This window comes from Vulpes vulpes, chromosome 2 (genome assembly GCF_048418805.1).
Source record: "Vulpes vulpes isolate BD-2025 chromosome 2, VulVul3, whole genome shotgun sequence".
In the NCBI taxonomy this organism is placed as follows: domain Eukaryota; kingdom Metazoa; phylum Chordata; class Mammalia; order Carnivora; family Canidae; genus Vulpes; species Vulpes vulpes.
In genome coordinates this window covers 114,929,743-115,000,035 of record NC_132781.1, presented here as the reverse complement: position 1 = coordinate 115,000,035, position 70,293 = coordinate 114,929,743, and the positions used below count along the sequence as shown (strand labels likewise).

The 70,293-nt window shown below is 51.2% G+C and overlaps 1 protein-coding gene and 1 pseudogene across 4 annotated transcripts; one reads left to right on the top strand and one right to left on the bottom strand.

Annotated features, from left to right (window-relative positions):
- Nucleotides 1-2,344: 2,344 nt before the first annotated feature.
- Nucleotides 2,345-2,445, top strand: LOC112908412 (U6 spliceosomal RNA; annotated as a pseudogene).
- A 35,738-nt stretch (nt 2,446-38,183) lies between these two features.
- Nucleotides 38,184-58,566, bottom strand: ASB13 (ankyrin repeat and SOCS box containing 13). 4 transcript variants are annotated; one of them, XM_072749636.1, is made up of 6 exons: nt 58,419-58,566; nt 50,647-50,834; nt 49,786-49,936; nt 47,358-47,528; nt 41,694-41,885; nt 38,184-40,894 (listed from the first exon to the last, which is right to left on the bottom strand). In XM_072749636.1, the coding sequence occupies exons 1-6, from the start codon at nt 58,459-58,461 to the stop codon at nt 40,767-40,769; spliced, it is 873 nt and encodes a 290-aa protein (XP_072605737.1). In that variant the 5' UTR covers nt 58,462-58,566; the 3' UTR covers nt 38,184-40,766. The 4 variants fall into 4 exon arrangements, with proteins under 4 accessions (XP_072605737.1, XP_072605735.1, XP_025872702.2 ...); XM_072749634.1 differs by having other exon boundaries at nt 47,394-47,528; nt 58,419-58,541; XM_026016917.2 differs by lacking the exon at nt 58,419-58,566 and adding an exon at nt 57,186-58,151 and having other exon boundaries at nt 47,394-47,528.
- Nucleotides 58,567-70,293: the final 11,727 nt, after the last annotated feature.

The window sequence follows — 70,293 nt, the reverse complement described above, 5'->3', positions numbered from 1 at the left end:
CCCCGAGCCCCTGAGTGACAGCCCCACTGTGGGCACAGCTGGGACCCCGTGGCAGGGAATCGGGGCAGCAGGGGCCAGGGAGACTGGAGTCCCCAGTGAGCTTAGCAGAGCTATTCTGAAGTCAGTGTATTGGGCTGCCAGGGCGGCTCCCCCACGCTTGCTTGTGACCCAGCAAGGCCTGGGTGCAGGGAGATGAAGGAGGCCGGGTGGGGGTGGCTTCGTCAGCAGAAGGAAGCCAGAGAAAAGGCAGAGTCAGCGGACTCCTGGTGGGGAGGGGGGCAGGGGAGGGGAGGGGGGAGCAGGACGGGGACTCCAGTTTCCAGACTGGAAAAATTAATGCGGGGACACTAGCTAATTGCCCTCACACATGACTTAAGCAGCCTAATTAAATGGCATCTTCTTAAGCAGCTCCATGAGGCGTGAGGCTGAGGCCAGGGATTTCAGACCCTGTTGGCGCGGAGATTGGGGGTAAATCGTGCCCTCTCGCTCCTCTCCTTCTGCGCCTGTGACTGGGCCCGGATAGTGCCATCTGGACCGACGGGGCCAAGGAGAAAAGGAGAAAACCCTCGGGGATGGAAGAAGAAAGCCTCCTGGGTCAGCCACTGGTCGGCCCAGCCCCCTGCATCCACCCCACCCCCACCCCCAGGCCCCCCCATTCTCGACATCAGGGAGCAGGGGCTGCACCCTCCTGCCTGGAAGGGCCCTGCTCGCTCTCCTTGCAGCCCACGCCAGGCCTTTCTGCTCCATTTGGTGTGATGCCCGCTTGTCCCTATGACTTCTCACATGCTTCTCCAGATCCGGTGACCCAGCCCCCTGCTGAACTGCCCCCCCCCCCAACTCCACAGTTTATTCCCAGTCTCCCAGGCCCCCGTGATTCTGTGTCTCTTCATGCTCACTGCCTGCCTGCCTGCCCACCCCCCACCAAAACACCACCAAAAAAGGAGGTGGGAGGAAGCAACAGGCCCCACAGACCAGGGGTGAAGGTCTGAGCCAGGAGAGCAGAGGGAGGAGGGAGATGGCCCTCTGCCCGCCCCCCACCCCAGGAGGAGTGAGACCACACTGCCCGCCCAGGCAGCAGGCCTTCTCGCCCCCACCCCTCCCCACCTCCCTCCCGCCTGCTGCATGGGCCTTTTCCTGCCATATTTGGGAAGCTTCATTCAGGACGCCTTGAAGATCTCATCTCACAGTTTCTGAGGTTTGGGAGGATGCTATCAGTGGGGCTCGAACACAATTGCCTTTTGCATCTCTTCCCCGGTGCTTTACACAGATATATAAAGTACCCAACTAAGCCGTTAGAAATAACTCAAGAGGACGGTGACAGTTACCATCCTCAAGTGGCCCGCCTGAAGTCTGGGGGGCGAGCTGCCCTGCGGGGTGATGAGGGGCTGGGCCTGGAATGTACTCTCTGACCCGCAGCCATCAGGGGCTGCTGGCACCTGCGCCTGCATTTCACACACCTCCCAAGGGGCCCCAAGGCCCAGACGTGGGGAACTTGCAAGGGCTGGGTCTGGGCCGAGGCCTTTCCGGGTCACCGTGGCTGGGAGAATGGGCCTCCCGGCATGAAACACGCTAAGCTGGAGGTCTGTGCGGCTGCGGAGGGGGTGGCGGCGGGGTGGCAGGCGTAGCTAAAGGCTTCCTGGGAACAATGAGCTGGCCTGCTTTCACCTGTTGTCCTCTGGCCTGACAGCTGCGGGAGATGAATGAGCGGGGCCAGCGGCGAAGGGGAGGCCGGCTCCAGCCCCTGTGTGGCCTGAGCAGGCCCACGCCATTGCAGACAGATCCTCGGACATGGCCAAGCCTCGGACTGCAGCGTCCTGGTGCAGGACTCACAGCCTCCAAACCCCCGATGCCCCCAAGGCCTGGCAGCATCTGCTGACTCGCCCCCGAGCTCCCTCTGGTCATACCTTGAGGAAGATGCCTCCCATTCTCGTCCTCATGTAAGTGGATCTCTAGGGGCCAGGTCTGCCCCAGGAGCCCCTCCCGGGCACACGGGTGACAACTGCCACTGGGCCACCCAGGAGTTTCCCAGCTGACCCGTGGCAAACAAGCCTCTTTGGCCTTTGCCTGCATATCTTAAGCTGCTCACACTCAAGGGGTCTCACCCCTGATGTTGGGAGCTCTTCTTCTTTGTCGTAATTGCCCAACTTCAGCTGGGACATCTTGTCTCATAGTGTCTCAGAACTCAGGTAGGATGATCTTGATGCAGCTCCAAAGTGACAGCACTCTGCCTTTATTTCTTGATGCTTGAAGATATATATATATATTCTTGTATTATTATTATTATTATTAATTGTATTATTATATTATATTGCCATATATATATATATATCACCAAGCTAGGCCATTAAAAATTATTTAAGTGCTAAAATCCTAACAGTCCAGACAAGATTAGCTTGGCCCCTACATGAGGATGACACAAAAATTCATGAAGGGTTCCATAGTTTTGGATGTGCTAACTAATCTTATTGTGGTAATCATTTTGCAATAGGCACACATATTTTGCAATATATATATATACATTGCAATATAATATAATAATACAATTATATTGCTATATATACATATATATACACATCTATAAATCTCTACTTTGTGAACCTTAAATTTACACAATATTATTCAACATTTATGTCTCCAGAAAGCTGGGGGTGGAGGGGAAACCAGAGAAAGAGAAAGGACTCAAGAGGTAAATGACAAAATTGCCCCTTTCAGGTGGCTTGCTTGAGGCTTTGGAGAGGCGAGCTGGTGAACGGAGCTGACCTGTGGCAGGGCAGCACCAGGACAAGGTAGCGTGCAGCGGCCACAGAGCTGCAGAAGTGAGGGGCAAGGAGGGAGAAGTCACCCAGCCTGGGCTCAGGGCAGTCAGAGTGTCACACGGATGCAATCACATCATTCCGGGGGAGGTGCTGATATCAGGGCCAGAAACCAAGAGGTAGGAGTCTTGCTTTGGAAGAGGAGCGAGTTGGCCTGCCCAAATCCCCACAGGAGGTAGGAAGAACCAGCACAGGTCTGTCTCTGGGGGCGATGGGAAGCCCCTCTCGAGAAACTCCCGTCTGGCTCTATCTCACATGAATTATCCATTAAATGGGATTACGATTTTTTTCTCATTCCCAAAATAATTTGTGTGTATCTGTGGTTGAAAATTTAGCATCTACAGGGCAGCCCTGGTGGCTCAGTGGTTTAGCGCCGCCTACAGCCCAGGGCATGATCCTGGAGACCCCGGATTGAGTCCCACGTCGGGCTCCCTGCATGGAGCCTGCTTCTCCCCCTGCCTGTGTCTCTGCCGCTCTCTCTCTCTCCTCTCTGTGTATTCTAATGAATAAATAAATAAAATCTTTAAAAAAAAAAAAAGAAAATTTAACATCTACAAACAAGCAGGCAAAAGAAAATGTAAATCACGTATATTCTCACCCACCGCGACACTTAGCCCTGCCAGTGTTTTTTCTCTGCAAAAGCATAGTCTTGCCAGATTACCATTTGTTAAATAGAGCACTGATTTAGGGTATGCTTATCTTAGATTACACTATCGTTGCATGCGTTCCAAGGCGGCTCAGTGACAGGGGAGACCCCTGGAAATAGCCACCCTTTGGGAGGGATGATGATCGGTCACTTGTCACACCATCCCTTGGATTTACCATCAACCTGGACGTCTTTGCACAAAGTAAAAGCAAGTCCTGGGGATCCCTGGGTGGCTCAGCGGTTTAGTGCCTGCCTTTGGCCTAGGGCACGATCCTGAAGTCCCGGGATCGAGTCCCATATCAGGCTCCCGGCATGGAGCCTGCTCCTCCCTCTGCCTGTGTCTCTCTCTGCCTCTCTCTCTCTCTGTCTATGATAAATAAATAAATAAATCTTTAAAAAAAAAAAAGCAAGTCCCTCCGCCTCCCATTTCCCCGCCCCCATACAGGTCACCCACGTTCCCGTCCCATCTCCCCTTCGCTTTCCCTGGTGCACATCTGTGCGGAGGGTGAGGCATATTCAAACTACACCAAGTTCACCTCCCTGGCTCTCCTCTAACCTCTTTGGCCCAAGAGTAGTGACCCCAGAGGGGCAGGAAGATGTAGAGAAATAGCCATGTGTACCCAGATGTGGCCCTGACCTCAAGGAAACGCCTGCCGTGGGAGGGCCAGGGCGCAGATTAAACACAGACCCAGGACATGTGATTGAGCGCGCTCCTGGCCTTGGGTAATGGAAGCTGGAGAGGGATTGAGAAAGACTCTGGTCGTCGTCCCCCGGCCACTTCCAAGCCACAGATGAGGAACCTGGTTCCAGAAAGGGACTTAGTCAAAGGCCTCTTGCAAAGCCCCGAGATGTCTGTTTCCGAGCCTCGTAGGACTTCTTGGTGGCCTTTGTGCCTCTGGTTTGAGTACAGACGCATCAGGCACGTTCTTGGCAAGTTCGAGGTAAATCACAGTGACTCACAGCACCTTCCTCCAAAAGGCGACATCGCCCGGAGCCTGTTAGAGGAGCCAGGACCTTCTCTCACCCCAAAGGGTTAAGTGGGGGCCAGTGATGTAAGTGCCAATCCCACTGGCTTTGGACAGGAAAAGAACGCTGGGGCTGTTTTTCTTCTCTGAAAGCCAATCCCAGTGGAGTCGCTGGGGTTTTTAAAACCAAATGTCTTTACAGCTTGAAATGAATAACCATGACCTCAGCCGTCACACACGCAGTCCCCTGCTGCTATACATTTAGCATCGCCTCGCTCCGGGCGTCCTGCAAATAACCCACGTCTGTGGAGCACATGTGGGCAGGACGAGCCGCCGTCAGGAACGGTTTGGGTTGGGAGGCCCGAGACGTAGCCCTGGGAACGTTACCGTCATCTGCTAGCCATTTCCCACTCCCATTAAAGCCAGACGCTGGATCCGCCGGCGCTGTTGCAGACTGTCACGAGGGATTCCTTTTTATTGCTTCGACGCGGGGCTCTGAACCACATCAATTACAACCCTTGTGTTACCCGTGGGGGGGTGTGAAATGAAATGATGACAGTCTCGTTGTGGTGCAACGGTCCCCAGATCGGATGGAGACCGAGTCCCGCGTTCCCTGAGAACAGAGGAGGGAGAGATCTGGATTCTGGGCTCCGGAGACACATCGAGCCCCCCCAGGCACGCAGGACTGAACTGCACCAGCAGCTCCCCGCGTCAGGAGGCTGCGGTCACACATGACTCAATGGGGACGGTCTTGGCACTCCGCGTCCCGAACCTAACGCAGCATTCCCACAGTCACAGAAGCAACATGCTGTTGTTTATTATTATTCTTCATGGCATATGAAAAGCGTAGCTGTATTAACTTAGCCTCGTGGAGACTGGGAGACACCCAGTGGGCCAACCACAGAGGTTCCTCCCTGAATGTGCTCCGTGACCTTGGTGGTGGCTCCATGACCTTGGTGTTGCAGGCATTGAATCTCAGTTTCCTCGACTGTCGGATTAAGGGTTTAGATGATCTGAATGTCCTCCCCCCACCCCACACCCATCTCTAACTCTGTAGGACTCTAAGCACCTTTATGAGAGGTGGGAATAAAATTATCAGGCTGTAAAGTCGCTGGTGACTTGAGAGATTGTCGTAGGGTCAGCAGCAGGGAGCAGGATGGACCACACGCCACCCAGAGCGTCTGGGACAGTCCACCCGGACCGTTGCAGCTGCAGGGACAAGAATCCAGATGCAGGGTGGAAATTAGATCCCAAACCACAGATTCTTCCAAACGAAGGCCTCCAAAGAGCTGCCTTAGGGTGCAATATGGTCTCTAGCCTTTGTGGGAACGCCTCCTCCCACCCCCGCCCCCCCAGGACAAGAGGCAAGGTTGGGCCTTGGAAGAGGAACCTTGAACAGTGCACAGACATAGGCTTTGTCCACAGGGAACTTCTCCAGCTCACAGTAGGAGCCTGACTCAGGGAGGTGGGTGGGGGGTTGACACTCTCCACCCCACCCCCGGGAGGCTCACCAGCCCTGACAGTCCCATCAAATCCCGGGGGGGGGGAAAAGGAAGTTTGTAGCCAGGAGCTTGCAAACTGTCTTCTGTCTTGCTCTCTTTTGTTTTCTGAGCACGAGTGATGGATGCCCTGCGAGGAAGGTCAGTCCGATAAGTCATTTCCTCCTCTGGAGGCACTTGACTCACCTCTGATTCACCTCGCACGAGTCTGCTCAGAACCAGACACGCGGGCTTTTTCCTGAGCTGTAATCTGGCGAGTGCTTGACTGGAGCCCCCACACATCGCATACCATGTGCAGGAGGCCTGGGGCTGGGGGCTGGGGGCTGGGGGCTCCGTCCTCATCCTGCTTCTTTGCTCCCACTTTCGGGCAGTGGATGGGGGGCAGGGGCTGAGAGGGTACACCTGGAATGAATCCCCCTCATCTCCAGTTTCCACTCCAAGGGACAGGAGGGTGAGGCAGCCCAGCTGCCCAGGAGTGTGGTGTCAGCTACAGGGTCCAGTGGAAACCAGACCCCACAGCCTGGCACTATAAGTTCAACAGCGGCTCTCACCAGGGCTTGCCACTCACCCAGCCATGAACAGCACAGCCTGAGAAAAATGCAAAGGGGGGCACCTGGGTGGCTCAGCAGTTGAGCATCTGCGATGGCTCAGGTCTTGACCCCGGGGTCCTGGGATCGAGTCCTGCATCAGGCTCCCTGCATGGAGCCTGCTTCTCCCTCTGCCTCTGTGTGTGTGTGTGTGTGTGTGTGTGTGTGTGTGTGTGTGTGTCTAATGAATAAATAAATAAAAATAAAAGAAAAAAAGAAAGAAAGAAAGAAAGAAGAAAAAAGAAAAGAAAGAAAGAAAGAAAGATGGATGCAAAGAGCATCCCACTTAAAAATATCTGAATTGTCCACCAACCACATTTCTTCCAGACTTAACCTCCGAAGCTTGGTGGAGGGAATTGCAGCTGTGGCCTAGAAGAGACAAAGAAGACTCTCCATCCCGTGCCTTTTTCCTCTGCTGTCCAGTTGTGGACACGTGTGTCTCTCTCCCACACGTGCAACGAGCAGTGACCGTGCTGAGCAACCCATCAGGCTGGGCCACCAGCCTGAGGACTCAGCTAGGGGAGCAGGTGGTGACTCAACCAGCATCCCACAGGGGACGCTGTCCCTCCGCACGGATGCTGACGACAGCTCTATCCGTTCCCACCTGTGGGGGGGCGGGCGGAGTGAATAATGACTAAGGGTCTACAGAATGGACCTGTGGCGGGGGGGGGGGGGGGGGGGGGGCCTGCCCACAGCATGGCCTGAACGGGCCCACAGCTCCATCCCACTGCCAGGGGGCTGCTTTCCTGGACACGCTGAGCTCACTGCTAATGCCACGAGGAAGTCCTGGCAGATGGGGGTACCTGGAGGACTGAAGTGCCAGAGAGGAACCAGCAGGGAGGGGGGGGTCTCTGCAGATTTGCCCATCTCTGATGGGCCCTGGCAGGGCTGTGTTGGGGGGACCCAGGGACCGCGCAGAAGCACCTGGGCACTGAGGACAACCCAGGAGCAGACTTCTCTGTACGTATATCTGTGGCGTGATCCAAGGGGAAGGAGTGGCTGGGGGCGTGGCGGGAAGGGGACCTGGGGGCGCCTCTAAGCCTTCCACTTTGCATCGAGAGACCCCTGAGGCAGCTGGGGAAGAGGGGCCGTGTGCATGTGTAAACTCTGGAGGGCTTCCCTTCCTGAATTTTCCCCTTCCCCCATTCGAACTTTGTGCCTCAGTATCCCTGGGGGAGAGTAGCGCGACTATGACTAGCTCCCTAAGTCTATCACATCAGGACGTCGCACACCGTAAGCGTACACAATGTTACGTAGCAATTAGACCTCAATAAAGCCAGAAAAAAATTTTCAAAGAATATTAATAGCAACGTTAATTGGGCACTTAGGGTGTGCAGGCACATTTATCGTTAACCTACTTAATCCCAAGGGAGAGGCACAAATCAGAAATACCCTGCACGATGCTCTGGCTTTTGTTGGGAGATTCGGAGAACGTCTTGAGAAACGTGCAGGAAGGATTTGCCCTTGACAGAGGGCTCATCTGGCCTGGAAGGAAGGAAGCAAGGGCGAGAGAGTGGGAATGAGGAAGAGGAGCTGTGCTTTTGGGGCGGGAGAGGGGGGTACTACGCCCAAGGTCTTGGCTCTTCTGAGGGAGAGAGGTAGATGGAAACAGGCAAGAATCCTCCTGCCCCTGGGGGCGCCTGGGGGGCTTCGTGGTTGAGCATCTGCCTTCGGCTCAGGGTGTGATCCTGGGGTCCTGGGATCGAGTCCCGCATCGGGCTCCCTGCAGGGAGCCTGCTTCTCCCTCTGCCTGTGTCTCTGCCTCTCTCTGTGTGTCTCTCATAAATAAGTAAATAAAATCATTAAAAAAAAAGAAAAAAGAAAAAGAAAAAGAATCCCCCTGCCCCGAGCCTGCCATGGAAGCCCGGAGCTAGAGCAGTTATTGGGTTGGACAGTGCATGTCTAAGCTGCATCCATGTAGACTGAGCCTCAAGGGCCCCCACACGGCCCCCCAAAGCTTTGTGCGCTGCACGAGACCCCAAGAACATGCCACAGTCTTTGGACGGGGGAGGCCCAGGAAGGGCTGAGGTTGTTTCCCAGCATTCTGGCAGAGGGTGGGACTGAAATCAGATAATAGGCTGGTAAGAAAAATAAAAATTGATTCTGTTTCGTTAGTAACCGAGTGTTTGGACGGAGATCACAGGTGATGCATTTGTCTTTAAATTCCCAGCTGCATACCTGCTAGCTCTTCAGGGGATGTTCTTGGAATGAGTGAACGAGCCACGGTAAAACCAAGTGTTATAGATGCGGCAAATACACTATGGCATAGATTGCTGGTTCTCGGGCGTGTACACGGACCCCTGTGGGTGTCCCAGATATTTTCATAATAATCCAAAGACATGAATGAAGTTGCCCTTTTCAGTCTCGTCCTCTCATAGTGGGGGATTCTGGACGCAGCGCAATAGGTGATACGGCAACTGATCAAATGTAGAAGCAGATCCAACAATCTCACTGTCCTGCTAAGCCAGACATTAAAAACCATTTGCAAAAAAAGGGCATAATGCCAGCCTTTTTTTTAAAGATTTTTATTTATTTATTCATGAGAAATACAGAGAGAGAGGCAGAGACACAGGCAGAGGGAGAAGCAGGCTCCATGCAGGGAGCCCGACGTGGGACTCGATCCTGGGACTCCAAGATCAGACCCTGAGCCAAAGGCAGGCGCTAAACTGCTGAGCCACCCAGGAATCCCGTAATGCCAGCCTTTTTGCTTAATTTTCTAGTTTTGGAAAATATAGCCAGTCATCATTTTATGTTAACACACAACGGGTTCATTAACGTATTTTTAATGAATAAATCCTATTTTTACGATTACTCAGCTTTCATTTTTACCACGGGATATGTATCAGACACGACACATCTAAACAAAAGCTCCCGGGGATCCCCAATAATTTCTGAGAGCGCAACGGGTCTGGAGAACAAATTGTTTGGGAACCGCCATAACAGACGAAGAGCAGGAGGCGGGTCGGCGGGGAAGGAGGGCACAGGTTCAGCCTCTGCAGGCCCTTCTATCGAATGAAGACGCGGGACTAACGGGCGCCAGGGCTCCGTCCCTAACCATCTGTAACATGGCAAGCAGGGGTAGAGATGGAAACTCGATAAATTCAAGAGGGCCCTCGCTGAAATTCCGGCTCCTTTGAGTGCACCATGAGAATGCCACAGGAAGGGTTTTCTGGCTAAAAATAGTTGCCCTAAGCCCTGGGGGGGTCAGAGGGTTCCTCCCAGAGCCAGGCCGGGGATGATGTCAGGGCTTGGGGTCCGTGGATGACTGTTCAGGAATCCACCATCCTTTTGTTCCTACAGAAATGTCACCTCTAATCTCTGCCCGAGCCCAGAGCTCGGGGGCGTGCATGTGTGCCCAAACTCCATCAAATGTTACAAGTAATCCGATTTAGACTCTAATGTCCTTTCAGGGGAGCCTCCGAGGAGATACAAAGTCCAGGCAGCACCCCCCCATCCCCGCCCACGTCCCCCACTCCAGGCTGTGGCCTCAGCAAGCAGGAGGCGGGTGGTGGTTCTGCATCCCTCCCTCTCCCCCACCCCCCACCCCCCACCCCCGCACCCCACACCCCGCCAGGGCTGGAGTCCACGCTTCTTTGTGGGGTTATTGGAAACCTGTTCTGAAGCTCTGTTATAAATACCCAATAATAAATAAACATGAGTTATTTCTGAAACGTACCCAGGAATAGCCAACCACCCAAATAGCCAAGGGTGTCCTTCGGATCCTGGGAAAAACAGAAACGTGGGTATGGTTTATTTTTCCATTGCCCAAAGCAGAACCGTTGGTCGCATATGCCTAATTTTAGTTTTCTCCTTCCATTTTTTCAAAGTCTTATCTTGTAGCCCGAGGGAAGAGGGAAGGTAGGGAGGGGGTGGGACAGTGCGAGTGCAGGGCCCCTGCGGAGTGGGGGGGGGGGACCTGTTCTTCCTCTCCAGCAATCTGCATGGCACGCAGACAGGCCACCCGGTCTAGGCTTTCCTGGCCCCTTGGCGCTGGTAGAGCCAAATGAGAAATAGCCAAGATACTGGGTGAGCCACAGAGTAACGTTGTGAACTCCCAAATCCCAAAAGAACCAGGGAAACAAAACAAAAACCAAGAGAAAGCTGGAAAGAAAGAAAGAAACCACTGAAGTCTGGAGAAACACAAGACACCAGGGAAGAAGTTTTGGGTGAGCAAGGGGCCTGGGGTTACAAGAGCCCAGGACCCCTGGAAATGGTTCTCGGCTGCACGGGTGAGCTGAACCCCACAAATATTGCTTGCATGCCCCTGTGTTCTCCCCACAAGGAACAGCCAGCCAGCACCTTCTCTCCCTTGGCTGCAAGACTCAGTAACTCAGCTGGCTCACAAGTCATCTCTGGGATGCCAGGCCGCATCTGCGCGGGGTGAGCGAGCTCTCCATCACCTCCAGAAAAGTCTAGCAGAACAGGACGACGCCCCACGCAGCTGCAGCTCCTCCTGGGCCGCGGCCTGGGCTGCCGGTACAAGGACCCCGAGTCCGGCCCAGCCACCTGCTCAGGAAGAGGAGCCTCAGAGCTGCCACGGGGCCATCCGAAGGCCGCCTCTCTCCTCATCTGTGCTCGCTCCAGACCCCGTCCGACCTCGCCCAACGTGGAGCACCTGGGCCTGTCTTCCTAACTTCAGCTGGGCTTTGGCTTCCCGGTGTCAGTGTTCCCCCAAGGACCTCACTGGGCTGGATCTTCATTTCTCTGCACACTGCGGATCCCACCTGAAGTGAAGCAGCTCTCAAACCACCCCCGCCTCTGAAGGAAAGGAGTTCCTACGTCAGTTCTGTGCTCTAAGCTCCCACCGTGCTACCACTGCCTCACCCACTGCACAGGTCAAGCATCTAGGGGTTGACACATGAGTCACTCACAGGAAGTCCCCTCCCCGCCCAGCTGCTCCTAGCACTGGGGCTTAGACATAGAGGCTTTGAGTCTTCCGGAAAAGAAATGAGACTCAAAGAGAGAAAGCATTCTATGTCTCGCCGAACACCTTTCTCCAGAGCTGCTGTCACGAATGACTCAATCCTGCACGGCAGCTAACCCGAAAGCCGCAGCTAACCTGAAGGCGGCAGCAACAGCGTCCTCCCCACCGTCTTAGAGTGTGGGGTCAGGCAGGCTAAGCCTTGCAATAGATTATAATGATGATGAGCTTGGATTCCCAAAAAAGGCACTGAAGCTGGGTGGAAAAGACAGAGGCTCCAGCTCAGGGTGTGACCCCAGGGTCCTGGGATCGAGTCCCACATCGGTCTCCCTGCATGGAGCCTGCTTCTCCCTCTGCCTGTGTCTCTGCCTCTCTGTGTGTCTCTCATGAATAAATCAATAAAAATCTTTAAAAAAAAAAAAAAAGATTCTTTGGGGATCCCTGGGTGGCTCAGCAGTTTAGGGCCTGCCTTTGGCCCAGGGCGTGATCCTGGAGTTCCAGGATCGAATTCCGCATCGGGCCCCCAGGATAGAGCCTGCTTCTCTCTCCTCCTGTGTCTCTGCCTCTCTCTCTCTCTCTCTCTCTCTCTCTATGTCTATCATAAATAAATAAATAAATAAATAAATAAATAAATAAATAAATAAATCTTTAAAAAATAAATAAATAAAAATAAAAGATTCTTTGATGTGTCCAAGCTACAGGAATGGCCCTGGCTGACATTAGCATGGACATCAAGATGCTTTTCTAATCACAGCGACAGGTCTGTTTTAAGGGTATCACACTCCCGTCTCATTATTCTTAGACCAAGGACACATTTGCTTGGACTGCATGCTCGTGCCCCCCCAGAATTCACATGTTGGAACCCTGCTCCCGATGTAAGGGTATTTGAAGGTGAGCCCTCCTCTGGGAGGTGATTGATTAGTAATAGGTGAGGTCATGAGGGCAAAGCCTCGCGAGTGGGACCAGTGCCCCTATGAGCCTCACAAGAGGGCGGGCCTCCTCTCTCTGCTCTCAGGCATGAGAAGGTGGCAGCCTGCAGCCCCGGGGGCACCCTGCCGCGCCAGCACCCTGATGCAGGACTTCCAGCACCCGGAACTGTGAGAGGTTCAGGTCTGCCATTAGTAAGTCTACGGTACTTTGTGAAAGCAGGCCGAACGGATGGATGGAAATCAAATGTGCAAAAAGTCTGAGAGTTTTGGGCACAGTCAGTGGTTAATGAGCACAATTAAACCAGCAGACCAGAAAGAGTATCCAAGCCAAAGAGTAGATCTTTGCTTACGAGCCCTCGGGCACCATATTCCTGCCCCCCTGGTCCCTCAGCGAGCCACACAGAGGAGCTGGGTGTGTGCTATGTGCACCTTCTCCTGCTTCTAAGCTCCAATGAGTTTGATGAGGAGAAACATCCCACCACTTGTTAACACGGCTTCTGCCTGTTTGATTTAAAAACATTATCTACAAGTTATAGCTCAGGCTTCTCTGCCAGTCATTGTAGGGCAGCTATCCGAGGGAGGTGAGACAGAACAATTTTAACACAGATACAACCTCAAGACCTTAGAGGGAGACATTTTGGAGGAGCTCAGAGAAAAGGCTCCAACACTGACATTTGAAAACCCTTCCCACAATGACATGAGGCGGTTTTCTCCCTTCATTGGGCTGGGTTTTTTTTTTTTTTTTTTTTTTACATTTTTTAAAATTTAAATTCAATTTGCCAACATATAGTATAACCCCCAGTGCTCATCCCCTCAAGTGCCCTCCTCAGGGCCCATCACCCAGTCACCCCATCCTCCCACCCACCTCCCCTTACACAGCCCTTTGTGTTTCCCAGAGTTAGGAGTGTCTCATAGTTTGTCTCTCTCTCTCTCTAATTTTTCCCACTCAGTTCCCCTCCTTTCACTATTACTATTCCTTCATTGGGTTTTATTTTGTACAGATCACCTTTCAAGGACCCAAGCTTGCTGGAGAGCTACTTCTATTGCTGATACCTAGAATTTAAAAGCAAGGGCACCGGTGGATGGATGGGGAAAATGCACCCATGGCTGCCCCCTGGCCACCCCCCAGACGCCCACAACTGCCTTACACTTCTCATGGCCCGAGTGAGTTCTCATCTTCTACCCAACACAAGCCTGGTCCCCAGCACCTGGACTCTGAAAATGGTGGCAATTCTCATGCATTTCCCTGAGTCCCCTCCCCACACCCAGGAGTCATGGTCGACATCTGCTGTTCCCTTGTCCTTGGTTGACTTTAGCTCCTAATTTACTCCAGATCTGGTCTTCCTCCCCATCCACATGGCCACTGCCATGTTTCCACCCTATATCATTGGTGAGGCCAGGCTAGGTTGGTTGCAGTAACAGACAACCCCAAAGTCCCATTGACTTAAACGACAAAGATCTGTTTTTCGCTTGTGATACAAGTGCAGTATGGACTTGAGGGAGGACTGTGCTCACGGAAGGCCCCAGACGCACTGAGATTCCTCCATATTATGTTGCCGACACCTCAATCAGGATTTAGAGGTTTGTCATGGCCGAGGGTAGGGGTGTTGAGTACTAACAATTCAGTGCTTTAGTCTGGAGGTAACACATTGTGACGGTTAGTTGTATGTGCCCAGATACTTGAGCAGGAGGGAATTCTTTTTTTTTTTTTTAAGATTTTATTTATTTATTCATGAGAGACAGAGAGAGAGAGAGAGGCAGAGACACAGGCAGAGGGAGAAGCAGGCTCCATGCAGGGAGCCCGATGTGGGACTCGATCCAGGGACTCCAGGATCATGCCCTGGGCCGAAGGCAGGTGGTAAACCGCTGAGCCACCCAGGGATCCCCCAGGAGGGAATTCTACAGCAGAAGCACTTTGCACTAGAACAGCAGCATCGTCTTTTCCCTGGGTCTCCAATCTGCTAGCACAGCCTGCAGTCTGGACTTGCTGGACTCCATAATCACGGGAGCCAATTCCTTAAAACACATTTCGCTCCATGTATATACACATCCCACTGGTTCTGGTTCTCTGGAGAACATGACTAAGACCCACATGGAGCTTCCACTCTTGTGTCATGGCCAGAACCAAGTTGCCCAGCCCAGCCTGCCTTCAAGCAGTCAGATCCACCTCAGTGTGCCAGGAAGTGGAAGTTTCTCCATCTGCTCCCCAGTCTGCTTCTTCCAAGCCAAACCTACTGCCCTCAGAACGATTTCTTTTTAAAATGTGAATTTAAGGGCATTTGGGTGGCTCCGTTGGTTGAGTGTCTGTCTGCCTTTGGCTCAGGTCCTGATCCCAGGGCCCTGGGATCGAGCCCCATGTCGGGCTCCCTGCTCAGCAGGGAATCTGCTTCTCCCCCTGTTCGTGCTTTCTTTCTCACTATCTCTTTCTCTCTCAAATAAATAAATAAAACCTTTTTAAAAATGAAAATGCGAATCTACGTCATTTGTCTATGTACACCTATTTCCAATCACCACTGGGGTAAAATTCTAAATCTTTAGACTCCACTGGTTTGGCCCATGGGGACCTTTCCTACTGCCTTTCCTGTACTTGTAGATCTAGCCGTCAGTGGGAGGCTAGCCCCAGAGACGCCAGGCCCCGACTCCCTTGATGCGCCCCTTGCAGGGAAGGCCCCTGGTCTGTTTGTTGTTTGACCAGCTCCTGATCAACAGGGTCTCTCATGAGGACGAGAGGGCACGAGGGGGTGTCCTTCCTCATGCGCCCATTGGGCATTGCACGTTTCCCCATCCTAACACATCACTTTTTAGGTATCAGTCCCAGTCATAATCAGAATTCAAAACAATACAAATAACAGTATCAGATCTCACATTATAATATGTTAGGTAATATATCTATATTTTTACATATTTAATTTAATATAAAATAACCAGTGCTTGTGATCAAACTGGACTCTTACATGCACTGTCTCATTCAATCACCAAAAAACTTTTTCTCATTTTGCAGATGAAAAAACCAAGGCTCGGAGCAGTGAAACCCTGAGCTGATGGTCCCTCTGCATTCACGTAGCCTGGGAGACGTCTCTCTCCACGGCTTGGCCGCGTAGCCCACGCCTCAGTCGCCTGCCCTTCCAGTCTGTCACCCCCTCGACAGCAGAGCCTGGAGGGCAGGGGCCAGGTGTCCATCCTCATCCAGGCCCCAGCCTTTCACCCACTGCCGACTCACCAGCCACCAGCACCCGGCACACTCCAGCCAATTAGGCCCCGGGGTGAGCACAAATCACTGTTGCCTAGGAGGAGGTGTAGACGAGAGGAACAGAGGCTTGAACCGGGTTGTGAGTTATCATTGCAAGCTGGGCGGACTACAGCTTCGTGGCCGGGAGTGTTCAGGCAGTGGTGAATCCGTTCCTGCTCTCACTGGGGGACAGGTGGGGGACTGGGGAGTCGGAGGACGCTGCCGTCAGACAACACACACACTTGTACACACTCCCACCGGACAAGGCTTCTGATACGTGGTTCCAGCTGTCTGGGGAAGCCTGGAGGAGATCCTTGGGGCCTCTGGTGGGTCGAGGTGTTTCCAGCAGGAGGAGGGACCGGCTTGGCCCCAGGAGGAAATAGGCCCCGACACGCTTGGCACCAAGTGACAGCAGGATGGACTGTCACCTGTCCCCTGTCCGTGGGGCCTGCACTCACGCCTCCAAAGGGAAGCCCAGTGTTCTGCCCAACCCGACCTTGTTCTCTCTTCCACGTGTCAAGTAGGGTGAAAGGTACAAATCTCCCTTTTCGGGGCTCCTGGGCGGCTCAGTCAGTGTGGCATCCTGCTCTTGATCTCAGGGTCGTGAGTTCAAGCCCTGCATTGGGGGCACAGACCCGAGTAAGCCCCCCTGGCCAAGACCCTCCCTGCCCGTCTCAGAATGAGGCTCAGATCCTTGTCCTCAAGGATCTCCGTGTGCTTCATCATGAGATTCTTCCGAGGAAGACCTGGATTGTGAGGTGCAAACTGAGGCACGAGGGGGCCTGCCGGAACCCGTGTGGCGTCCCAGCAGCATTCCTCCGGTAGCTTGATGCCCAGAACGCGGGCGACCAGACCACATTAATTCCCAGCACAAGCATCAGCCAAGCTGAGTCCCATTCCTCATAAAACCTATTATGTAATATCCATCTCCGCCTGAAACTGCATAGACTCTGGCTTCAAAGCAAGTGCACGGGGTTACATAGGCAGAGGGAGCAGGGACTGTGGAAGGACGAAGCCCTCGCTCCCAAAAACATGAGTCATGCGATGATCCAGAGCGCATCTTGTCTGGGGTTCCCTGTAAAGATCCCCTTGCTCTCCGCCGGGCCCTCGGTGTCCACTGCGTCCCCAGGGTCGGTGCTCAGGACTCTAGGATGCCTCCAGCAATGGCTCATCGAGTCTCACTAAAGCCTTCATCCTGCTTTCTCAAAGCATCTTAGGGCAAGATTCCCCCCGAGACATAGGCTGGGCAGTGGCTCCCAAGCCTGTGAGCTGCCTCCCTGAAGGCTGGCGTGACCCCTGCCTGCCCATGTGAGCTGAGCATCCGTCTTGCGTTGTGAGGGGTGGCCCAGGGACAGCCAAGTGACCACATTCTCCGGGCTGCCTTTGCCTCTGACTTTAGGTCCTCCAAAGAGTCGAGAGCTCCTGATATCCGAGCCATAAATTCTTTAAAACAGGGGATCTCTGGGTGGCTCGGTGGTTTCACGCCTGCCTTTGGCCCAGGGCGTGATCCTGGAGTCCTGGATCAAGTCCCACGTCGGGCTCCCGGCATGAAGCCTGCTTCTCCCTCTGCCTGTGTCTCTGCCCCCTATCTCTCTCTCTCTATGTCTATCATAAATAAATAAAAATAAATCTTTTTAAAAAATTCTTTAAAACATTACATGTATCCAGGTACACGATGCCTTTGTGATCACAAGCCCAGGGATGGAGATCAGGAGGCAATGGATCCACTTTCAAGTTCTAAATCCATCCCTTTCTAGCCTTTAATTTGGGGGTAAATCTTGTCTGCTCCCTAGGCCTCAATATCCTTCTATATTAGTTCAAAGGAGGGAATCCGATGACCTCGAGGGTCCCTCCTAGGTCACCAGGGTCTCATTCAGGTCCTCCTGGATTATCCTGTTTCGGCTTCCAGCCTCCCTTTAGCAAGGTGTCCTCAGGGGTCCGATAGCCAGCCCCAAGCCCGGGATCAGCCGGGTCCCACCAGCAGGTGTAACGGATGGGAGACTTGAGGTCCACTGAACCAGTGCCTTGCAGGGGCCGCTCTGTGAACCCCAGGTCACCTCGTGAAAGCAGCCACCAGCGCGCAGCCCCGGGGCTTGGCGAGAACCGGGGGCACCTTCCCCTCACTGCACGGATTAATGTGTTTTCCAGCAGAGGAAACGGTGTGCGCCTGCACGCGGAGCAAAGCAAAGTGCCGCCTGTGGTTTCCTGCCTCCAGGAAGCAGAGAATGGAGAGGTCACATGTCATCACCAACTGGGTGGGCAGGGGCCTTTCCGGACTTTCTGCCATAAAAGAAACAGAAAGCGTGATACCCAGTTCTGAGGAAATATGTAATCAGCTGGGTCCGCGAGGTGAGGGCTGGTAACCAGCAGCCTCTCTCACGGCTTCCTGCTGACTCACCTCTGCTTCTTGCCTGGGGAAACCGAGGCACACAGGAGGTTTTCACCGCCCCTGTGGCTGCAGAGAACCGGGTCTCCAGTGTTATGCAAAAGGCTAATTTTAAACTGCCATTGAGCCAAGAAGGAGGTAGAGGTGTGTGCAAGGTGGAGGTGAATGATCTCAATCCCGCAGGCCAGACACGCCGAACCTCGCTAGGCAGGCTCTCCCAGGACAGGTGTGCAGAAGGGGACCTGCTTCCTGTATCCCTCTCCTTTTTATCCCTCCATACACAAGACATAATCTCAGGAACTCAAGCCAAACTCCAGGAGGAGATCCTTCTAGAACCACCATTCCCCCTTTGCAAAGATTAAGTGGTTTTTTTTGTTGTTGTTGTTTGTTTTTTTCAGAGAAGGTCCCCCTGCCTGCTGTTTCTCAAATGCCAGCCCTCTTGCTAGAGCCAGTGCTTTCATGCCCAGAAGCCCAGCATCTGGGGGCCAGGCAGGAGGTAGGGCCTCAGCATCCCCACGCTCACACAGGATCCCCATCCACGCCCCCCACGCAAGCCACTCCTTGGCCTTGTTGATCTTCCACGCAGTTTTCTCAGTCTTACACCATCGTGGACACGGGACCATCCTGCCTGCATCAAGCATGTGCATAGGCCGGACACAGCCCCAAGCTCCGGCCGATCTCTCTGGTCACGACGGCTCGGGGGTGGACACAGAGCTCAGTTTTCTTCTGGGCAGCTGTGCGTGCAGCTCTGTGGACGGGTTGAGAAGGGAATGTGGCCAGGCTGGCAGGTCCTGTCTAAGGAGGGCAAAATCCAGGGCCCCGAGAAGAAACCCAGCCCAACTTCTTGCCCAGGCGGCAGGGCCTGGCCGTAGTCCGTCCGTCTGGGTACTGTCTGGATGACCGCGGACCCCGGGTCCAGGCCACTCACCGTTCTGGAGAGCCTCCCGACGGCAGGATGCACCCCTGCTCTGCATTTCGAGCCTGGCTCGGTCTCCTCCTCTGTCCACACAGACCCCCGGGCCTGAGACCCCAGCCAGGGCGGAGTGAGGGCTCTACCAGCAAAGGGGCGCCCCATCCTCTGAGTGGTGACCCAGATTTGCCCCAAAGTGCTTGCACGTGATCGGAAAGGAGGAGGAAAGAACAAGGCTGCTTGAGCCCCTGGGTTCTCGGGCTGTGCTTGGTCTCCACGGGGCACACGCCTGATGCAAAGGTCCGTGGACTCGAGTGTTCTCCATGTGTGCTCCGCAGGGGCACCTGGGGGCTCAGCAGTGGAGCGTCTGCCTTCGGCTCAGGGCGTGACCCCAGGGTCCCGGGATCGAGTCCTGCATCGAGCTCCCTGCGTGAAGCCTGCTTCTCCCTCTGCTTGGGTCTCTGCCTCTCTCTCTCTGTGTCTCATGAATAAATAAAAAACAAACAAACAAACAAACAAACAAACAAAAAAAACCCAACCCATGTGTGCTCCACAGAGCAGGAGCCACCAAGTGGCCAGAGTCCTTGCTCCCCGGGCCCCAGTCGCCTGGGCCCCACGAAGACTGGAGGCGTCTCGGCAGGCCCGGCCCCCCGTCTGGCTCTGCTGGGCCAGGGAGTGAAAGGAGCCGTGAACGGGCATGGCCTGTGGTAGCCGCTGTCTTGCTGTCGTGCCCAGTCCACACGCATGTGTGACGTGTACGCACCGTGTGCGTGTCTCTGGGTGCGTGTCCGATGCCACTTCCTAGAAGAAGGCAGCAAAGACGTGAGGCACGAGCAACTCCGTGTCCCCAGCCGCCCCTGGAGCGCACAAGCCCGTCGGGACCTGCTCAGCGCTACCTTTTGTGCTTTGGGCCCGAGGACACCAGGACAGATAAGGCCGCATCCTTGCTCCTAAGGGACAAACTGAGGCCAGCCAGCAGTAAGGCCTGTGTCAGGTCGCCTCGAGTGTCCATCAAGGCGAAAAGGAAAAGCCAAATCCTTGACGACTTTGTGCAGGTCAACGGTTCCACGAGGAAAGTCTTCTGTGCTTCAGGTCTTGCCCAGAAACCTGACGGCAAGGCTGCGCATGAGGCGTCGGCAATGCCCAACAACAGATGTGCCCTGTGACCGTCGGGTCTGTGGCTCCTTTCCTTGACCCCACAACACCCGTCCTCGGAGGCCCAAGAGTCTCTGTGTGGTTGGCCCTACACAACCAGACCTCAAGGTGGGGAAACTGAGCCAGGGTTAGCCTGGAAAGATCCGCCGCCTTCGTGCAGAAAATGTAGAAGCAACAAGGTGATGCCTGGAGGAGCTCTGAACCCAGGCCTACTTAGTCCTGGCATTTCTGTCAGCTCCTCATCGAAGCTCACCGGCCCAACCACGCCGTGGGATGACAGGTATAATCGGGAAGCAGAAAGAAAATCCTTGAATCCGGTGGCTTCTCTGTTCCTCCAGACAGACTTTCCCCAAGCAGGAAGGTCTGGGCAGTTGGAAGCGTTTTTTGTTTGCTTTGTTTGATGGGAGGGGACCCCACTTAGGGTCCTAAGGGCCCACAGCCCAACCTGTGTGACCAGGTGATTAGGAGGCCTGGTCAGCCAAGCACGGGGAAGGTGCTTCTTCAGGACTGGGACGCGGCCACCCCGTCACCTCCCTACAGGCAGAAGGACACAAGAGGTTTCCAAGGACAGGTTGACAGCGCCAGCCCAGGAGAGTGCGAGCTTGGGTTCTCTCCGCCCTCAGACCAGCTGAGCTACAGGCTCCTGGAGGCTTTGCAGCCAGAGCTGATGGCTGCACAGCTCCAGCCGATCAGATTGGAGAGCTCGGCGGGGTCCCCCGGGGGCTGGAGCTGGGGCCACGGGGTGCTTGGGCTCACAAGCCCGGGAGCCCGAGTGGGGCTGGCGAGGCAGATGGAAACCTCCCGTGGCCTTTAGGAAGCCTCGTTGACCAGTTGACCACGTGCCAATCCCCCAGCCTCCAAGCTGCTGCTTGTGCTTATGGGGGGAGGGCGGGGACACCTGATGAGGGCCCTTTAGCTAAAGCTGTGGGATCGTTTTGTGGAATAATTCTCAGGAAATCCTTGTCTGCCAGGAACTAGGAATCTGGGTGTGTTCAGTTCTGCACACGACCCCTGACGGGCCTGGAACGGTCCCGAGTCCACCATGCCCGGCCCACCCCCAGCTCAGTATTCTGGGCAGGCTCATTTTGCAGCCTCTCCTCACTAAGCCTGTGGTTTTCAGATGCCTCCCCACCGGCCTCGCTCCATGAGGTTCCTCTCTCCCCAGGAGGGCCTGCTGCCCAGAGCCAAAATAAACCCTGGGCCTTGGAAAAGGGGGCTGAGAGCCCTGGCTCTTCCTCTCCGTGTGGTGCACACCACCTCCACCTGCACTGCAGCCGCAGGCCCTGGGCAGCTGAAGGGTTCCCAGTGGCCCCCGCTGCTCGTAGGGCTCCTTGAGTGCCTTTAGGTCAGCAGTAAAGGGAAACGAGAGGCCGCCACACTGGAAAAGACCAACAGTCCCAAATGTGGGTATCCCTGCCCTCCCGCTCATGGCCTGCCCGGGGAGCAAGGACAGGCCATTACGGACACTCTGCATGGGACGTGGTCCACCCAGCGGGGCTCCAGGACGGCCTCTGGTTGCCTCGGGTCAGCCTTCCGCTTTCCTCACACCCTATAGGATGAACTGCTGGGATCTCACAGCCAGGGCTCAGATTCCATCCGTCCTCTCCTACAATAACCCAACATAAGATGCAGGATCTTTTTTTTTTCTTTTTTTCACAGATTTTATTTATTTATTCATGAGAGACACAGAGAGAGAGGCAGAGACACAGGCAGAGGGAGAAACAGGCTCCCTGTAGGAAGCCTGATGCAGGGCCTGATGCGGGATTCGATCCCAAGACCCCAGGGTCACGCCCTGAGCCAAAGGCAGATGCTCAACCGCTGAGCCCCCCAGGTGCCCCAAGATGCAGAATCTTAATGAAGTTGACAATTTTTTTTAGACTTTAGCCCTAATATCCTTATTATTTTTCCAACTGTTTCGATAAGTTGAGTCCCTAAAAGTCCATGCTCACTTATCCCAGTGCGGTTCAGGGAGGCACACGCAGCGTGGTCTACCCAGGCTCCAGTGTAAACCCCGTCGGCAACCTAAATAGGCCTGACTTCTCTCAAAAACATGAATGTCTGCGCTAGAAAGCGTTAGGTAGGATCCCGTCTGGACCTGAGGAGACTTTGTAACCTGCACTCAGGTTGTAGGAAGAGGAAGCACCAGAAAAAGGGGCGTGAGCAGTATCCCAGGAGATGAAGCAAGAGTCGAAGGCTCTCCCGGACCCAGCATTGAATAATTAATGATTTTGTTTTTTAATTCATATGATTTAATTCGAGTAATTTTCCAGGCCAGTCCTGTGCTAAGCACGTGTATATATATATATATATATATATTACTTCATTTCCTCCTCCCAGAAGCCTCCGTCACATCTATCGTTATCTCAATCCTGGAGTCAGTACCTGCAGAGTCCGAGGCCACACCAAGATGACACGGCCTGTCACAGGCACTGCCGGGTCCAGGCTGGGCCGTGCTTCCAGGCTCCTAACCCCTGGGGCCCTGGGGCCTGGCTCTGATCCCTATGTTCCTACACTCAGCAAACGGCAATAAATTGCTTTTCTTTGATGGCTTCGATCTCAACTGACCTTCTGTGATGAACATCACTGTCAACCATTCAATTCAAGAACCTCGTGGAAAGTGCTCGGTGATGCGGGACTCAAAGGCAAAAGAAAAAAATTAAATGTCCTTACTCCTTACAGCGTACTCACGCATCCTTGCAGGGTGACCTTCCTGTAGGGATTCAGCTGCCTGGATGTCCATCCTTTGCTGAGGACAACAGGCAATCCTCATTTAACATTATCCTGACCTCCGGGACCCTGTGAGTCTTCTTTAACATATGAAAATCCCTTTGGGAACTTCCTGGATCTCTACCCTCCAAGGTATATGTTAGCAATTATCTCCCAAGCACATGGCCCCGCTGATCACATCTGAAGGTCTCACGACTCAGGTCTTACTCGACGGTAATAAATGGCTTTTCCTAACAGCAGCTGGAAACCTTGCTTCCAAATCCCTCAGAGACTTATGCTCTCCTGACCCCCCTCCAACCTCAAAGTCTCTAATGGGCCCCTCCTCATGACCCCAGTGCTTCTCTCTCTGCCCGCGTGGGTCCTGTCCTCATGCTTTAATAAAATCAGCTCTTTAGCACCGCAGACGTCTCTAAGATTCTTTCTGGACTGTTCGCTCTGAACCCCAACATTTCCTCCATCCCCTGGCCCTGTGCTAAGTGCTGGGAATGGGGTGGGCTTCCAAGCTCCCCGGCCCTTCAGCGACAGGGGTTACGGCCATTGAACAAGAGGGCGTGCTGAGAGCACTTAGGGAGCTGGTGCTTGGTTGGCGCCCCACAGAGGGCCCCTCGAGGCCTTGCTGGAGCGCCCACCACCAAACATCTCTCCTTGACACACCGTGTGACGCTCTCGTTTAGCACTCCCCACGGTGCGGGTCTGCTCCCCACCACGATGCAGCATCTGCCCCACCCCACCCCACTCCCCGCCCGGAAGGCCTGGCTCTGGCTCACCCTTGTATCCCCCAGCATCTAGCAAAGCGCTCACGGCCCCGAAACATTCTCTACCCACAGCACAGGACCGCGCATCTCCCTCCACGCTGCTGGTGATGGTGGATTTTGGGCCAACTCAACTGGACTGAGGGAGCCAGGGGAAAGGTTCTTTTTTGGTGTGTCTGTGAGGGCAGCTCTGGAAGAGATTAGCTTCTGAGTGGATACCCAGGAGAGGAGCCCTCCCCAGTGTGAGGGGCCGGGTTGGGGGGGAGTGTGGGCATCGTCCAACCTTGAGGGTCTGAATAGAGCAAAAGGTCCTCAGGGAGAATGTCTCAGGGAGACATCCTCAGGAATGTCTCTGAGCTGAGACATCCACCTGGTCCTGCCCTCAGATGTTGCTTCCCTACTTCTCCGGCCTTTGGACTTCAACTGGAACGAAACCATCCACTCTCCTGGACCTCTGGCTTGCAGCCAGCAGATACTGGGATTTCTCAGCTTCCATAGTGGCAAGAGCCAGTTCTTCATAATCTCTCTTTTTTTTTTATTTTAAAGATTTTATTTATTTATTTATTTATTCATGAGAGACAGAGAGAGAGAGAGAGAGGCAGAGACACAGACAGAGGGAGAAGCAGGCTCCATGCAAGGAGCCCGATGTGGGACTCGATCCAGGGACTCCAGGATCATGCCCCAGGCCGAAGGCAGGTGCTAAACCTCTGAGCCACCCAGGGATCCCCATAATCTCTTTCTGTAAATCCCTGTACGTCCTAGTGGCTCTGTCTCTGCTGAGAACCCCCACCTAATGTGCTGGGTCCTGTTTTCTCTTCTCCCTCCAAAGCAGGTTGACGGTCTACCTCCCTTGGCACAGAATGAGACAATTCTCTTCTTTAAATAACTGCTTTCCCCCAACCCCAGCCTTTTTTTTTCTTTTTTTTTTTTTTTTTTTTTTTTGGTCCTGAAAGATTTCCAGGGTTTTCAAGGACTCGTGAAGCTTGAGGAGACTTCTGCTATATCAGCGGCTGGGGGAATTCTGTGGTCCCTCCGCTGTGGGTGAGCAAATCTCAGATCCAGGCCTCTTTTGGGAAGTGGGTGGTTTGAGTTTTCTTTGGACTTGGAACTGGGCAGAGACCCCCACGTACCCCCGGAGGCCGTGGCGGGAGGGCGCAATGAGATCATGTCTGCAGAGGCCCGCAGCCCCTTGGAAGGAGATCCCTCTGTAATTTCTTGGAAAAGGCTTCTCCTTCCAACCATGTCTGCTCACACCCTCTCGGCTTTCCTTGTCTGGCTGCCGCCACAAATAGCAGGCTGCGTACTCTTGCCAAGTTTCCATTTGCTTGCCCTCTGCTCTTCTCATGGTTGGGTTTCTCCCCTCGGGACCAGGTGTGTGTCTGAACACATGAGCCAGGGGTTAGAATTGTGTGGTCTCCCCCGGTTACTTAATCCTTCAGATAACTCGAATAAAGGGTGTCTGGGGATTTGGGGGACATGTTTCATTTTGTTTTTTTCATTTTTATGCATTCCCTCACTCGATCTGGATATAGGATCTTGGGGAGGTGGGGAGAAGGTAGGTTTTCTTGGTAGGAGATGCTTGCCCTCTGGGAGTACGGCCATTTGGGATCTGGGTACCCTTGGTCAGCCGTCTGTGGGCTCCTTCCCAGTGCACTGGTGTGGACACAGGGAGAGAGGCCCTCCCACCCCCTAAACAGCTCCACCCAGGACACCATGGGACTGCAGTCTGAATTCTTGGGTCGATTTTCTTAGGGATTGATGGAAAATCCCTTTGCATCTTTCATGTTGGATCCTCTCGCCTGCAAGACCGTTGGTGCTGTCGGCTTTCCAGTTTCCCACACGCACGTGAAGATGCTCAAGTGCAAGTCGCCACCCGAAGAAGGCTCCTGGGGCAGAGGGAGTGTGAGCTCTCAAGCGGGTGGAGGGCCAGGCCCTGCCACAGAAGAGCTGGGCTGGCTGGGGATGCAGCCAGGGAAGATTCCTAGTGCTGGCTTTGCCGGGCAGGTTGGCAGCAGATGGCCGGGAAGGGAAAGCCTGGACAGGTAGGTAAGTCGGGACAGGTGGCAGGACCTTGAATACCATGCTAAGGAGATTGGGCTTTGCTCTCAGGACCAAGGGTTCTGATTCCTGGCAGAGTGTCAAGGGAGCCTCAGAAGGTGCAGCCAACTCATGGGGGCCAGAGTGGCCCTCAGATACATGTCGTAAGAAGACCCAGTGACTCTGAGACCTTAAGGCAAGAAGGAGCTTTGACATCTCAGGACAGGGCTGGAGCCGAAAGGAACACTTCTGAAAGTAGCAAGTGTGCCATTGCCGTGCTCCAGAGCAAGATCCTCATCCCACTGTGGGGCAGTTGCCAGCAGTCCTTCCGCAACTATAGCAGCACAGTGACCTCACCTCACCACCCAAAGGCTGGGGCAGGACTCAGCATTCTGCTTGGAGGGTGAAGCCAAGGTGCTCTAAAAGCAGGGGGCTCGGAGGCTCTTGCACACTGGAAGCAATGGTCACAGTGTGGGTTCTCGGGTCGTACCGCCATGTACGGTATTATATGTCAAGTACATGTCAGTAAGGCTGGGGGGGGATGGAAAGTCTGAGTTCTGCTGTCCAACATCCAGGTTGGAATCCCAAACCTACCTGCAGCAGGTAACATGAGTTTGCGTGCTCAATCCTTAATTTCTCTGGGCCCCTGTTCCCTCATTAGCAAGCGAGGAGTCATAGTAACACCTCCCCCATAAAGATAGTCTAGGGATTTTGCAAGAAAGGACCTGGAACCCATCCCTGGTATATTCTAAGATGACAAGAAAATGAAAATTGAATAATAGTGAGCCTTACAGGAACCATGGAGGTAAGAACAACAATTACGCTCATGTTCCCCATGAGGACGGGGCCTGGGAGGTTCAGGTGCAGCAGGGCAGGGCTGCCCCAGGGGCAACGCTCGGTGAGGCTGGCCCCCCTTCTCATCTCAGAGGCAGGGAGCAGCGAGGTGCTGGCCTGAGCCTCCCCGAGTGTCTAGTGCTCAAAAGGGGGCGGGAGATAAAAACTGTGGGTGGCGGTGTCCTGTAGGCTGAGTTCCCAGGGGGCCGGGGAGCAGAATTAGAGGACTCGGGGCTGGCTCCGGCAGACACGCACAGCTGCTCTTCTCCGCAGCTTGCGGGAGGCATTCACACTTCCTCTCAGGAGCAAGGCCACAGCTGACGGGGATGGCCACAGCTGCAGGCTGGCTAAGGCCACAGCTGCGGGCTGGCTCAGAGTCTTGCGGCCCCGGAGGTGGAGCTTGGAGCTGATGCCAGCGCCAGAGCACCAAGCCCGTGTCTTTCCAGCCCCTCGTCTGCACCTGCCAATCTAAGAAAGAGCCTGGAACAGAAGAGGTGCTCCTGAAATGCTCAAAGGCTGGATGCGTGAGTGAATGAACCCTTCCCGTTCTTCCGTGCAAAGGTCCTGTGGCGCGCAGCCAGGGCCCCGTCTGCTGGGCTCCAGGTCTGGCAGAGGAAGGGGCCTGTAGCATCGGGGTCCCACCGCCCAGGGCTCCGAGCCTGTGGTCTGCTGGTGGCCCAGCTCCCTTCTCCCGCCGGGACCACCCGGCCCCATGTGTGCGCGAGCTGGCCGCTCTGCCTCCTGGAAAGGTGGGTGACAGCAGGGGTGCTCGGGTCAGAAGGAGGGGAGGCTGAGGGGCTGGGCCGGGCCAGGATGCCACAGCTCCCGCACCTGGGGAGGCAGCCCCGCGGACCCCTGGCTCATCATCCCCCTGGGAACCATCCCTCCACGGCGTGCATCCCGGTGGGGTCCCCTCTCACCCCGGCCCTGCGGGACCCTGGCCCGTGCAGCACTGCTGAACGTGCTGCAAGAGTGAACCCCATTCTGGGCTTTGAGGCCGAGGTATGTTTTTTTACCTTTCCCCCCTTTGTTCTGTGATGTAGTTAGGGCTGGTTCAGGTCCCGGCATCGGGCGAGCAAGTGCACCTGCAGGGGTGGGGGCGGCGGGCCGGAGGGGTGCAGCATCCCAGTGCCCCGAGAGCGGTGTGGGCTCAGCCAGGTGAGCGGGTCGATGCACAAGCCGGGGTGTCCCTCTCCACGCATACTCAGGCCTGTGTTCTGGAGCATCCCTGGCAGGACGCAGGACTCCCCATCCGATGGGGTGGCGTGGGGCCACCACCAGCACCCCAGGCCCCAGCCCGGCCCCAGACTAAACAGGAGACGGCAAGGCTGGCTCTGAAAAAGGCCATTTTTACATCCTCCTTGCCAGGATTCCAAGGCGCTGAGATACGATTAAAAACCAAAAAAAAAAAAAAAAAAAAAAAACAACAACAACAACAAAAAAGAAAGGGTAGAAGAAAAATGCCCCCGCAGATGAAAATTGCTCTTCCTACATTTCTGTGGCATTATCCTCCCCCAGCCAGCGGTGAGGAGCTGGGTGGTTTCTGGGTGCCCCCCCCCCCAGCCCTATGACGTTAGGCTCAGCAGCAGGGCCTGGGACTCGGGATTCTTAACGAGCACCCCGGCTGATTCTTCTGCACCACTCACTGCAGCAGCAGGGAGGGAGGTGCTGGAGACATGGGGATGTTAGGACACAAAAGAGTTGCCAGCGCAGCAGGGGCACTTCAGTGAGAAAGCCATGCCCGGTCTTACTCATCGGGATGGGCTTCGAGCAAAGCTAAGAGAGAGCTCTTGCTGGAAGATGGGTGGTCGGATGGGACCGTGGAATTTGTCACCAGGGCTTGGCTCTAGACCCCCAAACCCGGGCAGCAGGAAGGTGGAAGGTTCTAGTTTCCAGCCTCACATGGCCTGCATCCAGCCAGCCCCGTTCCTCTGAGCCGCACCTGCCAGCCCTGTCTCAGCCACCCTCTGGGCAGGAGGCAGGAGAAGGCCAAGGCCGCATGGGCTCCAGGACACACCACTGAAAGGCCTCTCTCTTACAGAGGAGGCGAGTGAGAAGCACAGAGGAAAAGTGACTTGCCTAAGGTCACCCTTCCAAGATAACGGCCAAGTAGCAACAGGACACCCGCTCGCTGGCTCCCTGTGGTGTGCGAAGCAGCCGCTGCGGCCCTGCTGTGCTTCCTGCAGAATCACAATCTGAGAGCAGAAGTGGCCTCGGACCCTTCTAGTCCACTCTGAGGGTTTCAGTAAGGAGCCCAAGGCGCCAGGGAGGTGACATCCCTTCCCCAGACCCCAACAGTGACAGGGGAGGTGGCCATCCACTCTACCTCTCTATCAGTGTTTTCCTGGAACTGAGTCGCCTTCAGTGTCTCCAGAGTCCTGGAGGTTACTGAGGGTGGCAGGGGGAGGGCCCTGCTGTGGGCCAGGCCTCAGGCAGCTGGGCAAACCCCTGCCAGGCCTCTGGGGCCAGACGGACTCCCTGAGACTCGGATTCCCCGGGCACCACTCTGCCTGGGCAAAGGGGGTAGCAGGCCGGCTCATTGGTGCCCCCATGTGGCTAAATGCTAAGACGCCAGGCTGGGGACCCAGGCTGCAAGTGCCACTTGGCTGTCACCATCCAGCAACCCTTCACCCCGTGGGGCACTAGCCAGTGAAGCTAGTGGATGAGGATGAGCCTCAGGAGATAAACATGTGCCCTACCAGTGGCTGACCAGTATTTTGGGGTGAACCCTTGGCTCATTTATGAAAGCTGAGGTCATGTGTAGGACCCCAAGCTTACAGGAGCATATTGGTGATGTTAGATCTCCAGGACCTCCCCTTTGGTTCTGTCCTCAGCACTTACTGAACCCCAGAACAGCCACCTCCCCCAGAGCAGCTCCTCAGCCACCCATCCCAGTGATTAAATTCCTGCTCATTATCAAGGGTGAAGATGTTCATGGCCACCTTGTCTCTAGGCACAGTGGGGACAGTGCCTCGGGGCCCACAATACATTTAATTTAAGATTTAGAAATGAAAAGGAAATATGAATATATAATAATGAATCCTGCCTGGATTAAATTCACCTTTATACCAATACAGTGGTTAAAAAGTGTTTTTTTAGATTTCTCTTCATGGAGGGGGAGACCATGAGAGCAAAAGTGTGTAGGGCTCACAGCGGTCATGATGTGCATGGGCCTGATGGCCTCATGCCTCCAGAAAGCTCTTATTAAGGTAAAATGCTATTTCCAGAGATGAGGAACATGAGTAGCCCATTCTCATCCATTGGCAACAAATTGACTGGTTCATTTGTTCTCTGAGACAAAGGACACAACCGAGGGAACGTGGTTGGACCAGAAAGGTGAAGTCCTTGGACACAGAGGTGAGGGGCAGGGAGACATTTAGCCTTTAGAGAAGAAAACTCAGAGACAGGCAGATGGACTGTGGGACACCCAAGGCGTCTCCACAAGTGACAAAGCAGTAAGAAGAGACTAGAAGCCAGATACATCCGGGTCTATCTCCACATGCCATCTCTTCCCTAGAACATAATCTTGGGAAAATGGTTTACCCTCTCAGAACCTTGTCTCTGCTGATAGAGCTTTTAGGACACATAGTACGGGCTCAAGAAATGAGAGCTTAAAGAGACAAAAATCAATATACCAAAATGTGTTGCATTTCTGTGCGCTACTAATGAAGCAGCAGAAAGAGAAATTAAGAAAACAATCACATTGACAATTGTACCAAAAATAATAAAATGCCCAGGAGCAAATCAAGAAAGTAAAAGACCTGTACCCTGAAAACTGTAAAACAATGACGAAAGAAGTAAAAAAAGATACAAATGGAAAGATACCCTATGCTCATGGTTTGGGAGAACGAGTATCGTTAAAATGTCCCTACTACCCAAAGCAATCTGCATATTTAATGCCATCCCCGGGGATCCCTGGGTGGCTCAGGGGTTTGGTGCCTGCCTTTGGCCCAGGGCACAATCCTGGAGTCCCGGGATCGAGTCCCACATTGGGCTCCCTGCATGGAGCCTGCTTCTCCCTCCTCCTGTGTCTCTGCCTCTCTCTCTCTCTATGTCTATCATAAATAAATAAATATTTTTAAAAAATGCCATCCCCATCAAAATACCAGCAGCATTTTTCACAGAACTAGAGCAAATAATGCAAAAATGTGTATGGAACCAGAAAAGGCCCTGAATAGCCAAAGGAGTCCTGAAAAAGAATAAACCTGGAGACATCATAATCCCGGATTTCAAGATACATGACTAAGCTATAGTCATGGAAACAGTATGGTCTGGCACAAAAATAGACATAGACACATCAATAGAATAGAGAGTCCAGAAATAAGTAAATGTCCTCAACAAGGTGTTGGGAAAACTGGACAGCCACATGCCAAAAAATGAAACTGGACCACTTTCTTACACCGTGCACAAAAATAAAATGGATTAAGGACCTAAATGTGAGGACTGAAACCATAAAATTCAAAAAAGAGAACACAGGCAGTCATTTCTTTGACATTAGCCACAGAAGAGTTTTTCGAGGTATGTCTTCTATGGCAAACAAAATTCACAAAACAAAACAAAAGCAAAATTAAACTATTAGGATTATACCAGAATAAAAAGCTTCTGCACAGCGAAGAAAACCATCAACAAAACCAAAAGACAACTTACCAAATGGGAGAAGATATTTGCAAATGACACATCTGATAAGGAGTTAATACCCAAAATATATAAAGAACTTACACAACTCAACATCAAAAAAAAAAAAAAAAAGAATTTACACAACTCAACATCAAAAAAAAAAAACAAATAATCCAATTTAAAAATGGGCAGAAGACATGAACAAACATTTCTCCAGAGAAGACACACAGATGGCCAACAGACATGTGAAAAGATGCTCCACATCACTCATCATTAGGGAAATGCACATCACAACTACAGTGAAATATCACCTCACACCTACCAGAATGATCAGAATTTAAAAAAAAAAAAGAAAAGGAAAGAAAGAAGAAAGAGAAAGAAAGAAAGAAAAAGAAGAAAGAAAGAAAGAAAGAAAGAAAGAAAGAAAGAAAAGAAAAAAGAAAGAAAAGAAGAAAGAGAAAGAAAGAAAGAAAGAAAGAAAGAAAGAAAGAAAGAAAGAAAGAAAGAAAGAGAAAGAAAGAAGCAACAACTGTTGGTAAAGATGCAGAGAAAAAGGAACCCTTGGGTTGGTGGGAATGCAAACTGGTGCAGCCACTGTGGAAGACAAAATTAATTCAAAAAGTTAAAAGTAGAACTACTGTATGATCCAGTAATTCCACTACTGAGTATTGACCCAAAGAAAACGAAAATACTAATTTTAAAAGATACATGCACCCCTGTTTACTGGGGCAATATTTAAAATGGCCAAATTAGGGAAGCAGCCCAAATGCCCACCGGTAAATAAATGCATTAAGATGCGGTACCTAAAAAAAAAAAAAAAAAAGGTGTGGTACCTATACACCATGGAATATTACTCAGCCATGAAAAAGAACGAGATCTTTCCATTCGCAGCAACATGGATGGATCTAGGCGGTATTACGCTAAGTGAAATAAGCCAGTCAAAGACAAAAACTGTATGATTTTACTCCGATATGGAATTTAGGAAAGAAAACAAAGAAAAAAGACAAAAAAAAAATCAGACTCTTAACTACAGAAAACTCACTGCTGGTCACCAGAGGGGAGGCGGGTCGGGGGACGGGGCAAATAGGCCAAGGGCAGTACCAATACACGGACCGTGAAGAGCACTGAGTTACGTGCAGGATTGTTGACTCACTGTATTATACACCCGGAACTAATACAGCACTGCACATTCACTATACTGGAATTTTGAGAATAAATAATTTCTAAGAGGTTAAACGTTCCAGAAAAATCACAAGATGGCCTACTTTGTGGTCCTCTGGGGGCAGCCCATCACTGGCCACCCAGCGTGGCAGGACTGGTCCCTGCTGCCCAAGCCACCCTGCCCTGTCTCTGGTTTCTGCTGACTGTGGCTCATGGACAAGGCTCTGCAGGCGGGTCATAGGCCAGGACATCCTGGACACTAACGGCTCGAAGGTCAGAAAGCCAAAGGTACCTGTGGCAGCCAAGCTGGTGTTGACCAACCTGTGGGCCGGAAGGCTATTTACGTCCAGCAGGTTCCGGAGATCTTCATGGACGGCCTACTCCCTATCCAGTGGACAAGCCCAGGGCGGGGGCTCCTCCAGCTGTCCCCCCAGGCTTGCAACTAAAATCCACACCTCAGATTCCCAGCGCTGCTGTGAGGCAGCCCCCTGTGTTGCCCTAGCGGCGCCCCCAGAACCGCCGTATTGGGGCGGCCACCTGCACAGGAGAGCGGGGAGCGGCCCAGATGCCCAGGCTCCTCGCTCGGGGCCAAGCTCACAGCTGGACCGCCTCGCTCCCAGCGCCCTGGCGCCCCGGCGGGGACACACAGCCCCGACGGCACAGCTGGCTCCCTGAGCCCGGCCAGGTACAGGACAACGGGAGGGAGGGTGGGACCTGGTGGCCGTCCTCGGGCTTGGGAGGCGTCACAAGCTCATCAGGAAATTCCGAGAGGGGCGCAGAGAGGGGCACAGGGTCTGCAGTGGGTGGGGGGGGCATTATAGCGAGATGCACCTTCCAGTCCAGGAGTCCCCACTGTGTTAACTGGGGTGTCTGTGGGGGGGGGGTGCCCGTTACAGCGAGATGCACCTTCCAGTCCAGCAGTCCCCTCCCGTGTTAACCGGGGTGTCTGTGGGGGAGGGGGTGCCCATTACAGCGAGATGCACAATCGAGGCGCAGACCCACAGATATCCAGCAGGAATCAGCTCCTTCCAGAACCACCTGCTGCAGGGCAGCGTCTCAGCCCGGGTGGCTCTGACAGGAGACCACAGACGGGGGCATCTGCAACACATGCAGCATGTACCCCGGGGTCTCACCTTATGGCTCCGGAAGCTGAAAGTCCGAGGGCCTGGGCTCGAGGCAAGAGCTCTGTTCCTGTGGGCAGACGCTGTGTCCTCCTCACCTGGTCCCTCCCTCCTCTCTCTCTCTTTTAAAGATTTTATTTATTTATTCATGAGAGACAGAGAGAGAAGCAGAGACCCAGGCAGAGGGAGAAGCAGGCTCCCTGCAGGGGGACCGATGCAGGACTCAATCCCAGGACCCCAGGGTCACGGCCTGGGCCGAAGACAGGTGCTCCACCGATGAGCCCCTGAACCTTACTGCGATGGTAACTCAGCTGTGCTGGGCCAGATTTCCAACATCCTGTTACTTCTCATCTGACTTTTGCCCAACAGCTCTAGAAACTTTTTAAAATCTCTCTTACTCTCCCCCATTGTCAGCTCAAACTGGCCTTTCTGGTGACGCACAGTAGCTCCAGAGGCGCACCTAGGATGGGGAGAAGGAAAACCGCCCCAGGTTACAAACTTCTAAAACCCTTCCAAGTCCCCAGGGTGCCTTCCTCTCACCTCCTCTGCCTCTTCCTGCTTAGTCTCGCATTCGGTAGAGATCAGCAGCCTAGCTTGGAAATCATATTTTGTTGTTTAGCCTTGAGTAGATGCAGTCCTGTTTGTTGACCATCCACCCTTTGGACTCCGTTGTACTTCCGAGCGGGACGTGGCCACTCGTCACCGAGTATTCTTGGCAGCCCCGAGCAGAGCCCTGTGTTTGCAGTCAGCTGGCTGCCTTACTCTGGGTTTTATTCCATGACCTGGACAGAGCCCCGCAGAATGCCCTGGCCATCATACGCAATCAAGGAGATCAAGGAAATGTTTCTAGAATGAGAAGGAATACATGGTTGTAGGCTGCTGACCTAGGAACCTGTACTATTTGTTTCTGAATAAATGTGCTCAAAATAAGAACCAGGGACACCTCGGTGGCTCAGAGGTGGAGCATCTGCCCTTGGCTCAGGGCATGATCCCGGGGTCCTGGGATCGAATCCCACATCGGGCTCCCCGCAGGGAGTCTGCTTCTCCCTCTGCCTGGGTCTCTGCCTCTCTGTGTCTCTTATGAATAAATAAAATAAATAAATAAAAAGAACCAAAGGCCCCCGTCTTGGGTCACGGTTTCCTTGTTATCAGAGATGACATTTGGCTTTATTGAGTCTTCGCCGCTATGCTGCCTGCTGTAGGGCCATACGGAGTTCTCCGTGGGCAAGGTCTGACCCTCCGCAGCTCCCAGGTCTGCTAGTTGGTGGAAGAGCCGAGTGGGAAGAGACAGATGTGGGGACTGGGGTTTGATGGCAGCCGGACAGGTGGCATGGCTCTGACCAGTGCCGTCTTCCTCCACAGCTGCGTCGTCAGCCTGTTCTGAGTGGAAAGCCCCATCCCTAGAGAGCTCCGGCTGCCTCCCCGCAGATGACCCACCAGGGCAGCTGACGAACTTGGCGATCCCGACCAGCGTGGCCCAGTGTCCCCGCCAGCCGCTGGTCGGCCCTCTCCCTTCCCTCACCTTCCACTGGGCCTCACCCCTTTGTTCTCCTGTCGCTACCCTTCTATTTCCAGTTGTCTCCTATATGGGACTAAAGCATATATTTGCTATGTTCCTCGAATGTAATTTTATACTTTTTTTTAAAGAAGCAAGGGACCGGGCAGCCTGGGTGGCTCAGCGGTTTAACGCCACCTTCAGCCCAGGGCCTGATCCCTGCAGACCCAGGATCGAGTCCCACATCGGGCTCCCTGCATGGAGCCTGCTTCTCCCTCTGCCTGTGTCTTTGCCTCTCTCTCTCTCTCTGTCTCTCGTGAATAAATCAAATCTTTAAAAAAAAATAAAGAAGCAAGGGACCCCTCTGACCCCCACCCCAAAAGAAAAAAGAAACTAATGATTAGACACTTTGAAAGTAGCTTGCGATGGATTTCTCTTTTATGCCTCAGTTTATTATTTTTTTAAAAGACCCATAACGTGTTCTGCAAGGTGTAGATTCCCACAGGCTCCCTTGCGTGCCCGGTCTGGCCTTCTAGAAAAGTCTCTCCCACGTCTTGGAAACCATAAACACAAGAAGGGATAATAGTAAACTCTCTACTCATGTAAAATTCCGCAGGATTGATCTTCATTCTCTGGTTTCTGTGCTTGGGAGAAAAGGCACAACACAAATGAATCTCTCACTCCAGAAAAATACTGCCAATTATGAACATTTTATAAAGCTTTGTAGGAGTGTCTGGATGGTTCAGTTAAGCATCTGCCTTCAGCTCAGGTCATGATCGCAGGGTCCTGGGATTGAGCGACACATCGGGCTCCCTGCTCAAAGGGAGGCCTGCTTCTCCCTCTCCCTCTGCTCTCCTGCCCATTTTCGATCTCTCTCTCTCTCTAATCAATAAAATCTTAAAAAAATAAAGCTTTGTAAACTACACAGCACCAGGAATATAAAAATGAATGCAATTGCATTTATTAACCCAAGACCTGAGAACCGAATCCGGGGCATCTCTCTTCTCCCCTCTGCCAAGAGCAGGGTTAGCTCTTCTGTCCTGTTTGGGGCACACGCCCTAACCACTACATTTCTAGGCACAGCACCTGGTCTTGTGTCTGCTCCCTGAGAAATGGTCTTTGAAATCCTTCAGGGCCAAGGTTGGTCTTCAAGGACCTTTGTTTAATCCTTAGTGACCAGCAGAGAACTTCAAATAGAATAACTGTTTTAAAATTAATAAACAGGGACGCCTGGGTGGCTCAGCGGTTGAGCACCTGCCTTTGGCCCAGGGCATGATCCTGGAGACCCTGGATCGAGTCCCACATCAGGCTCCCTGCATGGAGCCTGCTTCTCCCTCTGCCTGTGTCTCTACCTCTCTCTCTCTCTCTCTCTCTCTCTTTGTGTGTGTGTGTATGTTTCTCATGAATAAATAAATAAAATCTTTAAAAAAATTAAATTAAATTAATAAACAAAAAGAAAGGAAAAAAGGGTGAAGGTATGGGTGGAGGAAGGGATGGCTGGTTAGCTGGGTAGATGGGTGGTTGTAAAGAAGGAGGGGGGATGGATGCATGGAGGGAAGTAGGAAGGGAGGGAAACGGAGAGGGAGGGATGGATGGATGCATGGGGGGAGGGAGGGATGAGAGAGGGAGGGAGGGATGCATGGAGGGAAGTAGTGAGGGAGGGATGGAGGGATGGATGGATGCATGGATCGATGGAGGGATGAGAGAGGGAGGGAGGGATGCATGGAGGGAAGTAGTGAGGGAGGGATGGAGGGATGGATGGATGCATGGAGGGAGGGATGGCTGGATGGATGGGTAGGCAGGTGGAGAGGAGGGATAGATGCATGGAGGGAAGTAGAGAGGGAGGGATGGAGAGAGGGAAGGAGTCCTGGATGGATGGATAGAGGGAGGGTGGGCTGGTGGGTGGGTGGGCAGGCTGCAGGGATGGATGGGGAAAGTGGACCCAGGTTTGAGTGAAGAATGTTCCTGCCTCTTGTCCCGTCTAGCACTGTCTCTAACACAGCAGAGCGTGTGTCAGGATTTGGATTAACAACAAGAAGCGAGTTTTCTTTACCGATCACACAGAAGGCAGAGAGCGAGCTCACTGCACCCCCGGCTTGGAGTTCAGCCGCAACCTCTCTGCTCTGAGGTCTGCAGCCCAAACAAGCACACACCTGGAAGCCAGCTGCTGGAATGGAAAAAGTGACATAAAGAAGTTAAGTGTGTGCAGAGGGGGGCGGGAGACTTATCGTTGAGTCTTCTCTTTACTTATGGTTTTGAGACATCAGGGCTTTTAGGAGGCACCTTGTTTAGATTGGACCAACTTGAGACACATTTTCATTCAGATCTCCGGAGATCACAAGGTGTTCACGCCAGCAAAGTGGGGCTCAGCTGTCAATGCCATGTGGTACCAACACTGGGAGAAGACAAAAAGCAAAGACTCCAGGGTCTGGAAGTATTTTCCAGGCCATGATGGGGAGAACAGCACATGCTAGAGCTGCCCGGGGTGGGGGTGGGGGTTGGCAGGAAAGCAGCCAGCCTGCTCGAACTGCCGTGATCCCTCCTGACGTCTGTAGCACAGCCGCTCACAACATGAGCAAGCGGCCGAGCTCTGTGTGCAGAGCCAGCTGCACGCTCGTTTTCTTGAACAAAGGAACTCAACTGCTAAGAAGTCAGGGTGGTGGGCGGTTGCCCACCCCACCCCACCCCCGGAAAGGAAGCATGCCCGGGTTTGAGCGGAGCAACCCCGAGGAGGGAATGGACATGCAAAGGCATTCGTTTCATCCCAAACAACTTGAAAGCTTTGTACAGACTCATCCAGCAGTACGGATGGGTCACACGGGCGGCACTTCTGGGCGTGCACGCATCAGTAAGGAAGGGAGGAAAGGAGGAGACTCCCCTTCCTTCCCTGGCATTGGGGGGGGGACCCAGAGAGGGGCAGCAGAGAGAGGGTGCTAGGAGACCCCTTCTTCCCTGTGCCTCCCCGTCTGACCTGTTGTGGGGGGAGGCAGCAGCCCGGAGCCCGACGATGGGTCTTCCTAAACCTTCCTAAGCCTTCCTCAGGCTCCCATCTCTCCCAAGGGTAGGATTTGAGGCTGGGAGCTCTGCCCAGAGCCGCATCTAGAAGGTTCACAATTACCTAGGGAGTGAGCCATCCCAGAACAGGCAAGGCTACCCGGTGGAGGGGGTTTTACCCAACGCTGCCCTTCGGACAAGAGCCAGGCAGGTCGCGGAGGCCACCCAGCACACTCAGGACTTTCATAATCTAGTTTACCTAAGAAAGTAGCTGCGGCCTCTTTCCTTGACCCAAAAATGAGGATGGTGGGGGCAGGGGGGGGGAAGCATCGGGTCCTCTTGCACAATACAAGGTCTCATAACCAGAACAGGACCTCGGAGCCGACGGGAGGCTGAAAGGCGTTCTTAAACAGAATCCACTTTATTAACAGCTACACGGATCTCTTCCTCTTTACTTATTTATTTTTTAAAGATATTATTTATGCATGAATGATGCACAGAGCAGCAGAGACACAGGCAGAGGGAGAAACGGGCTCCCCGGGGGAGCCTGATGCAGGACTCGATCCCAGGACCCCGGGGTCACGCCCTGAAGGGAAGGGAGACGCTCAACCGCTGAGCCCCCCTAGGCGGCCCTACCGGGTGAGTTCTAACACGTCAACTGAGAGGTCGTCCCACCTGTGACTCCTGAGATAAGTGGAACTGTCCCAAAGTCAGAAGTCATTTACACAGTCTAAAGTCGGCAGACATCCACAAACCCACAACACCCGCGTATCCACGTAACTTTTATGTCTGGGGAGCACTTTATACTTTTCAAGGCATGTTTTAATCACCTAACTTCAGCCTCCCCAAACCACAGGCTATCCTGTTCTCATTGGTAAGATTCAGGAGTTGATCATCAATGTCCTTTTAATGATCCAAGTCTGACCTTACGTCCCTCCCCGGCGGCTGGGAAGATCCGGGCTCAGAGGAGCAAATTTGTCTCTGGTCAACTCAGACTCAGGGTAGATCGCAGTAAGGCTGCGGGGAGGAAAGCCACGGGAGGCCCTGAAGTCTTGGACATCTGGTCCCTCGGGCAGTAGCTCTGTCCATGAGGGCAGCAGCGACATCAGGAGGGGACAGAGAGGTGGGGAGATGGGACTCTGGGACATGGGCCGGGCCCCATCCCTTGAAGATGACAGCGCCCCCCCCGCCGACACAATGATCACTGTCTCTGCTCCCAACAGAAGGGCCTTGTGCGGAGCCTGAGGATGGGCTCTACCGGACAAGTTTCATCGAGCCGTGAGCATGAGACTCTGCACTCAATGCTCCATGGGTGGAAGCGTCAGCAGCTTCATGGCTCGGGGCCAGTTTCTGTTACAAACATGGATGGACAGGAAAAAAAAAAAAAAAACACGAATGGACGGAGCCCAGGGATTTTGTTGTCGCCGTCACTGTCAGTACACAGTAAAAACACCCATTTACCCCGAACTCGGGTCTCAGCCGGTCCTGGACGGGAGTGACCCATTCCCAGCGCCCAGCCAGACACCACCGTGCCGAAGGCATCAATGTCATTTCTGAGACAGAAAACGCCCATGGCGGCGGCCACTGTGGAACTCTCCCTGGATCCAGGGCCCCACCAAGTAACTGTGACACCCCCCGATGTGCAGCACCGTTGGCTTCCCCAATCCAGGCTCATTCTACTCCGCACGCTCCCCTGGGGGCACCTGGGGACGTTTGCCAGCGTCGGGCACGGGCGCTGCCTTCCCCGTTTCCTCGGAAGCCAAACAGCCCTGAACCAACTATGCCAAAGTCCTCTAGTTTTAACCGCCTGGTTCCTGTTTGTGTTTTTAAGTTAGGATACAGAGGCTAACACAAATGCAACCTGGATGAACTGCTGCACATGCTCGTGGCCGAGAGTGAGGATTAGTTGTTTCTATTATAACAGGAACAGGCTGTTAAACGGCTTCTTCCCCTGCCTTGGGCAAAGCGGCTCAGAGCACTCAGACAACTCCTAAAACGTAACAGATGCTCCGTACATATCTGCAAAACGCACGCGTCGGTGGTAGTTAATACCGGGCACTGGCAACCTCTTCTACCAGTTGCAGAGCTTCGAGGAGTGAGCAAAATTTAGGGTAAGAAAAGAATCTGTTTGGTAACTGCAGAAACAGGTGAGCGATCGTCCCTACGGAACGTCCTGACGGTCCTTCACGTTGGAAAAAACCACCCCCAGCATCCAGGAGGACACACCTTCACATTAACTGTTTGACAGACTCGTTAACAAAACCTACGTGCTACAGCCTATGTTTGCTCTAAAAGAGCGTGTCCCCTACGTACTTTTTAAGAGCAGAGGCCTGAAAAGCTCCTAAGAAACACTGTGCTAGTGTGGGGAACAAGTACCCTCAGCCTCCCCCAACTCAGACCCGTGCAAAGCCCCCTGAGTGATGGGCACAGGTGGGCCTTGGAATGGGCCAACCACAGCTCCAGAAAAGCAGCATCCAAGTAGCCAGATGTTCCCAAAGCAGCTGTCCCAGGCCACATGGTCAGGAGCCCACCTCTGCAGCACAGGGGGTCCCTTCGGACACCCGAGCCACCGTAGTGCTGATGGACTCGGCAACGGTGCCAGGTGCCCCGACCTCCCAGGCAGCAGGGTCCTGGACCCCCAGCCCCACCTGGCCTTCCCCTGTGCTCCCAGAGGAGTCCTTCCCAAGAGTCCCTGAGAAGCAGGTCAGTGACAGGAGGACACAGGAGCGAAGTTCCAGGAGAGCCAGCACAGGGCCACGGCCCCGCAGACGCTGAGGCTGGGCCTCCCTGAAGCCTCAGGAATATTCTCTAGGAGTCTGCAGAGAAGACAAGACAGGACAGCCGATGGGGACTCAGGGAACATCGTTCTATCTCTAGCCGTCGGGCAGCTGCAGCGGCTGAACCTGGGCTGGCCACTGGGCACGGGGAGGCCGGCAGCACGGTGTCCTCCCCGCACCTGCCCCTCCACCTCCACCTGGGGCCTGCGGCTCAGTTATAGGAAAGGTAATCGATGAGCCGGGGAGGGATGTTCAACTTGCTGATTTTCTCCAGTCCTCTGACGCCAGTGGCTTTCCTCAAGCTCACCCTGCAGAGCTGTGACAGGCTCAGAGGTGTTTCTGGAAAAAGAGAACAGGAATCACATGTGGTCAGCTTAAGGAAGTAGCATAACATCCTTCGACTTAATAAACACCCAGGTGGAACTAGAATCGCTTCCCTTTCCCTGGAAATGGCAGGTGGCCTGCAGGCCCCCTCTGGAAGGCTACCAGGCAGGACGGCCAGGGCCTAGGAAAGGAAGATCAGGAAATGGAATTTGGGTGGTGACCACTGGGATCTCATTCTGTGGGACTTGGAGAAGGGTTTTGTTTTTTTTCCTTTTCCATAATATCATAACTTCGTGCACAGATTTGTCAGCAAGGAACTAATCTATGGCTAGCACGTTCGTTTCTCAAACCTCCAGACACATGGGGGACAGGGCGAGGGTTAGTGGAGGGCAGGTGCCAGCGGCAGCTCCCGTGGTTCCAGGCCACAGGCCCTGCTCTCACCACCGCACACCACATGGCACAAGGCGACCCGGGTGGGGGGACTGACACCACAGAACAGCAGCACGCAGCTCACAGGTGCACCTCGTAGTGCCCAGGCTCAGGATCTCAGGACTAACGATGAAGCCTGCAGCTATGGCTCGGGAGGGCGAGCAAACCACAGCCAATGACAAACTCATTTAAAAATTTGTCCCCAAGGAGGTCTCATCCTCAGCTAGACCATTGGCCCCCTGTCTCCTGAAGGGGCAGGGTTGCTCAGGGGAACTCGAGATCCTTGAGTCATTGGTCAGACTGTCAGAGCGGAGCTTCTTGCAAGCTCTCGTGCCATTCTGAACACACCAACAACATTCAAGCAACAAGGAGAGTGCGGCCTCACTTTCGTAGAACTCCAGGCACTTGGCAGGTGCGCTGCTGCTCCAGGTGTAGTCGGATGGCTTCTTCCCCCTGTTGTCCCGTGCGTAGATGTTGCCTCCGAACTCAACGAGCATCTCAATGAGGTCAACGTTCTTCACCTTGGCTGCGTGGTGCAGGGCGGTCTCGTGAAGCTTCGCCGCGTTCACATTGGCCCCTGCGAGTCCAGAATGAGGAAGAAGTATCACCAAGGAGAGGACCTGCAGCCGCCAGAAGCATCAGCTGGTACGTTCCCGTTGAGCACAGTTTACAAGAGCAATCCTCCATCCAGGAAAGAAAGTCAGGGCAGGTCCTGTTACTGCTACAGCCTTTTCAAAATATTTTTCAAGATCCTAAAGCAGTAATCACTCATTTTTCTTTTGGCAAGAGAGCTAAAGACAAATAGCTATAAGGAAAGTGATATAACTGGAAACAGAACCAAAAAGGAGAAAAATAAAACCAAAAAAGAGAAAAATAAAACCAAAAACTTTCCTGGGAGTTAAGAGGCAGTTCCAAGACCCGACACAGTGTGTTCCCATGGGTCCTGAGGCTCTGGAAACTCAGGCTCAGGTACTAAAGCTCTCTTGCCTGTTCCTGCATACGTGCTCACGATGGGCACGGGGCAGGGACTGCAGGTATGAATGGGTGGTCCTTAAATATAAATATTCTTGGGTATCTCATTGCCTCAGTTATTGAGCGTCTGCCTTCGGCTCAGGTTGTGATCTTGGGGTCCTGGGATCAAGTCCTGCATCGGGCTCCCTGCAGGGAGCCTGCCTCTGCCTATGTCTCTCATGAATAAATAAATAAAAATTCATATATATATATATATATATATATGATTTTATTTATTTCTTTTATTTATTTTTTATATATTTGGGGAATGTTGCCTGTGTTCATATATATATATGTAGGAGATCCACAGTTTAGGTAAGAGATGAAGTGTCTTACTTGTGAATTCAGCTCTGCTATCCACCTGTTTTCAGGATAACAGCAGACAGTCAGAAAGAGGCAAAGAAGTAGTATTTAATTACAGTATTTTAAGATGCATGAAAAAATTAAGATTTTGATAAAAATAGGATTTGTATAAAATGTCCTTCATGGCCATCACCAATTCTATGCAATTGGATCTCCTGGACCCTCAGGATTTTTTTTTTTTTTTTAAAGAAAATACCAACTTCTTTGAAGTCTGCTCCTAATGGATAAGGAGGTTATAAGAGAAAGGGGATAGGGGCAAGGTTTTTAAAGAAGCCAAGCAAATAGTCTAGCATTAATGAAGTTATTTCCCTCCAAGTAGATTCAAATCACAGTCCTAAAACATCAGCGAAGTGGGGTTAAAAGAAATCAGATTACCAACATATCTCCACGTAATGATAAGTTTAGAGGAAATAAGGGGTGTAAGGCTATTAGATTTCCTGTCCCAGTGCTCAAAAATATTTGGAAATTCTGACTTAAAATAGTTTTTTAATTTAAAAAAAATTTTTTTTTAAGATTTTATTTATTTATTCATGAGAGACACAGAAGAGAGAGAACAGAGACACAGGCAGAGGGAGAAGCAGGCTCCGGGTAGGGAGCCCAACGTGGGACTCGATCCCGGGTCTCTAGGATCATGCTCTGAGCTGAAGGCAGATGCTTAACCACTAAGCCACCCAGGTGCCTCAAAATAGTTTTAAAAAAAAAAAAAAAAAAAAGTTTTATTTGAGAGAGAGCAAAAGCCAAGATGGGGGAGAGGGACAAGCAGGCTCCCTGCTGAGCCCAGGACCCCAGGGCATGATCTGAGCCAAAGTCAGATGCTTAACCCATGGAGCTCCCCAGGCGCCCCTGACCTAAAATAGCTTCAATCCCCTAGAACATAAAAACTGTGTCCATAACGGGGGTCACTGTCCGATCCTGAGAACACAGCAAGCACCCCAACAAGGTAACACAACCGCAGGAAAGTTCTCTCCACTGCCCGCAGCCAAAACTCACAAGTCAGGTCAGGGGGAAAAAATCCCTCAGGAAGAAGGCTCCATTACCTAAGTATTTAATTTAGCAGATGTGCGTTGCAAAAATAATACTAAGAGGCAATAAAGAAAAGACCTCCCCCATCTAACGGCCCCAGCACATTAGGGGTGCTCTTCCCATAGCGGCCCCAATGAATCAAGAATCTTATCATCGCAGTCATAGAACGAAGGGGAGGGTGAATGCTAGACGCACACTGGTGATGCGAAATAAACCGTAACGTGCACAGAATCTAAGGTGCAGGTCGCGGTCTCCAAGGTCATTAATTGTGGCAATAATCTTGCCAAGTGGGAAGGAAAGGGACTGTCTCTATTTAGCAAGAGAGAAGCAGGCACCTCAAGGGGAAACCTCTGGGTAGGAACAGCTCTCAGGCTCACACCTCCCTTCCACCCCCTTCACTAGGGCTTCTGGGGACACAGGCAGGTGACTCTTCCCAGGAGGGGGCATCCCAGGGTACCAAACATGCTCTTGGCTCCTCTGAACTGGGTATGACCCAGACGGAGACCAGGAGAGGCCCTAGCAGCTCTGCAGGTGGGGGAGCCACAGACCTGAGTACACGGGGTACACGGGTACATGGGGGGGACCTGAAAATACAGGGCAGGGCGGAAAACCAGCAACCAGGGCAAAGTCTGTTACGTGACACTGTGGCTGTCAATTAAAAGTACAGGCCCTGACCTGGCAGGTGAATCTTAGAAAATGCAGACAGATGAAGGGCACACGTGCACATTAAAACAGGGAGCTGGGGGGCGGGGGGGCGGGACACCTGGGCGGCTCAGCCGTTGAGCGTCTGCCTTCCGCGACCCTGGAGTCCTGGGATCAAGTCCTACGTAGGGCTCCCTGCAGGGAGCCTGCTTCTCCCTCTGCCTGGGTCTCTGCCTCTCTCTGTGTGTCTCTCATGAATGAATAGATAAATAAAATCTTTAAAAATAAATAAATAAAACAGGGAGCTGGGGGGGGGGGGGACGGGGACAGAGGAAGTGCGGAGAAGGTGGGGGCTGAGGATGATAATGTGCCTTGACCTGGGGCAGGGGGCAGAAAGAGGGATGAGAGAGAGGGAGGGGGAAGGAGAGAGGGAGGGGAGGGGAGGAGAGGGAGGGGGAGTGAAGAGAGCAGGGCGGGGAGGAGGAGAGATGAAGCCAGCAAAACAACTGAAGGAAGGCATCTGGGCATTAAAAATTCTCAACCTCATGCTTCAGAGAAAAATGGGTCAAAGTCGGATTTCAAAGCATCACAGGATCCAAGTGGACGCAGGGTAAAGCCTTACACATGTGCCGACAAGGGCCACCCTGTGGGAAGACCCCCCACTCCTCCCCCCACTGCCCGAACCCTGCCCTCCTGCCCTCCTGCCCTCCTGCTCGACTGCAGGACCCCCTGCTCACACTCTGCCCCCCACCGCCTCCTTGCCAGACCCCACCCTACCCCCATCCCCTCCCCACCCACTGCACGATCCCCCCACCCCATCCCTGCCACCCCACCCCATCCCCACCACCTGGGGAACCCAGGCTGAGAGTCAGCACTGCACACCCTCCGGCTGCTACAGTCACTGACCTCGGGGGATTGCCCCCCACCTTTTCTGCTCCAGCCCCTCCCCCGCCCCCCACAGGGCCTGGGGCACCCCAAGCCCACCCAGGGGTGCCACCAGCTGGGCCCCATGCTGGGGGGGCTGCTTTCCAGGGCTCCCCGGGTTTCCCACAAGGTCTGCGGCACACCCCCAGCTCTGAAGAATCACACGTTGAGCCCGGCACTGCCCTCCTCTCTACTCTTCAGTATGTGCAAGATGTTTCCTTTGACAAGAGTCCCTGTCATCTAGGAGAGGCGCTGTCCGAGGCCTGGTGGTGGGGTCACCACTGATGCAGGGGGCAGAGGGGCAGGGGCCCTCCCCTGGGGACTCTAGTCATCCCTCGTCCTAGCCCCCAGATGTATGAAAGGCCCCCACACTCTGACCAGCCTGGCCCCTGAGCCCAGAGCTTGCAATGGGGGGAGGGGGGCAATGGGGAAGGGCTGGGAGGAAGGGGTGGCTTGGCCTCCAGCCCCGGGAAGGGGCCCTGGTTGGACAATCCCTGCCTCCCCGCAACTCCCCAGTAATTGGTTCAAGTAACTGGACCTAGCCAATCGGATGTGGCCAAGCCTGGACAAAGGGACTGGATTACGTTTGACCCCAGGACCCAGTCTGGGGCCCTTCAGTGTACTGGACACAGCTGGACAAGCGGTTTCCCCCTCTTCGGAGAAGACACCCAAAACCTCGGAAAGAAGAGTTTGGATGTGAGTCCCACCCTGATGCAGCCACTTGAAACAGGTTAGGGGCACCAGGCATAGGATCAAGCGAGCCCTGTAGACACCAGACCTGCAAACCCCAGGGACAGTGATGGCTTGACGATGCTCTTGAACCCTCAGGGCAAACGGACCCTGACACCTGCCTCCTTCCAATCCTTCCAGTCACCGAACCAAGAATTCCCCTCGGCCCTGCAGTGGGGTGCCACAAAGTCCTAATCGATGCAGAAAGGATGTTGGGGTTCAAGCAAGCCCCTGATTTGGTCCTTTCCCCTAACAGCTTCAACCAGAGAACTTAAAAAAAAAAGGGCAAGAGGTGTCGGAGCACATGGACAGCAGCACTGTGGGGACAGTTGGTGGCTGGAAAACTGCCATTTCAGAAGCTCAGCAGTCAGGCAGCTAGATAACCCCCGGCTGACAGGAACGCTGACCGGCTGGAAGGCCTTAGACAGCTCCTCATCTAGACATTTTATCGCTGCACCCAAAATAAAACTACCCCAGTGACTAACCGGACACAAAAGGAATCTCTTTCACAGAAAAGACATCAAAGTGGCTCATGAAAGTGAACGAGGCTTCCGAATAGAAGAGTACATATAACTGACGCTCAAACGAGCGTGGTCGGGAGCAAGCTCATCATCCTTCTATTCCCGGCCAGTTTTGTTTTTTATCCTGAGCTGCACCCAGAACGGCTGAGCTAAGATTTTCCAACAAAATATTTACATTGGGTTGAAAGCTCCTTGCCAACACCCACTTTGGCTCCATTTTAAAACTTCCGTGGTAGATAGGTCCTGAAGCCAACCTGCACTGGACTGGGTTGTTTTTTATTTTGCTTTTATGTTTTGTTTTGTTTTCTGCCTTAGGACCCTCCCTATCCTGAGCCTTTTCAGAACACCTGACAAGCACCTGGATTCCAAATGCTGCTGGCTCCTTTCCCAAGGACGCCCACCTCTTCCTGATTCGGATGCCAATGAAATTACGCAGGTGCTGTGCATGGTCCTCGTGGCCACTGAAAATAATGATTAGTGTTCACTGAGCATCAGGTCCTGCGAAAATGTGATCATGAATCCTTCCAACAACCCTGCAAAACAGGATTTATTTTCCCCACTTTTGTAGATATAGAAAGGAGGCCCGAGGACCCAGCTTCGAACCTGGTCTGTCCAATTCCACTGCCCAGCTCATGGCCAGCACACAGTGCAGGTAAACAAAACACCTGCATTGAGCCAGGCAGGTAGGAACACCAATATACCTGCACTGAGAAGCGCAGGTAGAAACAGGACACACCTGCATTGAGGAGAGCGGGTATAAATACACCTGCCCTGAACAGCACGGGCATAAACGCAACACGCCTGCGCTCGGCAGCACGGGTATAAACATGACGCACCTGCCCTGAGCAGCACAGCAGTAAACGCCAACGCACCTGCGTTCAGCAGCACTTTGACGCAGTCCAGGTGTTCCCGGGCGCAGGCGACATGAAGAGGGGTCCCAAAGTGGCAGTCATGCGCTTCCAGGTTGGCCCCAACGTCAATCAGAAGCCTCACACATTCAGAACTTCCTTAAAACAAGCAGAAAAGGATGGGAACCATGAATGAACATGTGCATCTGAACAAGACCTGAGAGGAGTGGCAGCTGAACAGGTAAGCCCCAGGCCCAAGGGGAGCAAGGGGAGCCGGAGCTGTGTCCCAACTAAAGGCGGCTGACGATCCCACGTGGCCCTAGGGAGCCAGAGAAGGTTGTCGCTTCTGAGCCTGCAGGGTTCAAGCCTGCCTGGAGGCGGGGGGCGGGGAGTGGCACAGCCGCCCCTCTTGGCGGAGAGCATAAAGGTTTGGGGACACCACCTCTAATTGCCGGACTCTGCTCCCTGCTGCTCCGGCTCTGGGGCAGGAAGGAAGGTGCTCCCGCTCAGGGCTGTCTCCTAAGCTGTGTCAGGAACGCCAAGCCTGGAGGGGATCTTGTAAGGCTGCTGGCAGCCCGAGTCCAAGGCTCCTGGATGAACTTCCCTAAGCTTATCCTAGACCCCTGCCCTTGTCCCCAGCATCTTTAACTCGGTTTGAGTGGAGCTTCATTCTGTTCCGGGCTGCATCCTCCCTCCTCACTTAATCATGCTTCGTCGTTGGGAGCTGCCAAGCTTCCACCTCTAGCCCTAAAATCTACCCCCTGCCTACAGCCCTCCGCAGGCCGTGCCCTTGGGGATGTCTCGACCATGGTCCTCCTTCCCCTCCCCGGGGACACCTGTTCCTGGCAAACCCGTCTCCACTGGTGGCATCACTCCTGAGTCCGTTTTGGCCCCGTGCTCTCCTCTCCTTCATGCTGAATCCTGCCCATCCTTTGCCCAAAGCTTTCTAAATGAATCCATCCCACTTAGCATCACTGCAATGGCCCCAGCCCCTCTCCACATCATACCCCACCCCTTGTACCCCTCTATCCAAGAGGAGCAGACTACACCACCCCCTAAATAGGCTACTTTAGCTTAATGGTTATTTTGAGCTTACGGCAATTAAGCAGACACAAGAAAAGCTCTCCCCTCGCCCCACCCCTCCACCCTCGCGGCTATTTGCCTAAGAGCAGGACATACATTCCCAAAGGTGTCCCTACCACCCTCCACAAGGAAGGAAAAATTAATGACCAGAGGAAATTCCAGACACTTAGCAGCCCAGAGAGAGCACCAGAGGACTGTATATAGCAGGGTGGAGCATGTAACATCTCAGCAGATCACTCCGATCCTAGTCCTCCATCTGCACAGGTGGGATTTCAGGCAGAGAAGAACCGATGCAGAGACAAAGGTGAGAAAGGGCAGGAGCACTGAGCAGCTACAGGTGGGACTGGAGGCGGGTCCGTGTGGGGCCAGGGGTGGGAGAGGGCGAGGAGAGTTCCCCGGAGCAAGGCCCAGGTCACTGCCCCTTACGTGCCATCCCAAAGACCGTGGCCTCCACCCTCAGGCCATGGGGATCACCCACCCAAGGATTCTGAGGAGTGTGGATCAGCCACACGATCACACATAGGGTCCTGGATTTCATAAAGCGTCCTTGGAATCGTACGACGTGCATTTGACCTGGCTGGAGGCGGCGTGGTCTCCGCACTAGATCCAGGTAACAGAAGATGACCTCCCTGGGAAGCAGGGTGGGAGGCAGCAGAGAACAGAGGCCCTGAGGGGAGCCATGGAAGAGCATATGCACCCACACCCCCATAACCAGGACCAGCATGGTGCCTGCCAATCAAAATACTGACCACAAGCTTGCAACCTTTGCTCTAAGGAGTAGAATCCAAGCTCCTTAGTCCCTCATTCAAAGATTTCCCACCTGCCGGTCTTGCCCTAAATTTCCGGCCTTACCTGCTGCCCCTCCACTGGGAACTCCTGGTCCAGCGAGCCTGGACAGGTCACTTTCTCTGTGCGTGCAGGACCTTCCTCTTACCCTCCCGCCATCTGAAACCTACCCATTCTTGTGGGGCAGTTGAAATCCCACCTGTTCCAAGCCTCCTGGACGAGCCCTTCCTCCTGAGAGCATCTGTCCTTGGGCACATGTTGGGTCCCCTCTCCCAACTAGAACAGGGGTCCACAGGGCACAAGACCGTGAAGGCTGAGGGAACCGCGGCAGGGTAGAGAGACTTAGTATCTGAGAGCTCTGGAGGACGCAGCTGAGAAACAGAATCCTATCCTAGAAACCATGGCCCCCTACTCCTGGGTGAAAAGCATCTTCAGAAGGAAAAGCTGAGGACCCCACGGCGGGTGGCCAAGAGCCAGAAGCAGACACGGAGTGCTCCTTAGCCGGCTCATGGCTTCCTGTCTACACTGCTTGCTTGCACGGACTCACCGCTCATACAGGCCTCGTGCAGCGGGGATGCCGTGTATAGGGGTGGGTTGACCTTGGCCCCGTAGGAGAGCAACAGCTTCACGCACTCGATGCTGCCGGAGGCGCAGGCATCGCACAGGGGCGTGCTGCCATCAATGTTGCGGGCGTCCACCTGGTGGGGAGGAAGAAACAAGCGTCAGGACGGAGGGGGAGCCCACGCCACGTGCTTTCTCCCCCGATCCACATTCATCTTTGCAAAGGCCCTTCTTAGAAGCACCAGTTTGAGAGTGGGTGCCAGGGTGCCGGGCCGGGCCAGGGCTGGGAGGGCCCGCTAGCCCGCCAGCTGCAGGAGGGGTGCTGGTTGGGGCTGTTCTCTAGGACGGGGTCAACTTGGCTTCACTCTTGCCACCTGCCCCGGCCCCCAGATACACCCAGACTGCAGGAAAGCGTGTTCCAGCTCCTCGAGGCCACTGTCCCAGGCAAGCCTTTGGAGGGTAGGTGGCACAGTGTGGACAGTGCAGCCCCGGGTAGACACTGGTTCCAGCTGAGCCCTCGGGCTGCGGGTGTCAGGCCAGCTCCCCATGGCCAGAACCGCTGGGGGTCCCCACGTCCACCTTGGTGGGCACACTTACACCAGGGAAAAGGCACCAGAGTCTTGTTCTCTGTGTGACCACCCCCACCCTCTGTGGCCGAGCGCTGGTTTCCCAGCATCCTGCTTAGCTGCTGGATGCAAGCAGTGGCCCCCACGGCCTGCCCGATGTGCACGGCACCCCCTCGGCCCCTCCCTTCCTCCCTCGCCAGAACTGCCACCAGTGCCCCCCAGGAGCCGAGCCATGACCACACTGGTCCTCGCTGTGCAGGGGACACCGAGATGGCACCCACCTGGGCCCCAGCAGCCAGCAGCAGCTGCACACACTGCGCCTGGCCCTGCAGACTGGCTGCGTGCAGGGGCGTGATGGAGTCCACGGTGACCTGGTTGACACAGGCGCCACTCTCGATCAGCCGCTGCAGCTGCAGGGCCTCGCCGCGCTGGGCGGCCTCATGCACCGGGGTGCGCTCCACCCAGAAACCTGGAAAAGAAGGCAGACCTGGTGCTGGGGCCACGCTGCTGCCCTCCGGGCCAAGGGAACGTCATAGGTTTCCAGGGACTCTTTCTGAAGCCTGGGGCACCACGTATGCTCACGGAGTTGGTCCAAACACTCCTCAAAACCCCGGGGTGATGGGAGCCTGGGGGCTCGGTTGTCTGGGGGTCTGGCTCTCGGTTTCGGCTACCATAACCTCAGCGATGCTTCCAGCTGAGTCTCCCACAGGTGTCTTTTGTCGGGGTGGGGGGGGAGCTCCCCTCCCTTTCTAGCTGAGGTTTCTTAAAATCACAAGGTGGTGCTGGGTTTTTGTTAGACACTTGTGTGTCCATTGCAATGATCACGCCAGCTTTCCTTAATTCTGTGGAAATATATTATGTTAATGGACTTCCAGGTGTTAAACCAACCATGTATTTCCAGGATAAACCCTCTTGGTCATGGTATGTTTAGTTTGCTAGTGTTTTGAGGACTTTTGTGTCTATATTCCTAAGTTATTTGTCTTATGCTTCATGTTTTTGTCTGGTTTTAGCATCAAGGTACTACCTGCTTCCTAGAAGGAGCTGGGAAATCATTCTCTTTTAATCTTTAGAAGAGTTTACAAAGAATTGGTATCAAATCTTTATTTTTTTTTTTTCAAGGATTTTATTTTTATTTATTCCTGAGAGACAGAGAAAGGGAGAGACATGGGCAGAGGGAGCAGAGCAGCAGGCTCCCTGCGGGGAGCCCGATGCAGACCTCAATCCCAGGACCCTGGGATCACGCCCTGAGCCAAAGGCAGATGCTCAACCACTGGGCCACCCAGATGCCCAGATATCTGATCTTTAAATGTTGGCTCAAATTCACCTGTGAAGACCTCTGGGTCTGGGCTTCCTTTTGCTGTTATACACTTTAATTACTAATTCCATCTCTTTGTTATAGGTCTACTCAGAGTTCCTATTTTTTGAGTCAATTGGTGGTTTGTATGTATATAGGAATTTGTTCACTTTATGTACATCATCTAATCCATTGGCCTAAAACTTATGGACTGAGCTGTGCCCCTAAAACTCATAACAGAAGCCCTAACTCTAGTACTTCAGAATGTGGCTGTATTTGGGGACTGTGCCTCTTCATAAGTAATTTAGGTAAGGCCATGGGTGTAGGCTCTAATCCCATCTAACTGGGTCTTTATAAGAGATTAAAACACAGGGGTGCGTGGGTGGCTCAGTGGGTGAAGTGTCTGCTTAGGGCTCGGGTCATGATGATCTCAGGGACCTAGGATCGAGTCCCATGTCAGGCTCCCTGCTCAGCGGGGAGTCTGCTCCCTCTGCCCCTCACCCCACTCGTGTGTGCACGTGCACTCTCTCCAATAAGTAAAATCTTTAAAAGATCAGGACACACCTGGAGTGTGTATGACCAGAGGCAAGCCCACGTGAGGTCACAGTGAGAAGGTGGCCATCTGTAAGCTAAGAGGAGGAGAAGCCTCAGGAGAAAGCAACCCTGCTGACCCCCTGATCTTGGACTTTTCCAGCCTCCAGAGCTGTGAGAAAGCTAGTGTGCGTGGTACAGGCCGCCCAGTGTGTGCCGTCTTGTCACGGCAGCCCCGGCCGGCTGAGACCCCCACTGTTCAAAGCGTCCCTTTGTGGTCCTCCTTTCTATAAGGACCAGAGTCACGACCCTCTTTCATTCTTGATTTTTTCATAATTTGCATCTTCTTCCTTGATTAGTTTAGCCTAAAGGTTTGTCAATTTTGTTGATCTTTCCAAAGAACCAACTTTTGGTTTTGTTGATTTTTTTTTTTCCTATGTTGTTTTTCTATTCTCTATTTCATGGATTTCCTGTCTAATCTTATTATTTCTTCCTTTCTGCTTTATCTGTCTTTAGTTTTCTTTTTTGCAGTATCTGAAGAGAGAAGGATGTTCATTTGAGCTATTTCTTCATATGGACATTTACAGCTATAGATTTTCTCTTAGTACTTAGAGCTCTCATGAGTTTGGTAAATGGCTTTCTTTTCCTTCATCTCAAATTGACTAACTTTTTGCAATCAACCTCAAAGGACCCCTTCAACAAATCTGTGATTAGTAAAGGCACTACTCTGATCCCAATAGGGAGTAAAATTCTCTCTCACACACTGGCTCACCCCTTCCCATCACTCTTCAGCTCTAGAAATGAGGTACATAAAAGGTGGCGCTCTGGCCTCCCCATACCTTTAACCAGTGGCACTCACACGGGGGCAGCAACAGCCGGGGGAGGGCCTGAGAACAGGCTGAGCCCCACCCCAGCAGCCAGAGTCAACAGGTCTTGGTCCTGAGAATGTGAATCCCTAATAGGTTCCCATGTGATGCTGAAGATCTGGGGACCACACTTTGAGAGCCACTGGCCGAGACAGTATTTCTCCCTGTGAATAAAGCCCCCTCTCCCCCTCAAACTCCTCACCCCATTCCTACCTCTTCTCACTCACCCTACGTAAATTCTAGTTGTATCTTTCCACACTGCAATCCAAAGATGGCTCTCTCCAGGAGGACTTGCCCCACCTCCACCCCTATCTGGGTCAGCATCTTGTCTGTGCTCCCATGGCCCACCCGCCCACCTGCGTGTTCCCACCAGACCGTGGTCACCACCTGTTTGCCTGCTACCTGCCACACTGGAAAACAGACTAATGGCCACATAGGTTGGTTCCCAGAAGCATCCGTTCCACGCCCAGAGGAGTGATGTAAGTTAATCACAGTAATCCTCACTCCTGTCAGGACACCTGACCCAACTGTAGTTCCCAAGAAAGGAAGGAGAGCGTGTGAGTGGTTTCACAGCTTCAAAACTCCCCTCTGTCCCAAGGACTTCCAGGAGAAGACCATCTCCCTGCTTCGCCTGGATATTGCCTACACATGATCACAGAAGTGCTTAGCCCTCCAGCCACCTGCCTGAGCTTGGAGCCTACAAGAACGGCGGGGCTGAGCACCAAAGCCTTGAACATAGTGAGCCCAAGGTCACGTGGGGCCTGGTGCCCAGCTTCCGGTTGGGCCCCCTACTATGTGAAGAGGGTTCTTGTCTGGGTCAAATGCAGACAAAAGCACACAAACTAGCCCGAGACCGCGACCTACCTGAATGCACACACCACAGCTATGTTTTCTCAGTGTCCATTACCTAAGATACAGTGGCATCTTCCAGGCACTAGGCTTAAAAAAAGTCCTAAATGGCAATGCTGGGTTAATACTGACCCACCCTTATTATCACGCCCCCTACTTCAAAGGCAAGATCCCATTCCTCTTCATAATAGCACTTGCCTTTTATCACATTACACATCTTATTACATTTCCCTAGAAAACCACCTAACCCACCAGTCCATCCACAAATCTTGCCGGAGCACTCCTACAGACCCCAAGTGGGGTGACTTGCTCTCCTCTGCAGAGGAAGAACTTCCTCATTTACATGATGATGGCCGTCTACGAAGCTGGCCCAGCGCCTCCACCGTGGGGCAGGAAAGTACAGGGCCAAGAGCTCTGCTGCTGCATCTGAAACTTGGCCACTCATCAGCTTCTGCAGGACTTTGCCCCCCCCCCCCCCCCCCCCCGCCGAGTGTTTCTTCACCTACAAATCGGGCTGTTGGTAATTTTCATAATCCACCAGTGAATAAACTGTAAAGTGAGTTAAAGTAAGCAAAAGCACTTAGTGTGAGGCCTGGCACAAAGCGCTCGCCAAATGGTGGCTCTTAGTAAACAGGGACCTGATCATATGTGGGGTGGGAGGGAGGGGTAGAGGCAAAAGGAGAGCTGAAACTCAGGAAGATTCAATTCTCACAAAATATAAGAGCCGAGCTTGTGGGGTTTTCTATATACTGCCTCGGGAAGGGGACCCCACGAGATTTGCTTCCCCAGCAGTAATAACCTGTCCCTGGCATGCCTGTCTTGGGGGTTAGTGAAAAGTGGCCTTCACTGTAAAGTTGGTCCGAAAGAAGGAAAACCCAATGGGGTAGTGTGAAGGGTTGCAACCCTACAAAGAGGAAAACAGGGTGTGAGGACCTTAATCTTGCAGCAAAAAGGGAAAGGCAGCTCAGGAAGGCCAGGGAGCCTTTGAGGTCTTACACTTTGCAGATAATTTGTTTTTTGGGTTTTTTTCTTTTTTTTTTTTTTCTTTTTTTCTTTTTTTTTTTTTACGAGTTGAAGGCCTGTGGCAATCCTGTGTTGCAATTTTTTCAACGGTGTTTGCTTCACTTTGTCTGTCATGCTTTGGTAATTCTTGCAATATTCCCAACTATTACATCTGTTCCAGTGATTGATTAATCACCTCGGATGGTCTCCGTCTGCAGGTGCCACAAACTACACCCACATAAGATGGTGAACTGAATCGGCAAATGTGTGTGTTCTGATTTCAGCAACCCGCTGTTACCCAGTCTCCCTCTCATTGGGCCTCCCCATTCCCTAAGCCCACAACATTGAAATTAAGACCAGTTAATAGCCCCACGACGGCCTCTATGTGTTCAAGCGAAAGGAAGAGTCCCCGCCCATCTCTCACTTCAAATCAAAAGCTAGAAATGAAACTCTGGGAAATGAACAAGGGGCAGTGGAAGGGGAGGTGGGCGAGGGGTCGGGGTAACTGGATGATGGGCACTGAGGGGGGCACCTGACGGGATGAGCACCGGGTGTTACACTATATATTGGCAAATCGAACTCCAATAAAAAAATATACCAAAAAAAAAAAAAAAAACTAGAAATGAGGGGCCCCTGGGTGGCTCAGTCAGTTCAGCATCTGACTCTTGATACTAGCGAAGGTCACGACCTCAGAGTTGTGAGATCGGACCCACTGTGGGCTCCCTGCTCAGCACCAAGTCTGCTTGAGATTCTGTCTCCTTCTCGCCTACCCTTCTGCCCCCCACCCTCCTGCAGCCACCTCCACTCACACACATAGATTCACTCTAAAATCTTTAAAAAAAAAAAAAAAAAAAACTAGAAATGATTAAGCTCGGAAAGGAAGGCATGTGGAAAGCTAACACCATCCGAAAGCTAGGCCTCTTGCACCAAACAGCCAAGTTGTGAATGCAAAGAAAGTTCCTGAAGGAAATTAAAAGTGCTACTCCAGTGAACACATGAATGATAAGATGAAACAGCCTTACTGCTGATCCGGAGAAAGTTTAGGTGGTCTGGAGAGATCAAACCAGCCACAACACTGCCTTAAGCCAAAGCCCGATCTAGGGTGAGGCCCTAACTCTCTTCCGTTCCATGAAAGGTGAGGAAGCTGTAGAAGAAAAACTGGAAGCCAGCAGAGGTTGGATTGTGAGGTTTAAGGAAAGGAGCTGCCTCCAAAACAAAGGTGCAAGGGGAAGCAGCAGGCGGTCCAGAAGATCTAGCTAAGAAAATTAATGGTGGCTACACCAAATATTATCAGTGCAGATGAAACAGCCTTCTATGGGAAGAAGATGCCATCTAGGACTTTCACGGCTAAAGAGAAGTCAAAGCCTGGCTTCAGGGGACAGACAGGCTCTCTTGTGAGCAGTTAATGAAGCTGGAGACTTTAAGTTAAAGCCAATGGTCACTGAACATTTCAAAAATCCTAAGGCCCTTAGGAATTATGCTAAATCTACTCTTCCTGTGTTCATAAGTGAACAACAAAGCCTAGGTGAGCACGTGTATGTTTCCAACACAGTTTACCGAATATTTTAAACCCACTCTTGAGACTCAACTGCTCAGAGAAAACACTCAACCTTACAAACTGATTAGAGATTAATGTATTTTATGGGAAGGGTGTGAGCCTTTTAGCGTCAAACAAGCAACCCAGAAAAAAATCCACCTGGGTTTAAACCTCAGCCTTGTTTCTTTCTAGTTGCATGAACTCAATGATAAGGACTGTCCATAGCTGCCCCAGGGCTTGCGGCTACTGCTGGCATATAACCTAGCAGCTCCAGGCTCTTACGGTGGTCCCAGAAACACTCTCCTTTCTCTTTCCATCTCACCCTCTGAATACCCCAGACAGTAGTGAGCGGTGTTTGGGGTTCCTGGCCAAGGATGACTGAAGAAAACTGGCTCACCTGGCTTAGAGCACCCAAGTCCTCAAGGTACTCTTTGTCATCTTCTGCTAGCCTCTCGGGTACAACTCTTGGGTACAGATTCTGAACGTGGGATCACGTTTTCAACTGTGCAAATGGGCACTTACCTTGGGTCCGCTACAACCTGTATTACGTTTGCTGAGTTACGAATTCTGGATTCACTTAGGAGGTGACTTGCCCTAAATTGTCTGCAGAGCCTTACAATATGGCCTTAATAAGTACACTCTTTACCTCTGTGAGGTGTTCTATTAAAAAAATGCAAAATCTAATGCTTTGAAATATACCATGCATCTAGACTTTCAGATCAGAATGTTAAAATGGGTTACCAGTTCTTACAGTGGGCCTCTGCTTCTGCTGGGATAGCAGGCTTCCAGGTTCAATACATTCAGCGGATTCATTAGTGTTGAAAAGGAAAGCATCGGGGCATATTTTTTTTAGAGGAAATAAAAGAATGAGCGTCAAAAACATCCACGAGCCTCAGAAGCTGTAAATCCATTGGTGGAGCGTGCTTTTCTCTTCAAGATTCCTTAAACCAGGCGAAAACAAAAACGCTCAGAAGTAAATGCTGTGTTATTAAGCATTGTGCGTGAACAAAAATAAGGAAACTGTGCCTAGGCCACCCTGGTTAGCTGTTCATCACTTATTTAACTGAGCCAAACGCAGATCGCGCTGAGGTCAAAGTCTTGTGCGTGCCCAGGATGGAAGGCCAGCTAACACCAGACACTTATTCAATGCCTTTGATCTTGTTGACGGTGGCTGTTTTGCAAGATCAACTCAAATACCTGCCTTGCTAAGACAGTAATCCCTCTCAGACCAAACGTACTCCTAAGACTCCTCATCGTTATTGGCACTGCTGTTTTTAACCAGTGTAAAAGTACTTTAGATTTTTTTTTTTCTTCCAGGTTTTCAAAGTGCGTTCTGGGCACGTGTCGTCTGTAGTATTAGTTCATGGGCAGGGACGTTTGCTTCCCCCAGAGAATGTCCCTTTGCCCTCGAATTTATTTTATTCTTCCGTAGCCAGAATATTAGAAGCAAGATGCAGGGAAGAACCTAGATGGCCTTTTTTTTTTTTCTTAAACACACAGGGTGACCTGTCACAAGGGCACCCCCTCCTCCCGGAGCGCAAGCCTTCTGTCCTGGCCGGGTGCACCTGTAGGATGCTAGTGACGGTGCGCCCCGACCCCGCAGGCCGCTGGAAGACGTTGCGGCTCCCTCACCGAGCACCTCTGGGCGCTGAGCCTGGCCGCGACCTGCCCGGCCCTCCCCAAGGTGCTTGGTGCGCAGGTGCGTCTGCGGCTGGGATGTCCCGCGCCTGGCGCGCCACGACCGCGACGAGCCCTGCAACGCGCCGGCCCGGGGCTGGGAGCCCCACGCGGAGCGCGCCCGAGATGCTCGCGGGCACCCGGCCGGTCCCCGACCTCCGCCCGCCCCGACGCCCCCGCCCGCGCCCTGGGGCAGCGCGTCCCCGCGGCCACGCGCGTGTCCTCAGACGCACCTGCCCGCCCGGGGCACCGCGCCCCCCGCGCCCCGCGCCCCGCGCCCCCCGCGCCCGCACCTACCCACGTCGCCCAGGAAGCAGCCGTCCGCCGCGCGGGGCTCCATGCCGCCCTCCCGCTGCTGCCGCGCGCCCGCACACCCCGAGACTCGGGCGCCCGCGACCTGGGCGGGGCTCCGCGGGCGGGGGGCGGGGCGGACGCCCGAGGGCACCCGGGAGTTGTAGTTCCGCCGCGCCGGGGCCGGAGCCGTGCGCACGGCGAGCCACGGTGGAGCTCCGGACCCGGCGGGGCGCTGCGGGCTGGAGGGTGGGGGCGGGAGGGCGCCGGGCGGTGCACGGCCAGGCGGGGTCCCGCTGCAGCGCCGGGCCGGGGAGGGGGGGGTCGCGGCGGAGCTGCTCAGCGCGGTGCCCGGACAGGCGGGGTCCCGCTGCAGCTCCGGGCCGGGGTGGGGGGGTGGGGGCGCCGCGGAGCTGCTCAGCGCTGTGCACCGCCAGGCGGGGTCCCGCTGCAGCTCCGGGCCGGGGATGGGGGGGGTCGCGGCGGAGCTGCTCAGCGCTGTGCACCGACTGGCGGGGTCCCGCTGCAGCTCCGGGCCGGGGTGGGGGGGTGGGGGCGCCGCGGAGCTGCTCAGCGCTGTGCACCGCCAGGCGGGGTCCCGCTGCAGCTCCAGGCCGGGGTGGGGGGGTGGGGGCGCCGCGGAGCTGCTCAGCGCTGTGCACCGCCAGGCGGGGTCCCGCTGCAGCTCCGGGCCGGGGTGGGGGGGTGGGGGCGCCGCGGAGCTGCTCAGCGCTGTGCACCGCCAGGCGGGGTCCCGCTGCAGCTCCGGGCCGGGGATGGGGGGGTCGCGGCGGAGCTGCTCAGCGCTGTGCACCGACTGGCGGGGTCCCGCTGCAGCTCCGGGCCGGGCCGCGGGTGGGGGGCGCGGTGCCCGGCCAGGCGGGGTCCCGTGGCGCTCGAGCTCCCCGCCCCCTTGCCCCGGGTCCCTTGTGTGGGGCGGAGCCGGCGCTCCCTCCCCCCGAGGCCCGCCCCGGGACTGAAGCACCGCCTTCCGATTAAGTCCGGGGGCGGGGGTGCGGGGGGAGCCACCGAGTGAGGTGCAGCCTGTTTTGCTTTTGAAAAGCCGGTCGCCCGGCTCGGAAGGCTGAAGTCTGTGGAAGTTGCTGGTGGCCTGGTCACCGGGTTTCTCGGGCCGCCCTGACCCGGAGACTCCACGCAGAAGTTAGTTTGCGCTGCCCTAAGGGGCATCAGCAGGATTTACCTGGGGTGGAAATACCTGAGGATCAGTAGGGCACAGAAGGATTGACCTACCCCCTCTGGACGACTCGGATCTTTTCCTCCGGTCTAGACCGCGGGCGCTGCATCCAGTGGGAGTTTGAACTCCCTATGACCAAAGTGCCTGGGGAGTCCCAACCCCGGGCCTGAAATGACACTTCAAGCCGCTTAGCAGTGTGGGTTCGCACCCTCATTGCCACTTGTTGACCAAAATGAGGCTCTTGCATTTTTCTTGCAAGTTTCTTGCATTCTGTATTAAATGTACACTTTAAAAATCTGGTTGCTGTGGGGTGTTATTTTTTCCTATGACAATGCTGGTGTCCTACCTTCGTATTTTCTTTGATTTTTCTTCCTTGACAAAGTTTCATCTAGAATATACGTTTGTATACACCCTATATTTTTATAAACCACATATATTTATAAATGTATTTATGTCTATATATAGACGTGTGTATTTCTCAAACATGAGAGCGCAGATATTTCCTAATTAGCTTATTTGGTAAAGTTTTCTCCATTCTGTTGTTTGATCTCAATATTCAGAAGAGTTTTAAGTTCTTATATATTCAGAAATACATACTCCGAGAGTGTTTCCTCACTCTCAGATACTCAGGATGTATTTCTCCACCAAAAGCCAGAACATACTCCTTTTTTTTGTTCTGTTCTGCTGTTGAGACTTTAAGTCTGGAACTTGTAATCTATAGGATCTAAGTTAATTTTCCACCAAGTTGCAATAAAGTTCTGAAAATGTCTAAATAGTAAAAATGTTTCTGCGTTAATTCTCTTTTATTGCATTTCACTTTATTGCACTTTGCAGATTTTTTTTTTCTTAAATTGAAGATTTTTGCCTTAATCAAGCCTATCGGTGCCATTTTTCCAACAGCATTTGCTCACTTTGTGTCTTGACGTCCTCCTTGGTAATTTTTGCAGCATTTCACATCTTTTCCAGTGTTAGTAATGGTGTGACCTGTGATCAATAATCTTTGATGTTACCGTTCTAATTGTTTGGGTGCGCCATAAACCACAGCCACCTAAGACCTCAAACTTACTTGATAAATGTGTGTGTTCATCACTCTCCCTCTCCTCAGGCCTCTCTATTCCCTGAGATACAATAATATTGAAATCAGGCCAATCAATAACCCTATAATGGCCTCTATGTGTACAAGTGAAAGGAAGAGTCCCCCACATCTCACTTTAAATCAAAAGCTAGGGGTGCCCGGGTGGCTGAGTAGGTTTAGGGTCTGCTTTCAGCTCAGGCCATGATCTCAGGGTCCTGGGGTCCAGCCCTGTGTGGGGCTCCCAGCTCAGCAGGAAGTCCGTCTCTCCCTCTGCACACACACCCCCACTTGTGCTCAAGCTCTCTCAAATAAAATGAATTTTAAAAAACCAAAACACCTAGGCCTCTTGTATAAAACAACTAGCCAAGTTGTGAATGCAGAGGAAAAGTTCTTGAAGGAAACTGAAAGTGCTACTCCAGCAAACACACACATAAGAAAGCAAACAGCCTTTATTGTTGATAATAAGGTTGCAGAGGTCTAGATGGAAAAGCAAACCAGTCACAACATTCCCGTAAGCCAAAGCCTCATCCAAAGCAAGGCCTGAACTCTTCAACTCCATTAAGGCTGGACGTGAGGACGCTGCCGAAGAAAACCCAGGAGAGGTTGGTTGATGCGGTTTCAGGAAAGAACCCACCTCCCAAATGTAGGTGTGCCAGGTGAAGCGGCAAGCGCTGATGAAGCAAGGGCTAGCCCAGGTTACCCATGTAGATGGAACCGCCTTATATTGGAAGAAAATGCCCCATCATGAGTTAGAGTTTTCACGTCCTTTGTATAAATGCCCAGAAATGGAATGGCTGGATCATACGGTAGTTCTATCTTTTATGTTTTGAGGAACCTCCGTACTGTTTTCCAGAGTGGCTGATCCAACAGCGCACAGGATTCCCTTTCTCCACATCTGCACCAATGCTTGTGATTTCTTGTCTTTAATAACACTTATTTTAACAGGCTTGAAGTGGTATCTCACAGGGGTTTTGATTTGCGTTTCCCTGATGGCTAATGACGTCAAGAACCTTTTCATGTACCTGTATGTCGTCACTGGAAAAAGGACTATTCAGATCCTCTGCCCAGTTTTTAATCAGCTTGTTTGTTTGCAATTAAATTATAGGAGCTCTTTATGCATTTTGGATATTAACTCCTTGTCAGATCTATGATTTGCAGATATTTTTCTTCCATCCAATACGTTGCCTTTTTACTTGGCTGTTTCCTTTGCTGTGCAGAAGCTTTTTATTTTGGAGTAGTTCCAATTGTTTATTTTTGCTTTTGTTACTTTTGCTTTTGGTGTCAACACATCCCCTCCTCCCCTGCCCAAGGAACTTACTGTCTTCGTTTTCTTCTTGCAATTTTATGAGTTGATTTTTGTGTATTTTATAAGAGTGGTCCAGTTTCCCCAGCACCATTTGTTGAACAGACAGACTGTCCATTCCCCATGGTATATTCCTGGCTCATTTGTAGTAAATTAATTGATTGTACATGCACGGGCTTATTTCTGGGAATGCTATTTTGTTCCATCGATTTATTCATCTGGTTTGGGTTTGCTTTTTATTCAAGTCCAGTATAGTTGACACACAGTGTATACTAGTTTCAGGTATAGAACATAGGGATTCAGCAGTTCTACATATTACTCAGGGCTCATCAAGATAGGTGTACCCTTAATCCCCTTTACTTATTTCCCCCATTCCCCCACCCACCTCCTCTCAGGTAACCATCTGCTCTCTATAGTTAAGACAAATCTTGTTTCTTGATTTGTCTTATTTTTTTGTTTTTTTTTTCCTGTGTTCATTTGTTTCTTAAATACCACATGAGTGAAATAATATATTTGCCTTTCTCTGGCTTATTTCACTTACCATTATACTATCTAGTTCCATCCGTGTTGTTGCAAATGGCATGATTTTATTCATTTTATGGCTGAATAATATTCCATTGTATGATATACATATATATACCACATCTTTATCAATTCACCTATCTATGGACACGGGCTGCTTCCATAACTTGGCTATTGTAAATAATGCTGCAATAAACACAGGGTGCATGTATCCCTTTGAATTAGCGTGTTTGTATTTTCTGGGTAAATACCCAGTAGTGTGATTGCTGGACTGTAGGTTAGCTCTATTTTTAACTTTTGGAGGAATCTCCCTCCATACTGTCTTTCACAGTGGCTGTTCCAGCTTGCATTCCTGCCAACGGTGCGTGAGGGTTCCCCTTCCTCCACATCCTTACCAACACTTTTTGTGTTTTGTATTTTTTCTTTCAGCCATTCTGACAGGTGTGAGGTGCTGTCTCATTGTGGCTTTTTGCATTTCCCCAATGATGAGTGATGTTGAGCATCTTTCCATGTACCTGTTGGCCATCTGTATGTCTTCTTTGGAAAAATGTATGTTCATGTCTTCTGCCCATCTTGTAATTGTTTTCTGGGCTTTTTGCTGTATTGGTTCTTTATAGATTTGGGGTACTAACTCTTTATCAGATATGTCATTTGCAAATATCTTCTCCCATTCCATAGGTTGCCTTTTAGTTTTATTGTTTCCTTGGCTGTACAGAAGCTTTCTGTTTTCATATAGTCCCAATAGTTTATTTTTGCTTTTATTTCCCTTGCCTCAAAAGACATATCTAGAAAGATGCTGCTATGGCTGATGTCAGAGAAATGACTGCCTCTGTTTTCTTCTAGGATTTTTATGGTTTCAAGTCTCACATTTAGGTCTTTCATCCATTTTGAATTTGTTTTTGTGTGTGGTGTAAGAAAATGGTCCAGATTCATCCCTCTGTATGTAGCTGACCAGTTATCCCAGCCCATTGCATATTCTTTTCTGCTTTGTCAAAGATCAATTGATCATATAGTTGTGGGTTTATTTCTGGGTTTTCTGTTCTGTTCTGATCTATGTATCTATTTTTACTATAGCTTTGTAATTGAACTTGAAGTCTGGAATTGTGATACACCCAGCTTTGCTTTTTCTTTTTCAGGATTACTTTGGCTATTCAGGGTCTTCTTTGGCTCCATGCAAATTTTAGGATTGTTTGTTCTAGTTCTGTGAAAAATGCTGCTATTTTACTGAAGGGATTGCATTAAATATATAGATTTAATTATTTAATAATCATTATTAATAATACTTATAATTAATAATTATAATTAATAATTATTTAATTATTATTGCATTAAATCTATAGATTGCTTTGAGTAGTAGGGACATTTTGACAATGTTTGCTAAAATATTGTTTGTCCAATTCATGAGCACTGAATGTCATTCCATTTCTTTGTGCCATCTTCATCAATTTTTGTAGTTTTCATCTCATCAATTTTTGTAGATCTTTCACCTCATTGGTTAAGTTTATTTCTGGATGTTTTATTATTTTTGATGCAATTGTAAATGGATCATTTTCTTAATTTTTCTTTCTGTAGCTTCATTATTTAGTATACAGAAATGCAACAGATTTCTGTACATTGATTTTTGTCTCCTAAGATGTTACTGAATTCATCGATTAGTTCTGATAATTCTAGTAATTTTTTTGGTGGAGTCTTTCCGGTTTTCTTTCTGCAAATAGTGCAAATTTTCCTTTTTCTGTATCATTTTGGGTGACTTTTATTCATTTTTCTTGTCTAATTGCCATGGCTAGGACTTCCAGTACTATGGTAAATAAGTGTCAAGAGGGGGGCATCCTTGTAGAATTCACCCGTAAAGCCATCAGTTTCTGGAAATTGTTGGGAGTTTTTTAAATTACTAATTCAATTTCCTTGCTAGTAGTTAGTCTGTTCCAATTTTCTATTTTTTCCTGTTTCAGTTTTTGTGGGATATATGTTTTTAGGGATTTATCGATTTCTTCTAGGTTGTACAATTTGTTGGCATATAATTTTTCATAATATTCTCTTATAATTCTTTGTAATTCTGCAGGATTGGTTGTTACTTCTACTCTCTCATTTGTGAGTTTGTTTATTTGAGCCCCCTTTTTTTTCTTGATGAATCTTGCTATAGGTTTATCAATCTTGTTGATTTTTGTTTTGTTTTGTTTTGTTTTGTTTTGTTTTGTTTGAAGAATCAGCTCCTGGTTTCATTGATCTGTTAATTTTTTAGTTTCTATTTCATTTATTTCTGTGCTAATCTTTAATATTTTCTTCCTTCTGCTGATTTTGGGTTTTGTTATTCTTTTTCTAGCTCCTTAGGTATAGGGTTAGGTTGTTTGAGATTTTTCTTGCTTCTTGAGGGAGGCCTGTAGCAATATAAACTTTCCTCTTAGAAAGACTTGTGCTTCATCCCAAAGATTTTGGATCACTGTGTTTTCATTTTAATTGTTTTTGTGATTTAATTGTATTCTTTGATTTCTTGGTTGACCCATTCATTATTTAATAGCATGTTGCTTAACCTCCGTGTATTTGTGGTCTTTCCAATGTTTTTCTTGTCGTTGATTTCTAGTTTTATAGCATTATGGTCAGAAAAGATGCATGGTATGACTCAATCTTTTTGATTTGGTGAAGACTTGTGGCCTAATATGTGTTCTATTCTAAGGAATGTTTTATGTGCACTTGAAAATAATGTATATTCTGTTTTAGAGTGAAATGTTCTGAATATATCTGTTAAATCCATCTGGTGCAATGTGTCATTCAATCCCTGTTGACTTTCTGTTTGAATGATCTGTAACATTGATGTAAAAAGGGTGTTAAAGCCCCCTACTATTAATATATTATTACCAATTAGTTCCTTTATGTTTCTTATGAACTGTTTTATGTATTTGAGTGCTGTTGTGTTGGGTGCATAAATATTTATAATTGTTATATCTTCTTGTTGGATTGTCCCCTTTGTTATTACATAGTGTCCTTTTTGTCTCTCATTACAGTCTTTGTTTTATTTTTTTTTAAGATTTTTATTTATTCACGAGCACTGAGGTGGGCACTTGATGGGATGAGCACTGGGTGTTATTCTATATGTTGGCAAATTGAACACCAATAAAAAATAAATTTATTAAAAAAAGTGGGCCTGATCTCAATATGTTAAAAACAAACAAACAAATACAAAAAAAAAAAGATTTTTATTGATTCATTCATGAGAGACACACAGAGAGAGAGAGAGGCAGAGACATAGGCATAGGGAGAAGCAGGCTCCATGCACCGGGAGCCCGACTCGATCCCAGGTCTCCAGGATCACGCCCTGGGTCAAAGGCAGGAGCCAAACCACTGAGCCACCCAGGCTGCCCACAGTCTTTGTTTTAAAGTCTAGTTTGTCCAATATAAGTGTGGCTATTTTGGCTTTCTTTTGACACCCATTTGCATGATAAATACTTCCCCATCCCCTCACTTTCAATCTGCAGTTGTGTTTAGGTCTGAAATGAGTCTCTTATAGGCAGCATATAAATGGATCTTGTGGGGTTTTTAGGGTTTTTTAAAAGATTTTATTTATTTATTGTGAAGAGAGAGAGAGATAGCATACATGAGCAGGGAAGGAGCAGAGGGAGAGGGAGAGAGAGACAATTTCCAGCAGACTCTGCACTGAGTGCAGAGCCCAATAAAGGCTTGGCTCCACAACCCCAAGATTACAACCTGAGTTGAAACCAAGAGTCAGACACTCAACTGACTGGGTCATGCAGGCACCCTGGATCTTGTTTTTTTTTTTTTTTTTTTTCCTTTTAATCTGCTCTGTCACCCTATGTCTTTTGGAGCATTTAGTTCATTTACATTCAAAATAGTTATTGATAGATACATACTAATTGCTATTTTGTTACCTGTTTTGTGGTCATTTCTATAGCTTTTCTCTGATCCTTCTCTTACTGTCTTTCATGGTTTGCTGAGGTTTTTTTTTTAAATGATATACTTGAATTCTTTTTATTCTTATATATTACTGGTGTTTTATTTGTAGTTACCATTAGGTTTGTGTAACATATTCTCTGTATACCAGTCTGCATTACATTGATGATCACTTAAGTTTGAACCCATTCTTTACTCCTCTCCCCCTCCTCTATGTTTTAGGTGTATGGTGTCATATTTTTGCACCTTTTTATTTTGTTAATCCTTTGACTGATTTTTACAGATACACTTATTTTTCATACTCTCATTTATGGTCTTTCCTTTTTACCCAGAGTCCCCTTTGGTATTTCTTGGAGGGCTGGTTTAGTGGTCATCAACTCCTTTAATTTTTGTTTGTCTGAAAAAAAAAAATCTCTCCTTCTATTCTGAGTGGTAGCTTTGATGGGTAGAGTATTCTTGGCTGCAGGTTTTTCTCATTCAGTACTTTGAGTATAGCATGCCACCCTTCAGGCCTGCAAAATTTCTGCTGAAAAATCCACTCATAGCCTTTGGTGTTTCCCTTGTATGTAACTGTCATCTTCTCTTGCTTGCAGCTTTTAAGATTATTTTTCTTCTTTATAACTACTCTTTGCCATTTTAATTACTATGTGTCCTGGTGTGGACCTCCCTGGTTGATGGCAGTGGTGGGGGTCGGGGCATCTCTGCCTCCTAGATCTAGATTTCAGTTCCTTTCCCCAGATTAGAGAAGTTTTCAGCTATGATTTCTTCAAATAAACTTTCTGCCCCCTTTTTTCTCTCTCTTTTTCTGGGATCCTATAACATAAATGTTATTATACTTTTGATGGAGTAACTGAGTTCCCTAAGACTATTCTCAATTTGCATAATTTTTCCCTTTCATTTATTCAGCTTGGTTACTTTCTATTACTCTGCCTTCTAAGTCATTAATTCATTCTTTTGTTTTGTCTAGCCCGCTACTTATTCCATCAAGTATATATTTAATTTCATTTATTGAAGTCTTCATCTCCAGTTCTTTTTTATTTCTTTATTTAGGGTCTCATTGATGTCCTCCACTCTTTATGATCTTTATGATCATCATTTTAAATTCTCTATCAGGTATCTTATGGTCATTTCACTTAGGTTTCTTGCTGTGGTTTGGGATACATTTTTCTGTCTCCTCATTTTGTCTAACTCTTTGTGTCTCTTTCTGTTAGGAAAGTCAGTATGTCTCCTGCCCTTATGAAGAAGAGGTCCTGAAATGCTCTGCAGTGCTGTGTCCCCTGTTCCCCAGGACCTGACACTTCATGGAGTGACTCCTATGTGTGCCCTGTTGTGTTCTTGCCTCTTTTCAGTTCAGTTGTCTGAAGTGACCCTCTCTGCCTATTGTGGGCAGTGTTTGGTCCCTGGGGAATGTGGGGTATTTTGGCAAGGTAGGATCTGATCTGCTTGCTAATTGAGACCTGAAGCCACAACTGCTTTGCCAGCCAGCCTAAGCAGATCTGCAAAGGGCATGTGGGTGGATCCCTCACATCCCTCAAGATGTGCTTGAGGCTTCTGAAGCACCTTTCTGTGAGAGCCTGCAAAAAGTGCTAGGGGGGAGACACAGTGCTGGTGAGGTTTGCTTTAATCTTCTGGGGGAGGGGCCCACAGTGCTGGAACTGAGGCATATGTGACTGGTAAGGGTGGATCCACCAAAGTGGGGGAAAGCATCATGCAAGCAAGTGTGGGCTTGCACTAGTTCCCACAGATGGCCTTGTGTTTATGCTAGGGGGCAGGGAAGGGAAATGGCACCTGACAGGTTTTTTTTTTTATTTTTTTTTTATTTATTTATGATAGTCACAGAGAGAGAGAGAGGCAGAGACACAGGCAGAGGGAGAAGCAGGCTCCATGCACCGGGAGCCCGACATGGGACTCGATCCCGGGTCTCCAGGATCGCGCCCTGGGCCAAAGGCAGGCGCTAAAGCTAAACCGCTGCGCCACCCAGGGATCCCCTGACAGCTTCTTTCTTTATGGAGAGGTCTTTCTGAGATCCCTATCACTCTGGGACCCCTCTGTGATGAATAAATCACTCTCTCTCATCTGCCCCTGGCATTTTTCCAACTTCTAGTGCTGTACTGTATCTGCTCAGGCTGCTTCTCCTGCCCCTCTCTTAAGGTGAGGACTATGCTTCCTAACACCCTTGGAGCTCTCCCAGAGCTGAGCACACTGATTTTAAGAATTCTAGGCTTTAAGTCCTGTTGGTTGTAAGAACTCATGAAACTTGGCCCCTCTTGTTTTCAAAGCCAAATGTTATAGGAGTTTGCCTTCCCTGTTCAGGGTCCCTGGTAGGATCATCTGTTTCTTGCCCTTCACCACTCTTCCTACTCCCTCCCATATGCAGACAGCCACAGCTCCTTTAGGTCCTAAATCCTTCCCCATATTTCCTACCTTCTTCCATGTGGCCTCTTCTCTACCTTTGGGTGTGAAGTTCATTCTGCCAGTCTTTGGATCCTTTCTATGTTATTCAAGTTGATGTGAGTGTTATCTAATTGTGTCCATGGGACGAGATGAGCTAGGGAACTCCTACTCTACCACCTTTCTAGCGAGGTCCCTATGCAGATGCTTTTTATTTGATGTAATTTGATGTAGTCCCAATTTTTTTTTTTGCTTTTGTTTCCCTTGCCATAGGAGACATATCTAGAAAAATGGTACAGCCGATGTCAGAGAAATTACTGCCTGTGTGTTCTTCTAGGATTTTTATGGTTTTATGTCTCACATATAGGTTCTTAATCCACTTTGAGTTTATTTTTGTGCATGCTGTTAAGAAAGTGGTCCAGGTTCATTCTTCTGTGTGTAGCTGTCCAGTTTTCCCAGTACCATTTGTTGATAAGACTGTATTTTTTCTATTGCATATTCTTACCTCATTTCTGGGTTTCCTATTCTATTCCATTGATCTGTGTGTCTATTTTTGTGCCAGTCCCGTACTGTTTTGATTATTACAGCTTTGTAGTATGTCTTGAAATCTGGAATTGTGATACCTCCACCTTTGTTTTTCTTTTTCAAAATTGTTTTGGCTATTCTGGGTCTTTTGTGGTTCTATACAAACAAATAATTTGTTTTTCTTTCTCTCTCTCTCTCCCCTCCTTCTCTCATTTTTTTTAATGAGTCTAGTGAAAGTTTGATCAATTTTGTTGATCTTTTCAAAGAACCAGCTCATGGTTTCATTAATCTGTTCTATTGTCTTTTTAGTTTCCATTTCATTTATTTCTGCTCTAATCCTTATCATTTCATTCATCCTGCTAGTTTTGCATTTTGTTGCTTTCCTAGCTCCTTTAGGTGTAAGGTTGAGTTGTTTGAGATTTTTCTTGAGATAGGCCTCTTTTGCTATAAACTTCCCTCTTAGAAACACTTTTGCTGAATCCTAAAGGTTTTGGACTATTGTGTTTTCATTTTCATTTTTTTCCATGTATTTTTTTAATTTCCTCTTTGATTCTTGGTTGACTCCTTTGTTGTTTAGTAGCATGGTGTTTAATCTCCATGTCTTTGTGCTCTTTCCAGGTTTTTTTCTTGGGCTTGTTTTCTAGTTTCATAGCCTTGTGGTCTGAAAAGATGCATGGTATGACTTTGGTCTTTTTGAATTTGTTGAGACTTGTTTTGTAGCCTGATATGTGACCTATTCTGGAGACTATTTATGTGCACTTGAAAAGAATGTGTATTCTGCTGTTTTAGGATGGCATGTTCTGAACATATCTGCTAAATCCATCTGATACAATGTGTCATCCAAAGCCACTGTTTCCTTGTTGATTTTCTATTTGAGGGATCTGTCCATTGACGAAAGGGGGTGTTAACACTCTCCTACTATTATTGTATTACTAGATTAGTTCCTTTATGATTGTAATTAGCT

What these genes read in the sequence shown, in the direction of transcription:
- ASB13 (XM_072749633.1), bottom strand. Translation starts at nt 57,327, where the DNA reads ATGTTTTTGACGCTCATTCTTTTATTTCCTCTAAAAAAAATATGCCCC. An exon ending in TGCTGTGCTGCTCAGGGCAG is followed by an intron (nt 41,886 to 47,357) that starts GTGCGTCATGTT and finishes CTGGACTCGCAG; the next exon opens with GGGCCAATGTGAACGCGGCG. An exon ending in GTGCCTGGAGTTCTACGAAA is followed by an intron (nt 40,895 to 41,693) that starts GTGAGGCCGCAC and finishes CTCTTTTTCCAG; the next exon opens with AAACACCTCTGAGCCTGTCA.